This window comes from Caloenas nicobarica, chromosome 10 (assembly GCF_036013445.1).
Source record: "Caloenas nicobarica isolate bCalNic1 chromosome 10, bCalNic1.hap1, whole genome shotgun sequence".
NCBI classification, from domain to species: domain Eukaryota; kingdom Metazoa; phylum Chordata; class Aves; order Columbiformes; family Columbidae; genus Caloenas; species Caloenas nicobarica.
The window spans coordinates 15,101,396-15,173,484 of record NC_088254.1 but is presented as its reverse complement, the minus strand read 5'-3'; the positions used below and the strand labels follow the sequence as shown (position 1 = coordinate 15,173,484).

At 42.7% G+C, this 72,089-nt stretch overlaps 2 protein-coding genes across 3 annotated transcripts; both read right to left on the bottom strand.

The window, feature by feature from the left end:
* Positions 1 to 23,961: 23,961 nt before the first annotated feature.
* MTHFS (methenyltetrahydrofolate synthetase) lies at positions 23,962 to 47,410 on the bottom strand. Of its 2 annotated transcripts, none has more exons than XM_065642143.1 (3): positions 47,191 to 47,397; positions 43,560 to 43,824; positions 23,962 to 25,231 (listed from the first exon to the last, which is right to left on the bottom strand). In XM_065642143.1, exons 1-3 carry the CDS (start codon positions 47,326 to 47,328, stop codon positions 25,008 to 25,010), a joined length of 627 nt encoding a protein of 208 aa, XP_065498215.1. In that variant the 5' UTR covers positions 47,329 to 47,397; the 3' UTR covers positions 23,962 to 25,007. The 2 variants fall into 2 exon arrangements, with proteins under 2 accessions (XP_065498215.1, XP_065498216.1); XM_065642144.1 differs by lacking the exon at positions 23,962 to 25,231 and adding an exon at positions 42,445 to 43,356 and having other exon boundaries at positions 47,191 to 47,410.
* Positions 47,411 to 50,490: 3,080 nt separating this feature from the next.
* BCL2A1 (BCL2 related protein A1) lies at positions 50,491 to 52,520 on the bottom strand. Its single transcript, XM_065642137.1, has 2 exons — positions 52,101 to 52,520; positions 50,491 to 50,595 (listed from the first exon to the last, which is right to left on the bottom strand). Exons 1-2 carry the CDS (start codon positions 52,518 to 52,520, stop codon positions 50,491 to 50,493), a joined length of 525 nt encoding a protein of 174 aa, XP_065498209.1.
* Positions 52,521 to 72,089: the final 19,569 nt, after the last annotated feature.

Sequence of the window (72,089 nt, the reverse complement as noted above, 5' to 3'; positions counted from 1 at the left end):
CTTTATGGCCATCTGGGGACTTGGTAGCCAGTCTAACAGCCCTGTTATTTTGATGTTAAATAGAGCAGCAACAGTAGAGGAAAACCAAAAATCAAAACCTAAGCAAAACAAGGTCCCCCCACCGTTAACAGGTTTTCTGAAAATTGTTATACTTCCTTGCATCCATGTGCCAGCGCGACAATGGCTGTTCCCTGTTCCTCGCATCAGTAATGGCAAAGAGCACAAATCAATAGCAGGAAAGGAGGATCAATGCAAACAGAAATGGCAAGTTTTGTTTTAAAAGATTTTGGCAGAGGGGTTTTAAAAAAACGATGCCATCTGTGGTATTTCTTTACAATGACAGCATACGCTGTGGATAACGCCAGTCCCACATCAATAACATCTGCTAATGCCGCTTTCTGAGCGGCATAATCAATTCTGCCCAGCAGGCCCCGAGGTAGAAAAGTCAGCTCACAAACTGTGTCTGCCATCTGCACCCCACCCCCCGCACCCGAAATCTGGCAGCCCCCACCCAAAGCGCCTGGTGAGGCCGCTGCTCAAGGCACAAGGCGTTTTGCTGGGCAGAGCGAGGCGGAGCGGGGTCATCCTGCCATAGTGTCAAAACCCATAATTTACCTTTTTGCAGCTTCTCAGCCTTGAAAACAACCAGCAGTTTCCCACAAGCAGCTTTGCAGGTCTGTCCCTGGTTGGGACAATGTGTCTCCAGCAAACCCCGCATGCCACCATGAGGGTGGTCACTCGAGGACCCTGACATGTCACAGGGGCAGAGTTGGGCTGTCACTGTGTTCCGGGAATGCAGATGGGACTGGGCAGCTGCATTTTGTTTTGCCTGTGAAATATCTGAGGATGTGTTTTCAGCACCCCCAGGGATGACAATGAAGGGATGCAGGGAATATTCTAACACACTGTTCAAGGCACTCAGCCCTGTGATACCTCTTGGCTCTTACTCCAACAAGAAAGCCCAGGAGCTGCCTGCTGTTTGAGGTGGCTCTTGCAGAGAAGTTTTGTCTGTTCTTTCTGCATGAAGCCTCTTGAAATCTGCTGAGATTTGAGGTACCACCCAACTGTCAGCCTCACCCATCATAAAACACCCATTTTCCCGCTAGAACATTTTGTTTGCGTCACCTTGGTCCGCACTGGCCCCAGGTGGCAACAGGAGTGCTGGGAGTGCCTGTCACATCAAACAGCAGTCCCTACATCCCCAAACACAGACTCTCCAAATGCATTTATATAATGTTGCAGTTACAGGTGATTCTTTTGAATTTGATAGCAAAGTTCATCGGGTGGAAGCAGAAAAGGAGGTGGGATGGGAGCAGACGCATTTTGTCTTGGGGGCTGGGATGTGCTGGTAGCCCTCAGCATGCAGCCCTGAAAGCATCCAAAAGGGTTTGCCAAAGCGTAATGGAGATTAGGAGAAGTCGGGTAAAATAAAAGTGGTCAAAATACACATATTTGATAGGTAATCCAAATATATGGAGGAACTGGCCTCTTTCTAGTCTCATCTAATATCCCTTTCTACAGGAGCATGAGGCTGGGACGCTGCGGGGGGATGAAGCCGTAAAGTGCTGGTGTTGAAGGAAACATTAAGAATGGCTTTTCCCCAGAGGCTGAAATGTGTTTAAGAAATAGCTTTTTTTTTTTTTTTTAGGTTTTACTTTTCATAGACCTGAAAATAGAGATTTCACATTGTCATCCATTTTTAGCCAGTTTGTGAGCATTTATTGCTTTTTCTCCAAGTACAGATAAAGCAAAAGCTCCCTTCAGAGTTGTTTGCTTTCAATAGCACAGAGCCAAGCAGGTGTTTTAATTAGAAGGTTTTCTATAGACAAGGGCATTTCCCTAATACCTTTTCTGTGTCAAGACTGAACAGAAAGGGAAACTTAGTGCAAAAATTGCTGAGAGTTATCTGTGAAAACATGTACAGCCCAAAATAAAGGAAAACCTGGCCAATACCTGACCCAGAACCCAAGCATCCAACCACTGCTGCTCATCAGCAGTATCATAAATAGAAACATCCATCTGTCCAGCAAACAATTAAGTGTTCACCATCTCACTGCATATCTCTGGTAGCAGCATCGCAGCAACATAGGCAATGCACAACCTTAAAAATAGTTTTACCATTTTGGCACTTGCAGGAGTTTGGGAAAAGGGAGTAAAAAGGAGAAGGAGAATGATGTGGTGAACTTAGTGAGATAAAGTTTAATTTGTCAAAGAACTGTTGTGGAAAAAAAGGCTGATGTATTCCAGCCTGTTGTATAGTGTATTACAGAAGCAATCTATTTTTGTTCTGCTATTATGCCATGGAGAATTCATCTCTCTGCAACAGTAGAAGCAATAAAGGAAAAAATTGGCCCTTTTCCTGTAAATCAACTCCAGTACTTTGGGGTGGGTTGTACTTACTTTCTTTGTAGCTGAATGCAAGCTTGTAAACTCCTGAAAAAACTCCATAGTAGAAGCCAAGGTGCTGTTGAAGATCAAGTGCAAAACTCAATGACCCGGGACAAGGGAACCAGCCTGAGCTGGCTTCTGAATCACAAAGTAAATCAAACACTCGGAGCTTTGAAAAGTTCAAAAGGATTTAAGAAAGATAAAATCACTTGCCACTGATTTTCTTATTTAGAGTCTTGATTTTTTTTTTTTTCTTTAAATACAAAGAAATATTTCCAGGGAGCTGCTACAAATTCAGTGTCATTGTTTGGAACAAGAGAAAGCCAAAATTCTCTGAGAGGAGGACTGAACCGCTAGATCTTGGAGGACATGAAGCCTTTGAAGCTAGCCGAGATGAAGGCATTTGATGCACCCCATATCAGAGGTACTGCCATGCACATTGAGATGCATCTCCTTGTGGTTATGACTTATAAGAACAGTCTTGAAACAACTCAAAGCAAAAGCAAGTATTTTGCATTCAGCCCATTTGTGCAGTAATATCAATATCCATCCTAGAGCCACAAATGAAAAAAAAAAAAAAGAGAGCTTTGGTAAATGTAGGCTTTTTTTTTTTTTTGGTGTCACTGGTATGGACTTCAGCCATGGGCATGGACCCTGCAGTACCCTGCAGTGACTTAGGGTAGCCAAGACACTTTACCCTGAAAGATACATACAGATGCACCTTCCCTTGGCCAGCAGCTGCAAGACGTATGCCCTGTACTTCAGGGAGACTTAAGGAATAGCTCTTTGCCAAGAAATGCAAGGACAGGATAGATAGGACTACACCAGATTTGCAGATGCTGCTGTCCCTCACTGCTGGCAATGACTCTCCCAGGGCACACAACAGGCTCAGACCTCCCAGGATGGCTGCTTCTCCTACTTAGAATCGCAGAGTCATAGAATCATGGAACAGTTTGGGTTGGCAGGGACCTTCAAAGCTCACCTAGTCCAATCCCCTGCAATGAGCAGGGACATCTTCAACTAGACCAGGTTGCTCAGAACCCCGTCCAGCCTGGCCTGGAATGTCTCCAGGGATGGGGCACTCACTGTGAGCAAACAAAAATAACATTGCCTCTGCCCCAGGAGAAGGCAAGCGATAGAAACAGTGATATCAACACCCCAGTTCCCAAACCCTGTCAGGCTGCTGTGGGTGTGCAAGGCAATATCTAAACAACCCAGCCCCTGCAGCCTCCAAAAGGTCAGCCAGAAACCACACTTTCGCTGCTCCTGGGCTGCCAACAGCAAGGAGGTGTTTGGGGCTGGGCAAGCAAATCCTACACATGCTGGCCAACATGGCTCTTGCTACCTGGAAGGCAGAGATGAACCTTGCTCTGATGATATTTGCATTAGTCCTTTTTTTTTTTTTTTTTGCTAGATGGCTGCTTAGCTCACTGCAGAGCAGGGAATCTTGAGACAGGAGAGGTGTCTTCTACTCAAGACAGGGACCCAACTACAGCCGGCCAAAAAATAGATGGGGAGGGTGGCCCAGGCTGCGGGGGCTGCTCTGAGAGAGATGCTCTGGGGGCTGCAGAGGACGAGGTGGTTCCTGCGAGGATTTGTGAAGCTTTAACAGCAAAAAAAAAGAAGTGGGGAAAGAGAAAAGAGAAAGAAGTCTGAAGGAAAAAGACAGAAAATAGAAAGGGAACACGGTATGAAAAGAAAGCAGACTCCTGTTGTCCCTGCTCTCTCTGGGAAGGAGGCAGCGAGAGTAGAGCAGTAAGAGAGGGGATGGGGGATGAGGACATGGGGGGACAGTGTGGTGGGGAGGGAGCCGCGGTCGCTCCTGCTGTGGGTGTCCCTGGGAGCTGCCGAGCCAGCAGCACACAGCAGCCTCGTTTCACTGAACAGAGCGGGAGAAGCACGGAGGAGAGAGCGAGGCTCTGAAGCAACGAGCTGGGAGAAGACCTGCCGGTGCTGCCTGGCCTCGGCTCTTCCCAGAGGCACCCAGAAAAGCCACCACCTCAGTCACACAAGGGTTATGGCGAGGTGTCCTGCGGAAAAGGATGGTGCTGTTTACGTGATTTATAGCGAGATAAGACGGTTTATAATAATGAATAATGAATCCCTACACATGTTAACTGGAGCTGCAGCACAAACCTGACACCCTCTAAGAGCAAAGTGATTGCTTTGACCCTGTCTCCCCATGTGCGCCTTTCTCCAGCGTTGCCCTGTTAGCACTTTCGTTCACATTTAATATTTATGCAGCACAGGGTGCCAGGAGACCAGTCAAGCCAGGGCAGCTGGCTGCATCCTGTGTGCTGCTTTGGGATATCCTGAACCCTCCCTCCTGCCTTGTGCACCTCAGGTGCCTTCTGCATTTGTTCTGCAAGGCATGCAAGCACCCCAGAAGCCTCCTTCCTGCAGTATTACTTAATTTTTTTAATTTACTGGGTGTTTGCGACATGCTCAGTGCTGCAGAGGGGTCAAAATGAGTTTGACCCTGCTCCCAAGACACTGGCCTGGGTGGGCTGAGGCAAGCAGGAGGTACCTGCAAACACCAAGCAGAGCAAATTACCTCCAGAAGTACCCTTCAGTCCTTCCCATGGGGTGCTGAGGGCCTTGGGGATGGCACAAGCCTTGAGTCCTCGTTGGCCACCTAAAAACCCCATGATGATGGTGATGATGATGGGCACGGCTCAGATGCAAGTCCCACACCAGGAGTCAGATGGACAGGGAGACACCTCCTTGAGGAGCTGCAGCCCTTGGTCCCACATGGGGTGATAATTTATTGACTGTTGATAATTCAGTTCTTGTGGGAATGAAGGGGGAAAGCAATTTAAAAAGCCACGGTTTTGGAAGAGATGCAGGTTCTCATGTGCTGGCCTTCCTGCTAACAGCCTGGGAGATGATTTTGGTGGTGGTTGCTGGAGGCAGAGGCTGTTTCTTAAATCTTAAAAGATATTTTCTAATATTTTTCCCAGTTGGCTGGGTTGTAGCATCCCAATTTGCATTGCAGACACTTATACTTCTGCTCTATGTTTTCCATTTCTTGATTACAAACATTGTGTGGAATGAAAACAGGCATTTTTGAGCTGCACTACAATTTTAATGTAATTTCAGACAGGTTGGTAAGGTAAGGTCAGCATTCTATCAATGACAAAATTAATGAAAATAAAGGTCCAGACACCAAAATGTTATGGAACTGGATAAGGCTTTTTGACTGCTGTCATTACAATTGATAGTTCTATTCAGTCACTTGAAACTTTATTGATTTTTTTTCCAAGCACTCCACCTTAAACTAATTTTTCAGTTCAAGAAATCAATACTATAGATTCTTTGACACAAGGCATGCAGCATTCTGCCACAATATGTATTTCATAATGAAAGGAGCCGTGATATTTTTTTTCTGCTCTCTTTTTCCATCATGAAAACAAACTGAAGATCTCAGTTACTTATGAAAATGCAAATCTAGGGAAAACTTCCTGCCCTTGCTTCTCTGCACTAGATCACCTGTGCTGCTGTTGAGATTTTTTCCTGAAGACCTGCTGCTGGTGAGAGGGAGAGTTATGAATGTGCGATGAGGTTCATCTAACAGCTCTGGTAAGTGGAATTTTTGTTGTTGTTATTATTATTCTGTCTGGTTTTCTCTCTCTCTTTCTTTTTTTTCTTCTCAATTCTGTTTTTCCAGTCAGAGGTAGAAAATCTTACTTTGCAATTTTGTCAATAGAATGAAAAAAAAAAAAAACAAACAGGTTTTGCACGGGCAAAGGCTCTGGGCTGGAGCTCCAGGTAACGTCGCTGCTGCCAAGGCACGTGTGCTCTGGGTTGGGGTACACAATGGGTAAAAAACCACGTGGGGTGATGAAGCATTATCAGGGACGGGTCTCCAAGGAGCCGTCTGGTTAGACAGGCACGACCAGGGTGGGCGAGGAGCCTGGCCCACTGGGGACACCAGTTTGTCGACTGTGGGGACCAGTCTGCACCACCTCCCTCTCCAAAACCACGCTTTCAAGCCCACATCGGGTGGCCGCGGACTGGCCTGTCACCACCCACCCGGCCACGCTGCACCGAGAGCACAGACGGATCGCATAACGCGAGCTCAGGCGACTCAGCGCCAGTAAAATCTGTGTTTTTAGACAAAACGTGAGCAGCAGCAGAAGGTGCTGCCCTTCATCACCAGCCTTGCAGTGGCCCTGGTGGCCACCTTCACTCTTCTCGTTTGATGGATGAGGAACAGCCAGCTCCTACCTTTCACATCATGTCTCTATGCTACATTTTTCCTAGTAAATGTGTAATTTTCAAAGCCTAATCTGTGCTTGAATAATGCCTACCACTTTCCTCTGCCATGAAAGCTTTAGGGAACAGAAAGAGCAAGGTCAAATCCCTTCTCAACCCAAAGGAGATGACCCTTCTGGTCAGCTGAGGCCCTTAGAAACACCCTGTACTGTGGATCCAACCATCTTTCTGACTGATAAATAATTCAACTCTGCATGTTATGAATCCTTGGCTTTTTATGAGTATAGAAATTTATTACAAGTACAGGAAGTCTCACCTTTGTAAATAATTAAAGTTAGCTACACACAACGACTTTGTGAATGATCTGAAATTTAAGTGAAAAAAATGGAGTATTTGTCCCTCTTTTTCAGAAAAAAGAAAAAAAAGAAAGGCGAGGGAGTGATAACAATGCAAGAGCATATAGGAGGGGTGAGTGGACTACCTCTTTCTTCTAAGTATCTCTCTGACCCAACAGATTTGTGACAACAGCTCTGTAATTTTGAGGTAAATAAATTCAATTCAGAGAGAAGCAGGAGAGGAGAAAGAGAGTAGCTCACAGTCAGCATTCGTACAGGTGCAACAGGTACAAAAAGACAATATCCATCATCCATATCTTATTACATCCACCACTAAACCAGAATGCTATTAGCAGTCGTGGCACAACAGAGAACGGGAGGGGAGATAAAGAAAGAAAAGAAACCAGGATTGATGTTCTCTTTCTGTATTTGTTATCTTACAGAAAACAGCAGCAGAATACAAATCAACCCACCCCACATACAAGAGGGTGGGATCCTTCAAGACTCTTGCTTTATGGATGAAATAAATTCAGTCATTGAGGGATGAAAGTCTCTAGATGTGTAAAGAAAACCTGACCTTCCGCATGTTTTTTTCTCCAGTCAAGAGCTTTTGGAACAGAAAGTGGTGTCAAGGAAAACACTAAGAGTGGCTTGACCAAAGACAGTCACAATTTTCCCCTTATCAGAAGAAATCAGGTAGATTTCTTCCACTCCTTTCATGGCAACTCCTTCCTGGATGGCAGCAAAATGACACACAAATAATTGTTACTTATTAAAATAAACCAACAACAACCAACCAGCCAAAAGAAGCCTAAACCACTAAAAACAAAGCTTGTAAAGGGGAAATGAGCTGGCTAGGGAAAAGTATGTGGGCAAAAGTGGAAAAAAATATACGTTCCCCAAGTTTCAGCAGAGACTGACAATCTGCTTCTTTCTACTCCGCAGTTCTCCACCTGAAAACACAAGTTTATATGCGCTACAGACCAGATCAGCATCTGTTACACTTCTGAGGGAGCCTGTATCTTCCCAAGAACATAAAAACACAGCGAGCACCAGACTGGCAATGCCATCCCACCTCACCATCTCCTGCTCTGTGCTAGCGCCATTGCCGAGGTATGTCCCACATTGCAACACACCGTGAACAGCAAGAGGGATTTCACAGATATCTATAGACTAGACACAGCAGCAAGAGCTGAAGTTGAACTGAAAATCTACATAAAATATTCCCTTTTTCATATATCTTGTACATTAACATACTGCATGGACAACTTTTAGGCTTGTGCCATTTGATACATTGATTCGCAAGGTAGAGTCAATAAATTAGTCATTATTATGATATCACTCATGAGCACACAGCCCTTAAATTTCCATCATAGCAAATATCCCAGAGCAACAGGGACTCTTGGGGTTTCCAAATACCTTGTGCCCAGAAGGTGATTTCTCCATGAAATCAAACCACACTCTAAAACGAAGGGCACTTTTCAGATTGGTGATGAAATTCTTAATTATGCAGCATCAACTGCAGCAGTACTGGGGAGAAGCAAATTCACTTACAAATTATGCACATACATCAAAACCACCCTCTGTTTCAGAGACAAATGCCCAATCAATCCAATCTATTTTGCCATCTACAGCAGATGCTGCATCAGGCTATTTTATAACTATAAATTTTAATGTGCCTTTCCTCCATATAGTCAGTCAACTTGTGATTATCCAGACTCAGGGAGGGAGCTGATCTAACCCAAATAAGGTAAAGTGCAGTTGAACAAAACTGGTGTAAATCAGATGGTGAAAAAAAAAAGTTTTATTTTCTGTATTAATCTTAGCGAAAACTGGAGTGACAACGTAGAAAAAGGTCAACGACGGGAATAAAAGTGTTTTATTTTTGGTGTAACAGTTCATTCACAACTGGATAATCTGCCCACGCATAATTAAAAGTTGACAGCATCTGTATTGCAAGCTGGGCGAGGGGAAAAGCAAAGCTGATTTTGTTTCAGTGTTTGCTGCAGCTCTGCTGCTTGGTCCAGGTGATGGATTAAGACGGAACTGGGATGCAATTTACAGCTCTGTCCCATGGGCAGCCTTTCTGGGGAAAGGAGAGCAGTGATGGAACAAGTGTAATCCTGGTCGCTTGGCAAAATGTTAATGTGCTTCCAAAACACAAGGGGCAGGGCCACAGACAAGGGTTTAAATAAAACCAGTTTGTGAGAGAAAGATCTATTGCTAAGTTTAAGTCAAAGCTGGGTGGGGAGGACAGACCAAACGCAACGGTTTCGTCAGGAGAATTGGATTGAAGCGACCATCACACAGCTCTTCTGCTGCTGTGATGTGCACACACAGGAGAGGCAGATAACTGTTAGAAAAAATGCTGTACATTCAATAATCATATTTTTCTGTACATTCGATAATCATCCTTACAGAGATTCGATTCCCTACTACATCGTTCTGAATTATATTAGAGGTAGCACACAGAATAAAGATTGGGCTCCCTCATTCTTTTATGCCTCTAAACCTAGCTGGAGAGCAAGAAAACAATAAAGCTCCTTTCTCTTCTTTTTTTTTTTTCCCTTTCTTTACTTAAAGGAAGAGGTGCTTAATAGTAGTTTTAAGATTAAGAAGGAAATGGGTATTTAAAAAAGAAACATATTCCTCTTGGGTCACTACGAAAAGCTGTTTCATTATTGCCTAGAACCAATGGAAATAAAGCCAGCATGTCATCAAATCCTTAATACAGCATTAGATCTAATTGAATCTTTTGCATCTATTTTTAATGAGCAGCTCATTTGTTTAATGTGATGGCTACATAATTATGAGTTTGTTCTCTACTTGGGACATATTGGTTCTAATGCGATGATATTTAATTACTATCTCTCAAGGAATTATAAGAAACAAGCTGCCAAGCTTGAAAATATACAGTGATTTATTTCTTGTCCACTGGGCTGAAGAGCCTGCACCCTGTTTACCTGTATCCTGTCCCTGAGGGGACCAAGCCTTTCATCTCAGATTTCTTCATCAGCATCTAGCACTGCATCTCTGTACAGAAACCAGCCCAATACCAACACACACAAATGTATTACTGGGTAAGACTTTCCATAAAAAGAATTAAAAGCCTCATTAAATGTGCAATAGCAAGCAGTAGGAACAAGGATGCAATCCAGCTGTTGAGTCAGAAACAGAGGGACACATCAGGAATACACATCTGTTTTCATGGAAACAGCATTAGCCGTTTTCCCTGCAGCCCTGTAACTCTATTTCTGTCCACTCCGGCACCCAGGAACGGCTTTAAGAAGCCACCAAGACCTCTGCCAGGATCTGCCTGTCCCGGCTTCTGTCCCCCAGGCCCCCGACTTGAGGTGCTGTCGCTGCCACATGTCACCACTCAGCACCCCTGCAAATTCTTCCCCCCAAGGGCTCAGGTTGAAAAGCGGCTCCCAAGACCTGCCTGCCCTTCTCGCAGCTGTGGGTTTTGCCTCTGAGCGCATCAATCACAAGCACCCATTACCTGATAAAACTAATAAAACCCCTTAAAGATGCAAATAACAAAACTTCACCTTCAATCCAACTGTACCCCACAGGGAACAGCCCACCCCCCTCAACTTGTCCTTTTAAACTACTATTGGTATTTATATTTTCACTAAAAATGGCTTTTCCAGTGTTTTTGCTGAAGGGCTGCGTGCTGTGGTTACCCCTCCAGCCGGTCCCAAGCATGAAGGAGTTACCCATCCGTACGTGCTCCATGCAGCGGTGATTTCTCAGCCGGCCAATTTGCCATTCTCTCTCTTGATGCCATGACTCTTCCCTTTGGTGTAAGCCTCCCTCACATGTGACCCCATCAATAATGCTGAGCTTTGTTTCAAAAAAAATAGCCATGGATCCTCACTGGTAATTCCCAGGCAGCTCTTGCTGAAGCAGAATGACTGTTTGGGGGCTGGTGACCACAAAGGAACCCCTTCAAAAATGCACAGTTTTCCTGAACAACACGTGCTACCAACTCCATTCTGGGCTATGGCAGTGGCACAAGTTATTGCGGAGCAATCGAGGAATAACGTCACTCCACTGACATGAATAACTGCAGAATTATCATTATTTCCAGCAGAGCTACAGCTCGGTTCTCACAAATAACTATACAATTGACTTATATAAACCCTGTTATTGTCCTTCAAATGTTTTCCAGATAACAGGAGCCATCATTGTGAGGGATTTCACAGATGTACATTAACAAAATTAAAGATTTATAGTTTAGCCAAAGTCAGAAATCTCATTGACATTACTGCATCAGACCTTGCTATTTTATTCACACAAGATAAATCCCACATAACTCATGCAACTTTTTTGTCCAAGGGAGGTACAAAGGATTTAGCCAGTCAAACACACTAGATGTACACAGCTTTCTTATGGACTATGCACAGTGACCTAAAGGACATTCAGAGCAGTAGATTTGCATCTTTGGACAGGAGAACCAGTAGATCCCTCCAAGCTGGGAAAAAATCTATATGGACTGAGGATGCAAATGTCTAAGGGGAAACAGGGCTGACAGAGACATTTTTGCCATTCTTATTATTTGCTCAAGCTTAGAACAACACTGCAAGGGTTGTGGGGTTTTTTGTTTTGTTTTTAAAGTGGCATATTTTGTCCTTCCAACTGCAAGAAAGGCAACATACAGAAGGAGAACGGACAGCACTGACTAAACCACCAGCTTGGGCTGGCAGTGAAATAGCACACTCAAATGCCTGAATAACCCACAATGAAGAGAAAATTAGACAAATTAACAATAAAACTGACTGTTCCATCTTGTCCCTAATGGACGGGAAAGTAATGAAAAATCTCACGGAAGATGGACGGTAAAGTTAGTTTAAAATGGACCTAATGAAAGTAAAAGAGGATGTGTGTTCATCCTAGGCTGCTGATTTATATTTTCTGTATTTTAGTCTTCATAACCAAGTTCTGTCTCGTTAGCCATAAGAAGTTTCATACAGTGTTACACGTTCAGTTAAAATACAAGCAAATTTTAATACTTTGAAGGAGCACAACGCTGCGTTTTGAAAGATTAGCAAGGGCGTCCTTGGCTGGATCTTTGCATATTAAAAAGTGATCTTCAAACTCGGGTTTTTCTTGTGGGATGGGGGGGTGGGGAATAATTCAAACCATCGGCCCCTTTTTTTTCTTCTATTGAACTTGATCTAATGTAAAATTATACCAAATTTGCAACAAAAGGAATGAAGGTTTACAAAGAATTAGCTTCAAAATGGGTGGCTCTTATGAAGATGAAACATGCTCCAAAATTAGCTGCTTTTTTTTTTTTAATTCTATATTCTTTGTCTTTCAGCTGCTCGCACATTCTACAAAGAATGAGCTAATTTTTCCCACTGCTTCCTCTCAATATTTTTCCACGGTATAAATACCACATAACATTAACAATATTTGGTTTATTTGGAAAAAGCAGAATCTGTCTTGGTGTCAGAGCCAGGCTGGAGGCAACCACAATGTGGACGCGGGTTATGCACCGTGACAAAACCCTCACGTTACACAGTAAGGACCACGAACCAGCAAAACCATCCTTGGCTAGCTGTGCTGGAGGAACACCAATAAAGGGACGCATGACCTTGTAGATGGGCAAAAATGAGCAAAAGTCCTTTATAAAACAGGAGGCACAATACAAACGCAGCGCCAGGCTGCCCACACGACCTCGCCAGTGACTCAGTGCCAAAACTGAGCCTCTCCTAGACCCGACCAGATAGTGCAGTCTCCTGTGACTCATCCCCAAAACAACAGCAAAGCTGCCAAAATGCCAGCAGGACCTTGTGACAAAGGTACTATGCACCAGTGTTCAGGGTGAGACCAACCCACCCACTTCTTACAGGAAAGGGCAGCAATTTTAAGTTGCCAGAACTGACCTGGGAGCGAGCAGGTCTTCATCTCTGCAGGGCACAGGCAAGACAAGGCAGCTGCCATGGCCAACCAGGTGTTAATTAGCTAACAGTAGTCAACTAATAAGTAATAGTAATTGGCTAATTAGCTAACAAGTAATTTAGAACACTGGAGCCCCTGTCAACTCCCTGGCTGCAGTCAGAGGGTATGGATCCTGATCTCTGTAGATTGCCAGGACTATTCTTGATCTTTTTAGTTGTATAAACAAGTAAACAAATTATACATACGCACTGTCCTTCAGAAACTAATAGGAATTTTCCACAGACAGTCAAGGTGCAACTCTCTACTTAACGTTTCCTCCCATCCATGTCCTCAGGACTCTCACGTAATACAGGATCCTGCTCCAGCCTCTGCTCACATCTTCGAATCTCCTCTACTGCCATAAAACAGCTGTCAGCGCTAAGTGACTTTCTGCACCAGCGGTCTTCTCAGGAGCAACACTGATTTTTCTTTTCCTTAGCAACTGAAGATGCAGGGTCTGACTTCAGTCAACTGATTTTGATGGGGATCGCATCCACCTGCACTGGGAGGAATTGGATGTGCCAAGGGTGTCTCAGTCCCTGAATGAACAATTGTAGTAACAGCAAGGACGCAAAGGCAACAGATCACAGGCAGCAGTAACAGTCAATCATCTGCATGAAATGACTGTGTTACAGTAAATCCTCCTGCGCCGTGGAGTGAAACCATCCTGTTCCCGGCCTCTTCGGAGCCAAAGAAACAACTTATTTCTTGATGGAACTCAGCTGGGCTTCAGTTTCCCATGGGAACCTGTTGCACAGTAACTTTGCAATCCATGATCAAAATGAAGGAATGCAACCCTGGCAAAGCGAGTGCTTTTAGATGCTAATTCCCCCAGTGCCCGCTCACTGTTCTGCACTCTTATTCTGGTGCATTAGGATTTATAAACCACAAACTGCTTTTCGTGGGTATATATTTCTTGACCTCAGCCAAGACCTCAGCCAAACCTCAGTCCTGTTGCAAAGCTGTGGCAGAAGAGCTCCCAGAAAACGGCCCCACCATCATGTCCCACGCAGGGAAGGTGACCTCTGTCCTGCGGCAGTCACACCATGCTGGGAAGGGGTTTTATGGGCACAGCCTCATCCCAGCTGATCCACAGATGTGGAGAACCTGGCCATGAGTGTCCTGCTGCCCTGTGATGGGTTTCTGGACACTTTTAACCCTAAAAACACAGTGGGTGCAAGCAGGAGGCTCTCACACGTCACAGGGCAGTGAGTTGGGTGCCCTCTTCTCCAGGCCCTACCAGCGCTGTGCATTTTTCTCCCTGGCGCAGGAGGAGCAAATATATTACCCACCACGGCAAATGCCAGACAAATAAACACAGGCACTTTTCAGGCCCTGATGAGTCGGGCACATCTCTCTCCAGAGACTAATCTCCCAGAAATCGACAGATAACATTGAAAGACAAATGAGAATGAAAAGGTCTCTCATATTTAATAGCCTCCATGAATTACTCTGCCTTTCGTCTACATGGACTGTCACTCTTTCCATTAAAGGGTCCTGTCATCAGTAATCCGTTTTAAGATTTATGGATGTGGAGATTTATAGACTTACTGTTCTTATCTGCTTCTTTTTTCCATGCATCTCCATGGGCCCCCAAAAGGTGGGATTCTGTCCAAAACCTCCGCCCTGCATCTGAAAATATGAACCCATGATGGGATGGCAGGCTTTTGAATTGGATGCCAACAAAAGTAATAATGCTGATAAGGATAGCAAGGATGATAACATAGCGGGGTGGGGGAAGGGGAGACAAGGACAAGAAAGGATAAAATATGACCAGGAGAAAATAAGAGAGGGATAATTAAGGTTTTAATTTATTTTTCATAAATTCTCACTCTATAAATTCCATAATTTCTTGAAAGAAATATAATAATTAAGTTACTTTTCCTCCTTGGTCATTTTTTACTTAAGAGGCAAAAAAACCTTGCATCTTTGAAGTGAATATATTCAGATCGAACTTTTGCATCCAGGAAGGCCACTTTACAGTGTTCACAATAAAGAATATACTCAGGTGGGAGTACACTGACATTATAAAGTCTCTTCAAACAACTAGAGGAATTTTAGTATAAATGAGCCTCAAGCTACCTGCTTTGCATATTTTTATCTGATTCTAGTGCAGTTGCACAGTTTGTTCTGATAGTAATTGAATAGCCATATGTGGATTAATACCTCCAGCACAAAAGAATTTGAATATGTTTGTGCTGCTTGAAACTAGTCTGTTTGCATGTGCAACTCAATACTGGGTAAAATTGCAAATAGTTACGTGACACAGAAATCAAAGTGCTATTCAAAAGCTTCTAACTCATCTGAGTCTGGTTTTGGGATGTGTATGTAAAAAACAGATCTACTTATCCTCACTCCATTATTCTGCATATTACTGACAGCAGGTAGTGTGCGAGGCAGCTCTAAAAAAGTAGAATTGGACAAAATTCCTTCGGTAACCTTTAAAATCTCTCTTCCTTCTAAGTACTGCTTGGTATTTTTCTACGTGCTTGTCTGTAGGGAGAATTAGGACAAGTCTTTTTCCAAGTTTGGTTGCTGTATTCAAGAAAGCTGCTATATTTGGTGAGCTACCAAGCAAAATGCTTTGGTACAAATGGCTATGGTGTAAATCAATGGAAGTCTGCAGGCAATATTATTCGTGTAGATTAAAAATAAGGCTCTCTCCCAAATGCAAATTTGCTTAAAGAACAGTGAACTGTGGGGACTGGATGTGTAATGCATTCTAATTAGCTTCCTCTTAATCATAGCTGTTACCACGAGCTATGGCTGTATTGGAAGCTGTGTCTGTGCTGATCCTTTACAACATGCACATGTGACAGCTGTCCAAGTAATTATCAGCACAAATTTCACTTTCTATTTGTATTTTCTAGCTCCAGACAGAGAGAAACTTTAGTGGTGGATTAATTTTGCTGTGATCCTGGGGAAAGGCAGAACAGTGCTCGGACTCATTTTAAATCGATCCTGCTCAAGCTCTTCAGCAGATGGGGTTGTGACCCAGGAATTCAAGAGCTGGCTTCCTGCACTTTTGTGTGTTACATGGGAAGGAAACCACAAAGCCAAATCTGTTAGAGTCTCCTCCTTGAACAAATAGTTTCCTAAATAACTGCCCTGGGCTCATTGCTTTTAATAATCCCTTGGCTGAATGTCATTAATATGTGCATATTTTTCTCCCAACAGCATTGTTCTCTTGCAATACAGTTTCTATACTGGGTCTTTTATGCACAGCACCTTTTGCATGGCGCAACAGCTATTTGAGAAATAAAATTAAACAGGGCAGAGCTGGAAATGAGGGCAGTTTAGCATGTTTACACCACTGTTGTCCCATCTTGAAGGTGACAGTGAACAGAGGTCATTTCATGGAGCAACAGCATTGCGGGGGTCCTGCAATGAGTGGCGTGCTCAGCTGCAGCCAAATTCTTCCTCTCTGGGAAGCACATTACTGTATTTTGAGCACCAAGGGATTAATTGTGTTGTTTCATGGACTAAGAAAATGTGAAAACAGTGTAGAGCTTGCTCACCCTTCCAGCACTCCTCCTGCATAGGGTGGGCTGTCCGTGGTGGCCTCCTCCTTCTCCTCCTCCTCCTCCTCTACCTGACAACAGCTGTTGCATGAACTGGCAGTTACAGCATCTTCCCAAACCCACGGATCTTGCAGATCTAGGCGGAAAGAAGACATGGTACCTGGAAGCACAGAAGTTGCCTGTAGCTGCCCCCTCAAAGGCTGTTTCTGCAGACCGACCAGCCCCTGCTCGACCTGCTGCCACACAGGGAGCTGTCTCGTCGTGCCCGTGCAGCAGTTAGGTGGATGGTTCCCACCTGAATCCGCAGCAGAAGATCCCCATCTCCCTTGGCTTGCCCCGCACCTCTGGGCAGGGCCAGTCATTCCGGAGACCTGAGGGAGAGGGCAGCAGCCTCTGTGCCCACGTGAGAGCTGGCAGAAGAGCACGTGTGACCAGTTATTAAATACATTCGCAAACGAAGCAGATGATCGAAAATGCCATTTCGTAGCCTCCTGGCAGCAGTCGCCAGACTGACAGGGAGCAACGTGGCATCAGACAGTGGCAGAGACCAAAACGCTTATTTTTTTACACACACATCCCCACTACTTTCGGTAGTGATTTAGAGATCAGAGGAAGGACTTGACAGTTTAAAATTTAAACAGTTTGTTGCATGTTTAGACCATCATCTTAATGATCTGTGTGTCACAACAATAATCAAGTGGGGTAGCGACACGCTTGCAATTAGCCACGTCTCCCGTCACAGCATACAGCACATCAAGCCTATGGCTTCTAATTTTAGCCAAATGCTTGCTTTAAAATCTAATTTACATTCTGTCTTCCCCCCAAAATTCACAAATGCTTGTGTTCCTCATGGCTCTGTATATCAAGTCTCCTGATCGACAGGAGATGAGTCTGTGACAGCCCCTGCTGCAGACCTGGTCCCTTCCTCCTCCCCGGCCATTCACCCTGGCAGCTTCTCGTTCCCCCACACAATGGCTGCAGTCCTCTCCCTGCTGTCCCGAGAGAAAAACATTTAATTTCTGGGTATCACGCTGAGCAAGACACCTGCCACGCCTCTCATGCTTCCGTCCATGCACCATAGAGTATCCTGCAAATTTTGAAGGAGGACACCGTTATTCCAAAAATGTGGGTATTCATCAGGAAAAGTGAGGCAAACCATACAGCTGTATACCCAGGATGTGTTTTGAACTTTTCAATTGGTGAGAAAATAGCCTGACTGGTCCTGCTGCTGCTCCGCAGCCTTTACTCAAAATCAGATTTAAGCCTCTTGCATTAAAATACCCTCCTCTTGCCTCTTTGTTATCCTGCTTCAATAATGTGCATTGTGCTGGTACTAATCCCAGCCAGAGGCCTGTTGTGCTGGAGACTCTGCATACAGAGCTAAGACCAGTGCCCTAAAGAGCTTTAAACCTCACTTTAATTTTGGTGCAAATTACGCAAAACAAAGTGTTCGCAGCACTGTTCAACAAGCTGGGGAAATTCTTCAGGAATTTGTATTATGTTGAAAAATTATGTCGGACTCTTTTTCTTTCTTTAAATAAAAGCAAAACAATAACCTCGCTACCAAAACCCAGCGTTTAGCAACAGTAACCTGCATAATTTTTACAACAGCGGAGAGTTTTTGACTGATTGTCCTGTGTGCATCAAATCTCAGCTCTGCTGTGGTGCAGACCTGAGTAACAATACCCACGGCAACCCGCCGCCTGCACCTCTTCAACATCTTTATTAATGATCTACAGCCCAGCCCCTGCTGCTCGCTGGCTCTTGCCACCAGATTTATGGCTAACTTCCAGGGCCTTTCCCACTACTCTTAACTTATTATAACAACAGTGGTCATACAGGAGCATTTTGTGTTAGGGAGACAGCAGCGCATCGGTAGCATTACAGCAGATAAAGTCTATTAAAGCCCGACCAGTTTAGGCAGCCAAAGTCTCATGGAAGCAAGACTCCCGCAGCTAATGAGGTGCCAGGTTGCTTTTTTAGCCCTTGTAAAGTGGAAGTTGATTTTTTTAGCCTTTGCAAAGTGTTTATCATGGTCGTAAAAGAGTACTTGGCATCTGGCCACTGACTCTTGCAAGGTGTCCCCAGGAGGGCGGCTGCAAAATTGCTGAAGTCTGAGCTAAGCCCTTTGGTCTCCCACGAAGTCGCTGCAGCTCAGCTCGCAGAAGGTAATCTCTTTTTTCCCCTTTTCCAGCATGATTTGATTATATCCAAACCTTCTCAAATTCCCACCTCAGTTCCTGGTTCCTGTTAAATTTACCTGCCTTCTCCAGACATATTTTTTACTCTTGCCCCACACTGTATTAAAGGGCTGGTGGGCTCCAAGAGTGATGTTCCCAGAGGACTGCAGACCTTCCCCACATCAGAAATGATGTAAAACCTCTAAGACTGAAGAGCCAAGTCCAGCCTCTGCAGCTGTCAGAGCCTCCGCACAGCCTGATCCTACCACCGACCTTAAAGAGAGAAAATGGAGCCGTTTCCTTCTCTCTTGCCACCCCTGCCTGATGCGCCACCTCAGACATGGAGCTTCACCAGCCTCAGGGGCCTCTTGGAGATGACATTCCCACCGCTCTCTGTGGGGGCTGGAGGTGAGGAGCTGCTTTCTGGGGTCAGCCCTGGGGAGGCAAAGCCCTCGCCGCTGTGAAGGGTGGGCAGCCTCATTCTCCACCATCAGCGCACCTGAAGCGCGGGTTTGCCACCACTACCACGACTCGAAGGTGATTTGCTCTGTCAGATGGGACTTCTGGACCGATTCCTTCAACCAGCGCGGCCAGAGGTGCCACCTGCCTCCCCTCCCCTTGTTATGCCCCATCTTATCTTACTCGAAAGTACATGCACGAGACCATCTCATCCCTGCCCTGTCCCACTGGGGCAGGCTCAGGCAGCTCCCAGCCCCGCTCCGACTTGCCCCAGGCGTGGACCAGGACAGCAGCGATAGAAAACCAGCCGGGAAACCTGCAGCAATAGCGAAGACCCTTCATAGTTTATCTGTAATTACATTTTCCAGCTGTATCCAAAATGAAAAAGTCTTACACATTTTAATATGGTTTAATAACAATCACTCTATGAATCTAAACTATTTAATAGTAAATGATCATTTCCAGTACTTTTTTTCAGCCATTCCAATAGAATTTCTTTATTAGTAGTTTTTTATTAAATTTGACAAGGTGATAACAAAGGAGTATAGAAAAGTATTCAGCTTTAGTATAGCCTATAGTACTTTTCCATAAAGGTTAATACGGATTCGCCACTCCTAATAATTAAATACCAATACTTATGCTGAGACTATTCAAACCTTATAGTTCTGCCCTTGCAAGAACAGTCCTTCATTTTACATTTATGTTCTACTCCATTCTTGTTCTGTGGTTTTCCCCATCAATAAGCTACATATGTAGAAATTTAGGGAGGTCTTCTCTTTCCTCCCCAAGTACTACTCCATATGCTATAGTAAAATACAAAATAAAATCTACTGATCAAGACAATTCTAAAGCTGTCAACATATTTTGTTCCCTAACAATATATCCAAATAATCTCAAAAGTATTGTAGTATTCTCTTAGAGTTGATAAGCCATTTAATGTATTATTCTGGTGACAGACAAGCTGGCATTTGCTACAAGCATTTTTATGATTCAGTAGTTTTCAGAGAGACTAGAAAACTAAGCAGCAGATTTACACTATAACAAAATAAAAGCAGAGATCTCATCTGCCTGATGAATGACTAAAGCAGCTTTCATCTGCAGATTTTCAGCTAGTTTGCCTGAAGGGGGAGAACTTACTGTTTAGGATGGGATAAAGGTACCCTCAGGCTATAAACAAGTGCCATGTGTTGAAGACTGTACACATGCAGGGGGTAGAGAGACTGTTAACTCTGGGGCAGTTTCCAGCTTAAACAAGAGCTGTAAGGGCCATAAATTTGAAATGAAAGGAGATGCAGGGAAAAGAGAAGCGCTATATGTATGTATATGGGCTAACAAGCCCTTATGCACCAGCAGCCGTGCCTGGGTGGCCGCTCTGCTCAGCCAGTTGGCTCTTTGCAAGGGTGCCACAGCAGATGTGGTGTCTTCAGAAAGAAAGAAACGCAAGGACAAAGGCAGCTGAAAGGCCATTACATACCTCAAATTTGGCAGCAACAGTCAGGCAGATATAGCATTACTGGCTGCCTTATTCCTCAACAAACAGATATTAGATAATGCCTCCCTCTCTGCCAAGCAATGAGTCAGTGGTTGAGATGGAGAGCTCTGGCCTCTTGACTTCGTCACACCAACAAAGCCCAACTCCAGGGGCCAGCTTTGGTAGGAAAAGCTTAAGCCATGTTTCATGTGGGAGAGCAAGCAAGTCAGGTGTCACCCATGCATTTCAAAAAGCCACAACCACTAATAGCATGGGTGCCTGTCTCTCAGCACCAAGCGCGACATTCAGCCCACCTTCCATTGAGGGTTAACAAGGTTGTTTTGAGATAAAATGCCATAGATGGTGTGAGCGGGATGGAAAATCCATACTGTGCCAGCATCCTCTTATTCTGCCTTTCCATCACCTCTAATCTTTCATCCCCTCTGCTGGAGCTCTATCCGTACCCTATCAAAATCCCACAACAGTCAGTTCCTCCCCTCACAAGGGAAAAGGCCACGAGGACATGAAGCACTGTCAGATCCGGACCACACAGAACGCCTTCAGAGGCCAGTGGGAATACTGGACAAACCCAGTGACTGCATTTTCTACGCACGGACATTTTGGTACTTTCCATATGATTTTTAAACCATAATGCCAGCTTCCAAAGATTTGTCCTATATTTGAACCTTGCTCTAAGTCTTCCACTCTCTTAGCTGTGAACATGATTTCAACAAAGCCATTTCAACCTCTCAGTTAATTTGTTTCCAAGGCCCTTCTCTTTCAGAGTGTGTAATTAAACTAAAAGAACCTGGAAAAACCCCTTACAGTAAATAATTTACAAGTTCCTCCCTGGGGACATTTTTTAATTATAACTCCACTGGTCAGATCTTACTGAATACTCTGAGATAGCATTCCCTGCAGAGATCCTGAAGTATAATTAACTTATTCCTTTGGTAATGGTATTTTTCCGTAGTCTATCAATTTCCTATGCAGGGCAGGCAGATTTGTTTATAAACAAAGCAGAGATTGATAGACGCTTTGTCATGAGAATAGTGATAATGGCATTCACTGCAACAGACAGGGGCACGTCCGTTTGAGGAGAGATGATACTGTTTTGAAGCAATCTTTATAAATCCTACCCTGACAATCCGGCACGGAGAGATACAAGAGAGCAACCAGACAGCCCTGATTCCTCTCCTCCTTGGCAGCAAGCCTTGCTCCCCAAGTGCCATTTCATGCATAGCAAACGTAAATAATTCTGACACACCTACCAACCCCCTAACCTTTGTGCTTCAGCAACACTGCTATATACCATCAAACTGACAGTGATTTCATGTTATGTGGCGAAAAGAAAAACCCTGAGCGACAGCAGCAAGGCTGGGGATGTCAAATGAAAGCTGTCACATTTATTTGGCTCCGTGATTCTCGAGACAATATACATAAATATTGTTTTACTATCCCCAGCAGCCGAACGTTAAGAGCTGTCTGCACCAGCCAGGGTCCTGCAGCTCCCCAGGCCTGGCCGATGAGCCTGTGATCATCTCCCGACCAGAACAGCCTGGCAAGAAACAAAGCACCAGCTCTTGTTCCCAATGATCCAGTACATTAAATAGTTTCCTCATCCTTTCCAGCTGGAGCTGTTGCCAAAAGGATGGTTTGGAGTGAAAGAGAGGGAGAATGGCTCCATGATGTATTGAAATGCGATCTATGAGATACAAAGTTTGGGGACACACGTTGCCTCAGGCTCTGAAATCCTTCAAAGCTCGCGTGCTTTTCCTATACCAATTAGTTCCAGCAACTCCAGCGAGCCCACGAGGACAAAGCCTGGTGCCACCTGCAGCTGTGCTGGACGGGGATGTGTATTTTGCATCCAAACTCTTGCTTTTTACTTTTTTCCCCTCTTTTGAACTCCCAAGCAACAAAATATATGACCAAGTCCTTGTCTCCCTCTAAGCACTGTGTTTCTGTACAGTTGTTAGTGCTGGCCCTGAAGTCTCTTCATCATATGCTGGCCTTTTTGTGCACAGTTGTTCACCTGCTATCACCTGTAGGGAAACACATACAAGTGAAGCCAGCCCTTATTCTAGTGAATAAATCACAGCTCAGACAGCCAAATCAAAAGCTAATCCAAAAGGGCCAGAAAGTTTTGTGAATAAACTCATATCTAACTGGGCAAAGAATAAAAATAAAACCCCCTCTTATATAATGTCTCAGAAAAGCAAAGCCACAAGGCACAGAGACTTTGGATAAAAAGTTTGCTTTCATGGTAGCCATTTGATTTATGTGGCACGAGGTATTCTAATAAAACACAGCTCAAAAAAAATAGTATTCAGCTTTAAAACCAAACATCATGGCTTCCCATCAGCTTGAACATTGCATCAAGAGGTCATTAGCCTCTGATTATGTTCTGTTATGCTGACATGGCCTCTTAATTTTGTGCCTAAAGTAGAACTGGAGCAGCATTCATGCAGTCATACTTAGTGTCATGCTAACCAAAACCAGGTAAACATGTCTCAGGATCCCAGGTAAAGCACCATGGTTAAACTTGGAGGCAGGATGCCACTAAAAGCACCCACTGGTTTTGGTGGGGTGGAAGCAGGCAGCTTCTTGAACAGGGCTGGACTTAATATATGCATTTAAAACATCATTTTGGAGCCAGGTTTCTGCTGTGAAAAATACTGGCTTTGATGTAGCTTTGTTGATGTCCAGGGCAGGCTGTGCCATACGGCACAGATTTGAGCCCAATGTGATGGATGAGCTCAAACAGCCTTGCAGACAAACCTAGAAACAGGTCTGCTACACACAAAGCCTGCTCCATCTTTTTTTGTTGTTGCTCTCCATACACCAACAGAAGTTCAGAAATGAAGAAGAGATTAAAATACCACCATGGCTGAGCTGGAGAATGCTGCAACAAACACATTGGCACTGATACTGTCATCGCAACTCCTGCTTGCACGACCCTGTGTGAACACGTGAACGTATCTTACTCTGCATCTTTCATTTGATGGAGTGAGCCAGTGTGATAAAGAGCCGGTGCAAGGCCAAGGCTGATCACCATCATTTTACTAAATAGTCCATATTGCAAACTGCTCCCAGCTGTCTTGTTCAGGTGGGAAGCCCAGCAGGACAATGCTGAAGGTATCGTCATGTTAACATAGGATGGAGAAGCACCAAGGAGCACAGCGCAGAGAGACCTGAGTTGCTAAGTTGATATTAACTCCTGAGTAAGAGGGTTTAATTAGTTAACATATTGGGAAAATGGAAATAAAACTGAATACAAGCATTTTGAGATGAAAAGGTTCATACGTACTGTAGGCATGGTTTTGTTCACAAAGAGTTATTTCTGAGGAAGCCTTAAGCGCATTGTGCTCCGAGCTGGTCCTTGAGAATTCATGGAATTTTCAATGATGACACAGAGCAGTTTGGTTAAAATAAATGGACTGATTTATTGATTGAGAGCAGTTTAACATTCTAGAAAAAAGTGAAGTTGCATTGAAGAAGGAACAGAAACTTCTGACTGTTTGATTATTCCTGATCAGAAGTCCTGTGTTCTATTGCCACGAGCACAGCGTATAGAGGAAAACCATCTTCTTCCTCCCACCCAAAAGCTTACTTAACCCATAAAACCTGTTCCCTACAATTCTTAGCATCTCTTTATGCTTTAAAATAGTATCCATACTTCACACATTATTCAAGGACACTATAAATGTCCTATGTACCCAATTAAAAAATTAATTTTTAATATTATTTTGCAAAAAAAGAGTAGTTTTTCTCCAGATTGAGAACTCACCGACCACATTTTATACTACACTACAATCTTATATTTAGATAAAAGAAAGAGATATATACCAAAGCTATGGACTTTTTTTTTATTTAACAGATACTTCTTTTATTATAAGACAACTTCAAGAAGCAAAGCAAATAGTCAAAATTATTTTATACAATAAAATCAGTCAAGGCTTTTTTCCAATCACTTTTTTTTTCCCAGCTTACTAGGGGACTTATCTGTCAGTTTCTTGTTTTGCTCATGGATAAACATAATACTTAAGTACTAAGAACTTTTACCATAAGAAATATCTAATTCTAACATTGATCAAGAACTGTCATGAGTAGACATTTTAGCCTTAAACTGGAATAATAACACTGTTAAGTATCAAGTAGCTTGTTCCTCAAAAGTATAATGAGAAGAAATGGTGCTCACCATAATAAACAGCCACAGATTCTTGTTTCTATTGATTCTAGAATAACACTTCACACCAGATATTTGCTAATTAGAAGCAATCGATGCAATCCTTGCTACTATTACCACATTTACACTGTTTTTTGGTTGGTTGGTTTTGGTTTTTGTTTGTTTGTGTTTGGTTTTGTTCAAACACAAATAGTCTATTTTATTGTTCCCAAAGTCATACATGACAATTAAAAAGTCGTGATTGCTGGATCTGATGTTTTTGCTTGGTCACTCTGCAGGTGGGTTGGAATCAAGATACTTTCAGGAGTCTTCATAAAGGACTTCATCTATTTGGATATCATGTTCTGCTGCAGGCACTGATTCACAAATCTGTTCCTTAAACGCCAAGGCAATCGTGTAAGGCTTTCCACTGGGATGTTTCATACATCTTTCGAGATAGATATCATAATATCCTTTCCCTCTTCCCAATCTGTTGCCTTTTTTGTCGAATCCAAGGCCTGGCATGAAGATAAGGTCAAGACCCCCTGTAGAAAAATGAAATAAACATTAGTGGATGCACTATGGATTTCCTGATGGCTTGACTATATCTGCAAAAATGCAAGCTTTGTGTTTTGCAAAATGCTTCCCTCTCTTTGATCAGGTGAAAAATACCTTGAATACTAAACCTGTAAATTTACATTTTCATCTTATCAATTGCATACTAGATCAGTCACAAAATAATTAGACCTTGAGAAGCTAGACAGAAAAAAACTACCTTATAACAAATTTATTTTATCATTTTAACCCCATACTTCCAAATACTAATGATTATGACTCTAAATCCAGGCAGAGATTGAACTCAGGGAAATTAAATGCAGGAGGAATCAGAAAATCAAATGAACTTCAACATCAGACACAACAGAAAAGGGAAAAAGAATGAAGACGCGTAAGAGAGACCAAGCGCATCTTCCTGACACAACTGTAAGATGTCACGAACCTTCACTCAGCCTCCCAAAACCAAAGAGCCTTAAATACAATATATTCTCAAAGTGGGTATTTGCCATCTTATATCAAGATCAAGATCTGAAGGCTCGTCTCTTCATGACTCAGGTTCCTCTTCTCCCAGATGACTTTCTTCCTGAGCCTCCTTTTCACTGTTGCTCCAACAACATCCTCAGGAATTCTGCTCACTGTCCCCAATACCCCTCCTTCTGGAGGGACGTATGGGCTCCCCGAGACTCTGAGATTGCACTTGACTGGAGCTCAAAATCAGTTAAAACACTGAAACAGGCTGCATAAGCTGCCAATCTTCTGGACAAAACAGAACCAACCGGCTGGTGAAACCCTGACAAAAGACCCCACCAACCAGCTCCCGATAAAAAGGCAAGACCAGCTAAGCCCTTTTTTCTTGCTTTAATCCTGCTCTGTGAAGGGATGTCAAGGGTCTCATGCCAGGTAGCCAGCTACAATTTACACTCGGCTGCCCACTCGTGTCAGAGTTAAGTCACATCGCTGCCAGGTAGGCGAAGACACTGGCTGCCACACTGAGTGACCAGCAGGCACAGAGGCAGCCAGCGAGCAGATCCCCGTTACTCATGCAAGGCTTGTTCGTTTAGCGTGAGAAGTCTTGCAAGGACATCCTCTAAACAAATGAGCTTGGCTGGCCAGGTGCTGACCGCTGAACCCAGGAACATCCCACTTACTGCTTTCACAACGCAAAGAAAGTCTTTTGTGACTTGCTGCTGTAGCAGACAGACACTTCAGGAAAGAAGGGCATGAACAGTAGTGGAAAGCCAGCACAGACTAAAACGCAGCTGACACAAGTCTGGAAAGAAAGCAAATACTGCGCCTCAGTCCACTGTTTCTTCCCACTTCCAAGAATGGTACTTAGCTTTAAGCAACTTTTCTATAATGACCTTGTGCTCCTTCACCAGGGCTGGGATGGGTCAGGTATTTTTCTGCTTTTCCTATGTCCAAACCGACTCTCTCCTGCTGTTTTGGACTGAGCTGCTCTCACTACATCTAGATGAGGAGTGATGCCAAACATCCAAGGAGATGCATGGGAGCATGTATTGGAAGAGCCAGAGCTAAGCAGAGTTTTTCAGTTTCCAAGGAATTCCATCTGAGATCACGTATCAACTCCAAACTCAGCCTGGAACAGCATGTTAAAAGTTCACATAAGACCAAATCATCTGCACACACTTCCTGGGCTCCTGGACATTTCCTTCCACTGTTCATCATTCAGAGAAGAGTCACTGACATGAAGACCCATCCATCATGACCTGATGACTTAATTAGAACATTGATATAAAATATGCAAGGCAACACAATTTGAAATGCTTAGAGAAGATCAATCTTGCAAATCCGGCTTCATACAGTTAAGAAGCATAGGTTTTTTAAAGAAGTCAGAGGAGTAAGAGGAGGGAATTAGCCAAAGGGCAGACCACAGAAAATTACTGGTTGAAATTAAAAGGAGTCTGAGTGTTTTACCACACTGCAGTCAGCTTTTGACTCATAGGACAGCCAAATGGCAAAGAAAGAGGAACAGAAGCACAAGGGCAGAAGTATGATCTCACCTGAAAAGAGATGCCATTTTCATGGTATCACCATGTCCATCATGTTGGACGTACCGTACCTCCTCGGTTTGCAAGTTAAAATATATATTTGCCAATTGTCAGGCCTACAGACTAGGACCAGCTCATCTTCTCCCCGTTAGCATGGTCAGTGAGAGGTTCTGCAGATCAAATCCACCTTGAGTTACTCCTGTGCTCACTACTTATTCTCTCCATAATTTGCCTCACATCGGTTTTATGCAGGTATTCGGGTGGCCCAGAAATCAGTATCTACTAAACACTATCACTGCACAGAAAGGAACACACCCTGCCTTACACTTTTTTTAGCTGTTTTCACTCCATGTGGCTCTCATGGCAAAAAGTAGGAAATATTTGCAGTCGCTACTGCTGGCAGGTAAGAATGCCCACAAAGGGCAAATCTGCAGAGCAAAAAGGTGCCATTTCTCCTTACATTTGTATTGCAGACAGGGAGAAAACAAGCCAGGGGAGGCACTAAGGAAAGAGGGAATCAGCAGAAACAGTGCAGGGAAGAAAGATATTTTCCATGTAGTTTAACTGATAGCACCAGGCACACTCGAGTGAATTTAGATGTATTAAAGCACTTTGTTTTCTTCTGGGTTCTCTGAAGAAACAGAGACTGTTTTAATGCGTCAGCTCCTCTATAATCACGGATCTTTATGCTGAATAACTCGAACAAGCTTGCGCAAATCTCAATATGAAAAATCCTGCTGTAAATACTGTAATAGTTACCCTTATACTTTTCTTCCACTGGAGCACTGTGATACTGACTGCCTTTGCTCTGACTCACAACACGCTGTCTGATACCCATGCAACTCACACCACACAAGATTTAAGTAAAATGCCAAACAAGAGTTTCAGTAGAAAAATAATACAGCTTCCCTACATGGAGCCTTGAAGAAGTTCAGGCAGCATTAGCCCCAAATCCTACCCCAGGATCTAGAATGAATGGCACAGAGCTGCGTGGAGAAAACGTTTCCCCACCGCATAACTGGGGGAGCAACAAAACCTCTTGTGGTGCCTGCGGCAGCGCGGGGGAAGAGCTGTCACAGGATGAGAGGTGACACACAGATGAGACCAAGATTGCAGACACAGATGAGACCAAGATTGCAGACACATGAGATTACTATCGGCAATGAGAGTACATCAACAGGATGGCAGGTGAGGGTAAGAACATCTTATCCCTCTTGGCACGGGGCGCTCATGCTCCCAGGCTCTTCCAGCCCCGCAGGACCACTACTTTCCGCTCGGGATGCCCTGCAAGCTTGGTCCATTCCCACATCCTCCTCCCCTTGCTCCCACAGCCCGCTGTGTGAAATGGCATCCTTGTCCCTGACGGGACAGGGCAGGTACCTGGGCATCAAACACAACATCAGTTTTTAGTGCCTTGTAAAACAGCCTATGAGAGGTCTCAGGATCACCTACTTCTATTCCTTTCCTCGTAATGTCCGCTCTCCCCCACGTGTCCATAGTCATTAACTGTTGGCTCTTGGATCCCCGAGGGTCCAGGAGCGCAGGAAAGAAAACCAAGAAAAGCACACCCACAGTCGAGAGGGCTTTTGCTATAGGTAATCTGTGCTGCTTCTGGAACACTCGCACATGGTCTACAAACTGCTAAAGGCTGAAAACATGGTCTTAAGCAACCCCAGTCTGGGGCTTCTATGTAGAGAATATCAATGCTTGTTATGAACTTTAATTAAGCTACTTGGTATCCCGGGAAGGTTGGCAATAATAAAGACAGTCACCTAATACTTGCTGTATCTCTGACATGAGCTCTTGTGGCAACAGCTCCTTCAACTGTGTAGCACCATGCGTGAAATAATATACCCCGACTTATCTATCAATGTGGGCACACAGCCATGCTGACATGGCCACACGGGTTTCATTTATACTGCTAAATACAGCAGGGCCAGAAAACAAATTGATTTACTGGATCACGGGTGGTCAATCCTGTTTAATTGTCAGCACGCTGCCTGGCACTGCTGGTCCAAGTGACACCTACGCCTGCTCCAGGGAACAGGATTCCCACCGGCAGCAAAGACAGGACAGTATGGGTCTGGCTCCTTCCACCCTGGGCAGTCCTCCTACACCAACAAAACCAGTTTTGCTCCTCCAGACACAGACACAGGCTTTCCTGCCACATGCCAGAATATGCAACGCAAATCCTCTGACAGATGCTACAAAAATAATGCTGTGATGGTCTGTGATAAGGCCTCATATTATTAAAGATGCTATGAACTGGGGAAAAGATTAAAAAAGAAACCAACAGTATTGCCTTAAGCCCACAGAGGCACCACGTGAGACCAAAAAAGATCAAGACAGGCCAAGTTCTGTCTAGTGTGGACAGGACTAGTCTGTGCCACTTAGCCCTGTGTTACTTAACAGTTTAGATACAGTTGTAGCTTCAGAACCTGCCATGTGGGTGTACAGGCACGCTCTATTTGCACTGACTTGCTTACATCTACGTAGACATACCTTATGTCACAGAGAAGTGAACTGACTTGCCCAAAGACTCAGGACATGTGCAGCAAAACTACATGTAAAAAGCAGGTGTACAAGCTGCGCGTCCCCTGACTTACCCAGCAGACCAAAACAGCAGCATCCCCTCTCTGGTGTTTTAAATAGGAATACGCAGTTTCAATTCCTCTAGGCAGCTGCAGTGAATCTCCTCAGTTTGGCAGTGCATTTCTCATTACCCTTCATGATGATATCAGGTTTGATTTGTTCCCCAGGGAAGGATTTTCTCCTTGCACCTCATTACCTCTCTTCTCCTTAATCTGATGTTCCTATTTGAAATGCCAGGTGGCATTTTCAGAAGTGTTCTTGACAATAGCTAATTACAGACGAGTCCATCAAACTGCACAGATACAGGTCATGTAAAGACTGCTGGGGACTTGTCCTGCGCTCAGAAGGAGCAGCCAGTATGGCCCCTCTCCTCCCAGGTTTGAAGAGGCTCCATCAGTGCATTGCTACCCACCATGGGGGTCATTCATCTCCCCCTGCACAGCTAGACAGTCCTAACAGAAGAGGAAACTGAAATAATCTGTCATCCCACCTTCTTATCCCTCACCATCCCTTGCTTTGTGGACACAGCAAAGCACCTGGAACCCATCGAAGTGGGAGCCAGGACTCTTTTGATCCTCACCCCCAAAGCACTTAGAAGAGGTTGAGGAACAGGCTGAGCTGCAGCAGCTCCTGTGTCCCTGTGAAGAACCTGCTCATAAAAATCACACTCACAGCACAGACACTTTTGGAGCTCAAGCCAACAAGAGCAGGTCAGCAATCAGCTCTGCAAGCCACCCCTGCTGCTCCTCACTGCGGCACTTGCGCAGTTCGAGCTTCTCCCTGAAGCACAGAGGTTCGTGCATCATTTACAATGTCCCCACAAGTATGGCTTGATCCTCCCAGACTGGTACCTTGGTCACAAATGAGTTTTTAAGCAGCTGGGTTTTTTCCATGCACGGCTCGCTCTGCACTGGTAGTCAGGGACTCCCCCTGCTTTGCTGGGATGTAAACGATCACATTAAGGTGCAGGACCAGAAGAACTAGGATAAGAACAGCTTTCTGGTTAAAGGAAAGGAGTGTTTATGGTGTTACATATGGCATAAACAATGTCAGATCAGTCTACGCACAACTTCCATGGAGCTGACAAATATTTGAAAGCTGTTCATTTACAAGGAATGAAAGCTTACTCTGGTCCTTTTGTGATCTAGCAAGAACCACAATGGAGAAAACAAACAAACAACAACAACAAACCACAAACCCTTTGGCAGGAGCACCTTACTTTTCAGAATGAAAAGGGTGCAGTGACCACCTGCAGCCTTTGTATTTGCTACCCTGGCACAGAAGAAGAAATTATCTCAGTCACTTGATTCTAACATTGAAAGTATCAGTCTTGGTGACATGCAGGGTATAAGCTAACGAGTTGGAATAATTCAGAAAGTTCTAATTAATGACAATTGTTACTGTAACTTTCATTATTGTCAGCATCATCATAGTTAGGCCTCTTGGGTAGGTGTTAGCTTCTCAACATATCCTCTACAGGGCACAGATCATTGTCTTGTTCTGTATTTACATGACACCTAACACTGTGGTCTGGATTAATCACCAGACCTGGGGGAAAACAGCTCCACAGAAGTAAATATTTCAATTATGCTGCAGCAAAACAAATCCCTTCCCCTTTATGACTTGTGCTAAGCCTTCTCTGCAGAATGCCCCCGGTGCACCTCGCACTGCTCCTGAGGTTGGTATTTCTTTCCAGATAAAACTTTGCTGCCCTTTGGAAAAAACCTGCCCTTGGTCTCTGCCCTTACACATTTGCCTTGGTGTAAGGTCAAAAAGGGAAATGCCAGATCTGTCACTACAGGCCTAAATCAGACCCTACTGGGGTGTGTGCTTCTAGAAGGGCTGGGATGGCTTCCAGAGGAAAGCAACTCCTTGTCCTGGCTAAGCCCTGGAGAAGCCAGATACTGTTATATCCCAAATCAAATGAGCAAGGAGACAAAAGCATTCCACTTCGCTGCAATTAATAAGCATTTGAAAAAAAAGTTATTCATCCAAAACAAGTGATGCTGATTACTTCCAGTAACACAGGCGATCGCAGACACGAACAGTTACATTGCTTAACGTTGCTGCAGCCAGTCTGCTAAAAGGTAAATACAATCCCTTTAACAGAAAGGAAACTCTTATTCAATAATTCCTCTTTGCTCAGATAATACAGGCTTTGAAAATCAATACCAGAAGCTCAGCATGAATCCTCATCTCCTTGGAAACCCAAGTTACAATGCAAAGGATCAGATCCTCGGGCACTGTACATCAGTGTTGCCCCATCAACTCCCCTCAGCACCGACCCTGGGAACTACATGGAAAATATCCCGAGTTACTGACATGAGTTTGAGAAAAATCAATTCTGTAAATATTTGTTGTTGGTTGTTCATAAACAGCTCTCCTCTAGTGCTTTTCTATAGCGCTCACTCTGTAGTCACCTCAAGATCCCAAACAGTTACTAACACGACTACAAGTTGTGTTTTGTATCAGATTGAAAAACCAGCCCATTTTAAACCGCAGTCAGTAGCTTTTCCTCCAGGTGCTTCCCCTGTGTGCACACCTTTCATTGTGCAGTACCACAGCACTTCAGCAGGACTCACTGTTTTCTAACTATTCATAGACACCTGTTGCTTCAGAAGAAAAGCCAGAGCTTTATACCCAGCACATACTAGCCAGGCACAGGAATCAAAAATCAAAGTATCACATTCAAATCCCATGGGCTCTATCCACAGTCTCCTGCTACAGGGCACACTCTGAGGCCCTCAAGGCTAATGCTCAGCTCATCCAGGGATAAATGCTTTTAGCACAAGGGGCAGCCATTCGCTTGATTTTAATTCCTATTTATGTATAGGAATTGCAGGCACCAGGAAGGTTTTGTGTCCTTTTGTATTCTAAAAATCTTTTTACCCACCTCCATTCACACCCATAACCCACTAATCTACCTTTCGCACACACACAGATGCCCAGCAGACTGTCTCCTGCAATCCGCTGCCCCAGGTAATTGGTCCACTGGCATGACTGAGACAGCTTCTGTTATTACTTCAATAAAATATTTTGCAGAAAATAGAACCATCAGCAGAATGTACAAACAAGCACCAAGCAACTCAGCGTTTATCTGTCTACTCATCCATGTCAGTGCTCTGTGTCAGCATGAAACATTGGTCTCCACAGTTCACACTTGCCCTTCTGAACTACAGCATAATAAAATATTTATACTTCTCCCTGAGAAGTGAGATGATATCCATCAGTCATACAGGTTTAAAACAACGGAGTGGCAGGCGCTCTTCCATTATTAAACCTGCAAAACACACTAATAAAGCTGTCTGACCAGCTTCGGCGCTACTAAGCTACAATCAAGCAAACACCCCCCTATTTTGAATTCATTTAAAACAAAATCTTATCAATTCAGTGCCAATGCATTTGAAAGGTAAAGGGCACTGCACAGCATCAGCTGTAGTATGTCAGCCCTGCACGAAAAACCCCTCTCCTGCTTGCTCCACAAACAAATATCCTTTCATGTGTCATCAGGGAAGTTACTGTATAAGGGTTAAGACTTGGGTTCAAATTCTAGCTCGTTTCACAACCTGGCAAGACTGTGCGAGGCTGTAACCACACACTCATTTCCCCTGAGGTTTAACTCACCCTCAGCTGAGATCTAGTGTCTCATTTTCAGAATTTGCCAAATGTCTACCCGAAAGAAAATTTGAACAAGTGCTTTTTCTATTTCACTATTATTCATCAAGTCTGCGTAATCCCCGTAAATAAACCATAATCACTCAAGGCCACCTACAAAAATGTCTGGTTTTGCAAATTCTGAGAAAAGGAAAGAATTGCTTAAAAATGCTTTAGTTATCAGTTTGTGAAAAATGACTTATCTGCTCCTGATATTCAGATATGTGAGCAGAGTTAGAACAGTCTGATTGGGAAAACATGGGCAACGAAAAATGTTTGGTTCAAAGGTTTGCACCTGGGTTCTCCTGTCATTTTAAACCACCAAAATACTCTGAAACAAGATGTACCACGGAGCAATTCCGAAGAGAGGACAAATGGCATTACAGCTACTTCAACACATCTTGTTAAATCAGCAAATGCTGGCTGCAAATCTACTCCTTTAGAGAAACTCAGAAGACATTGGTGCTTGAACTGTTTATATCGGGATTGTCCTAACACTCCTGCAGCGTAAAATACAAAGACCTCTGTGTATCTTTATGTATCTTTATTTTAAGATCTTATCAGCTACACCTCCCATAGTGTTTGTCTGAGCACTTATTTAAATACTTCCACTCATACGTGTGCGCTACTTCACTTCTTCACTCTTAGTCCTCTTTTGCATGCTGCTGTCTGGATATTTTTAAATCAAAATATTACAGAAGTGAATCATTTGGGGATTTTTTCAATACATCATGCATCACTATTGATATTTCCAATGCCCTTTGACTCACTCAGCAGATTGCCTATCATAAAATATGCAGAATTGCTTGTGAAATGCAAACAAGTTGAGACATCACCTTCATTGCTGCATAAACCTGACTCCTGTGAGGAGTCACAGCACTCGATGGAACACCAGGCACACTTACAGGGAGGGCTTACTGAACATGTTTAGCTGGTTTAGAGGTGATGGCACCTCCCGTGTTAGTGTCAAACGTTAACATCACAACAGCTGAGAAATCCTGCTTCTTCCATCACAAGGTTTTCTTTTATATTTTTAAGCTTGCACAGCTTAAAAAACCCAACTCTCCCTGGAATCCTCCACGTCCCTCACTCCAGCCCCTGATTTTTTGGAGACATTAGGTTGGATTGCTTGTTCTCCTGTGTGCATAAGCACAGTGCCTGGGTGAGATTTTAATTACAGAACAGCCTAAATGACACCAATGGTCCCCAGTAAATGTATGGAATACTGACACCTGCCGGCAAAGGGCTTCATGTCACTCCTGGACAGAAATTTGCTCTCCATCTACACTCCAAAAAGCTGATTCCTACCTCACACCACAACAGCCGGCACAAGCAGGAACTGGGTCCAGTTGTGATGCCAAACATGAAGAGCAGGAGCTCCCCTTCCACCGTGAAACTGCAGCAGGAGTGTCCTGCTCCCTGCGAGCCAGTGGCCCTCGGCCAGGACCAAGGAATTTCCCACCATACAGGGGAAACGACAGTGTATTTGAATCTCAGCAAAGACAGCAGGGATTAACTGTGCCAGGAAGACAAATCTTTTGTAGCTGGAAAAGTGCTGACCTGATTTAATAGCCCACTTAGCTGGCAGAAAACCAATCCTAGGAAAAAGAAAGAAAGAAAAAAAGAAAGAAAGAAAAAATCATAGTAATTTTCTGTCAGATTCATGAGCCAGACCTGCTCAGCAGTGATGGCATCAGGGTTGGGAGGACGAGGCGAGCACAGAGCTGGAAGCAAGAAGGCAGCAGGACTGTCCCTTCTGGCACCAGCCAGCTGCGGGCAGGGCTGAGCTGTCTCAGAAACCGCATCTCCATCCACGTCACTGTACGCAGGTGGGCAGCAGGAAAAAGCTGCTTCCTCTCCTGTTCTCCAGATTGTCCACATTATGTGCACAAAGGCACTGAGATGAGCTCGGTGCTGGCTCTTCCTTTCCAAAAATGAAAATAAGGGGAGACAAAAATGTCTGTTTGGGTTAATTACTGCAGCCAGAGATATTTGTGTGTTTGCATTTCCCTGGTATGAGTTTGTTGTACAGACTCGTGTCACACTCCAGCAATGAACCTAACCTCTTCTTTGCTTTTGAGAGACTCCTGTCTCTAGGAAACAGTATGAAGAAAATGACAATGCTACTTGTTCACATTCATCGTAGCAAAATCAGCCCTCTTCGAAACAAACTACTTGAGAGTCACTTCCAGTGAATTTAAAGCCCTTGCCGACATTGCTTTCACTGCTCTTTAAACTTTAATTGATTACAGCAGAAGTAATCTTCTTTAGTTGTTTTGCTGAGTGCAAGGAGAATGTTTTCTGCAAGAAGGCAAACATGGATGTGACACTTAAGACGATTACAAGGAAAAGCACTCTTTTAAAACCTTAATGAACTTTATGAAAGCAAAAAGCTGTAGTGTTCCAGAGCTCTCAGCCTTCCAGGTTCACTGCAGGATACACTGGCACAGGCGCTATTAAAATCAAACCACACAGTGTTCATGGTTTAGTCTGCACCAAGGAAATTCAGGACATAAGGACACCAAAGGGCGTTACAAAGTGATGCCACATAGACACATCAACTTTTGCATTTCAGAGCATTTTTCCAAAAGCCTTTCAAAGAAAGAGACTCTCTGTGATCTTGCCGTACCTGTTTCTGAACAGAAGCACTGAAGAAACTCAGCTAAAAGTGTCTGCATTCACCTAGCTAATTGGGTGCTGATTGTTATTAAGCTATGAAGCTGTTTCAGAGTTGTGGAAGCTGGCACAGACATCCAGGGGAAGGGCAATCCCAGCGCCCAGGACGGAGTCCCACATCTTTCAACTGAAGGCTGGGATGCAGAAAAACCCTAAAGGAAATAGTTGCTAGCACAGCTGGGTCCAACACCTGAAATACTTTATTTCCAAGCACGCATTTCGCTAGCTCTACCTGTTACAGAACATGCTAGACAGAATAATGTAAAATTATTTTATGGATCTTTAATACTAGAACAGGCATTTTTGTAATGAGGCGTCACTGTGAGATACCTGTGTGGAAATCAGTAAAAAGGAACTGCCCAGTGAGCTGATTTGAAAAGCAGTGTTACAGTATATTCAGAAAGAATTAACCTCTACTGTGCCACTACATATATTTCACATTATTTCTTTATTTGGGGATAAAATTTTCTCTTAGGCATCTTTTTCTCTAAAATAACATCAGATAGATTGCAAAGGTTGAAAGAGCAATGGCTGTAACTCCTACAGATCTGGAAAAGCTTCTATACGAGAATAAGAAAAAAGACAAAGTTTGAAAGAAAGAAAATACAATAGCTATAATGCAGGTTTAACCAAACAATGAATAAAAAGAAAGTAAATCAAACATCTGTATTTACTTATCATAGAACAATGAGGTATCACTTGAACTGAAAGCAGCAAATTTAAAATTAATAGAAGGAACATAATATTTCACACATCGTAGGAACATAATATAATATTAACATAATAAGGAACATAATATTTCACATTACAACTAACTAACCAGAACAACTCACAGCTGTCAGAAGGCAGTGGAGCCAAGGACTTAATACAAATAAAATTAGATGCTTAGAGGAACACTCCGAATGCCCATAGGCAGAGAGAAACCAGAACCTGTGTGTAAGGGGATAAGCTGGGGGCTGCAGCTGCAGAGATAGGAAGAAATTTCAGTTATTGCTCCATACCTACAAGTTGTGAGATTCCTGACTCCCATAAAACACACGACCTGGACTGCATGCCCAGTGGTCTGATCCCGCCCTGCGTGGGGAGAAGTGTCCTCTCTGCACAAGGAGACCCATCGCCAGAATGTTAACGCCTCACTTGCACTGAATTTGTTCTCCTTGTGCATATCAAAGTACTATGGCTCATTGTCTCCAAGCAGAAGTTCATTCCAAACTTTAAATCATTTCATTAAAAAATAAATTACATTAAGAGCTAAGCCTTGATTTTCAATTTTGTTTCGTGCCATGCTCTCAGGTTTTCTTTTTTATGACCAGTGTAAAAAGATTTTAAATTATAATCTATCCCTTGACATATATTGTACTGTAAGTTTTAATCAAGTCTCCTAGAGGAAAAGAAAATCTAATCGCACCCTCAATCACTTTACAATCTTGTTTGGGCTATTTTTTTTTCCATAAGCAGTAATATTTAACATCTCTGCTTTTCACATATCCATATTTCATTTATTCCAGATACATTCCAATCTACAAATATCTCATTTAAATATTCATTGTTACTCCCGAGCATTATTTACTGCACGTCTTTTTTCAGAATGATTAGCATCATTTTGTATTGTCCCAGAACGCTTTCACGTACAACTGTACAACATCTAATGGAGGTGAAGTCGCATATTAGACCTTCCCTGTGCTTCAAGATGCAGCATTTTCTCCTCACACTGTTTTTTATTTCTAAACTCTAATGTGCTTCATATTTCAAAACCTTCCCATTTCTGGTGCATCTTTTTTTTGGAGGGGGGATGGGGTGTCCATCCCATTATCTTTTTTTTTACATCCCATTTTATTTTGCACCTGTAAGTTAAACCTATTCCTCTTAAGACTATATTGCCACCATTTCAGTCACAGTTCTAAAGAACTGTGTTAAAACTTGGAATAACTAAGAATACTGATGGCATCACAAGGCCATCAGTCCTGGCAGCAAACAGAGCCTCTTTGAATGTATGAATAAATAGCAGGAGTTTAAAGACAGGTGAAAAAGAGCTGCTGCAAACTAAAATGTTTCTGCAGGGCAAAGTTTAAAATGGCAAAGTTTAAAACAGAGCTAATGGTCACTTGGGAATAATTTCAAAGTACTTGAAGTTGCGTGGAACTGTAGCCTAGAAGCAGCCAGCATTTTCCTTGCAAGAGGGTCACACTTCCCAGCACAAATTACCCTCATAAACCAAATACAATCCATGCAGGCAAGCTGTCCCTGGCTGTTCCTCCTACCAGCATGTTATTGTAATTTATGTAACAACAAGTCTCAAAGTGTTCTGGAAGTTATTAAAGGCAGAAAGATCTAACTACCCAAACCTCAAAAGCCAACATCCAAAGGGTTACCTGAAAATGAAGCAGCAAGAAGTCGCTGCTAGACATACATTAGTATTTCTTCACCTTGTCTGAAATTCAGATCTTTCCTTATTATTAATAATAAATATACTGTCATTTGAAGCATGGGTTATCTAGTTAACATTTCACTAATTATCTTGAAGGTACAACACAAATATTGTGATCGGCAGGCTGCCAGATTTCCAGTACTGAAAACGCCAGAAGTCTTCAAACTAAATTACAAAATACAAGTTCAGCTCTTAATACATTCATTTCTGGGAGCAAAAATACATTATGCTTTTGTAGAGTAGTAGCAGATTATTCAGAATTCCCCATTACATATAAGATGTTATATTTTTAAAGTGCTGCCATTTTTCAGCCTGGGTATTCATGCCAAACTGAGGGGAGGCTTATATTTCTTTTATTTCAGGCAAAATGGTTCACTGGTTTCTAAGAACAAACCGAGCAAAAAACAACGGTGGGAAAAGCTCTGTTGCTCCATGCTTTGAGGCGAGAACATGAAATCTTGCTTGCAGTACCCTCCGTGTCAACGATGTGGCTTTAGCCCTGTTTAAATGCATTTGAGCTGGGCTTGTTGTAGATGTTTGAAAACCTGCCATTTGCAGTCTTAGGAAAGACGTGTCAGGGAGAGTGCTGGGTGTCTCTGAAGATGCCACCACCCTCTCTGCAAACCGCTGCTGGAGCCACAGTGGCATGGGTGGCCCCACGACTCTCTCTATGAGCCAGTGCCAGTTTCCAGGGGACATTCCCACCCCACACACATTGCAGCGATACGGCCGCATGATAAACTGGATCCACTCATCTGGGTTAAAAAAAAAATCCCAACTAAAACAGGGTGGAGGAGAGGAGGAAAATACCCTTCATGCAGAGCAGCAACCTGATCCAGCTTACCACGGAGGGGGCAGGGATGTGCAGAAAACACAAAGAGGCCAAACTCCTTAAGCTAGTATTGCTGCAAAGACAGGGCACACGGAGCTGCAGGCTCAGCTCCTCCTGCCAGCCCTGCTACCAACTGCGAGGACTTGGAAGGACTTTCATTTCGGTGGCTGCTCCTCGTCCCACTGACTGGGGCAAGACTGGGAACTGAAACACGGAAGGAAATGAGGACCGAAGTTTCACAAAGATTTTTTTTGGCATGTCACTGGTTTAGGCAACACCTCATCACCAGCTTCTACCAGCCCTTCAGTTCATCAGTCCAAATCTGAGTGGTGGCCCTGTCTGAGAGAAGAAGAGCCTTTTATTGGTGATGCGTTACTTCTAACCAAGACTGGTCTCCCGGTATAGCTCCAAATGTGGCTGCTGGGGCATCTGCGCTGGCACAGGAAAGGAGCCGGGGGGGCCAGGAGGAGGGCAGCCGCTTATTTAATCAGGCACTGCCCAAAAGAAACAATCACAAAACAATGCCATTTGTACTGTTTAGTACAAAAAGTACTGTTTAACAGAGAAGTTTTTCTAAGCCAATATAAAAGAGAAAGAAGCCAGCACAGCAGGGAAGGAAATGAGTAAACTGGGATGGGGAATCTTGTATGCGGGGCAGCAGACAAGTGAAAGGACACAAACCAGATGATCTGCTCCTCCCTTTTGGCAGGGGTGAGCTATTTATGTTGGCCCAGCTGGCCCTGAAATGACGGGCTCAGACTGAGAGCAGGAGGAATTGGGGAACATGGTCAGAAGGGTCAGAGAAGGACACTTGGAGAGGGACATTGAGATGGGCTGGGCAAAGCAGAAGAATGGAGAGGGGCACTATGGGGGTGGAGAAATTAAAGCTTGGAAAGGGGATCTAGCCCAGTGACGAGACAAGCCTGGGAAATGATCATTTTGGAGGGAACAGAGAAGAAACTGTAATGTTTGGAAAAACAAGCAAAAGAGTCTGTGTTCACTGGGAGCAGCTCCTCTGCACAGCCCAGGCTGGAACCAGGATCCTCAGCCTCTGCTGTTCCTCCACCAGCAAATCCCAGTTAATATCTTTCAAGCCATCGAACGCTGTAGTGATGAAGAGCCCATACAGCAATGAAGACCTGTTTCCACACCTAGGTTTGAATAACACAGAGTAAAAAGGGCCTGCAGCTCTAACCTGGACAACAGGGAGAAAACAACTGAGCACATACTCATTAGTGGCACTCATTAACAGCGAGCAGTCTTCATCTCCTGAATCTTTGAAACGGCCCAGATCTTTGCAGCTGGGTTCGTCTTTAAATAAGCCCAGATCCACCGAGCAAGGACTATGTAATAATATACATAAAGACTGGAGCAGAATTTGCACAGATAAAGAGGCTGAATTAACTTTGTACACATAACCCCATTTCTTAGTAGAGAACCTCACAACCCATTAGAGTAAGCAGATTCATAGCCATGATTTCTAATAACCCTTCATTTTTCAAAGAAAAATATCTAGGCCAAAACCCCTTTCCCCATCACCTAGGTAAATGTTTTGAAAGTTGTCTATAATTTATTGCACCCCTTCAACTACTAGGCAGTACTTTAGTTCAGTTATGAACATTTAAGCATAATATTTACTCAGGTCCAAGACTTCCTGCCAAGATCCCTCAGTCCAAAGTTGGCTACCTGCCTCCTTTCAAAGAAGCCACCTCCAAGAATTTTAGTCTATGGAGATACTCAACCCAGTCCATTTTTTTGAGTCCCAGTAAGAATAATCTCTTTTTCAGAGGAATAACTTAGCTTTTCACCCATAGTTCTCAGAGCAGGTTTAAGTAATAATAAATAACATTACAAATGAGGAAACCCATGTCCAGCCCGCTGAATCACACCGCCTCCCTAAACCACATTGAAATTAGAGCTGCTGGGGAAGTGTCCTTTAAATTTCTGTAGGAGTCGTGATAAAAAGCAAACAGGGAGCATGGTTTTATCTGATTTACTCCTTCCAAAGTTGCACAAGGTACCTACACTTCTGTAAACAATTGCTGCAACCTGCCTGAACTTTCACCAAAAGTATTATCTTGGGCAAAACCCGATATGGGTGCACCTTGATACTTCTGGCGGGCAAGGATACAAACGGGAAGTGCTACCTATGAAGAAAATGTACCACTGGCTTGCTCCAAAAGTTGTCTAAATTTTCAGCAGGTATGGCTGGAAATGAACGTCACACGCCCACATACACCCCTACTCCAAACAAAATAGTTGAATATCCTTCCACCTTTGTTCTTTCTGTTACTGTGTCCATTTAGCCTAAAGAAGTCAACTTTTCATATGACAATTACTGTCACCCATGCATGGTAGAGAAGATGACAGACTTTCTACTACCAAAAGTGTAGTGATCTTTGCTTTTGCGAACAAGGTGTAATGTGGTGTACTGCCAAGATGAAAATGGGTAAAGACCAATCCAACAGAAAAAGGACCATCTCCAAAAGGAGGAGTTAATGTCTGTTCAATATAACTTGTGAGTACTACCAAAGACTGGGAAACTCTGTGCAAAAATTATGCCTAGTCTTATACTTGAGCTATTCTTCACAATGAGCATGCTTGAAGTTTTAAGGACAGTGTGAATTTAAGCTTTTTGTCATGCAAAATGAATACACCCAGAAGTGACATGACTTATTTGTGTACCTGCAGGGTATTTCTTGGAAATTACATTGCAACTTATGCCAGCAATGGGAACATTACTACTAGAACACCATATATTCTCCTTATAACAATGTAAGTGCCTCAGATCACCACAGTATTTGATAACATCACAGAGATAAACGTTTCATCCGTGCATAATTCCAACAATGGTGCAAGGATGTAGCAGCAAGGCAATTTGCATTCCTGCAAATGTACCCAAGTTCAAAAAATGTAATAATTGACACAAAAAATACAGCAAAAGGAATTTAAAGACACATTGAAATGCAAATATAACATTATTGAAATAAAAAACAAACAAACACAGTGAAGTGTTCTGGGAAAGTACATTGGCATCCTAAAGCAAACACAAGGCCAAGTTCAACCAGAGTCACAGAGATGTTACGTTCCTTTGTTGAGCATTAAAAAGCCGGTGAGTTTGTGAGGTGCAGAAACTGGCTGCATGGTGAATTGCCACCTAGAGAAAATTTTCCCAGACTGAGGTTTCAAGCACGAGTTCAACATGAGTTTTCCATTAATAACATTAAAGATTTCTGTAGATGTTTCAGGAAGATATTAATGTGTTTACAAAAAGAATGCAAATAATGATTGCAGACACAGAAAAGGTTAGTTTGTTTACAAGTTTGTACAAGTCGGAGAATTTTAGTTTAAGAAACAGAGGTTATTTTGGGACCAAAACACACATGCCACTAGCTACATCTAAATTACCTTTTAACTTTTCAACCCTATGAAGAACCCAGTGTCAGAGACAGCATTATAAGATGAAAACAAAAATGTGAAAGAATAATGAGGGAAAAGACACTGCAATATTCATCCAAGCCTACAAGAAAGTCCTTTTATTTTCTGTCTAAGGTCTCAGTCTGGAGGGCTGTTCTTCATGGGCAGGCTCCGTAACAGCACTGTGATTCATCCATGTAATACAATTTGCGGGATCAAAGATTTCAGAAAATTCTCATGTCAGCCTACAGGCATCAGCTGAAAAGTTCCCCATCTTTCAGGCAGCGCAAACTAAAGTCCTCAGAGTTCATCCTAAAACTGCAAATCCCCCATGACTTTCAACAGCAACCCAAGACACTCCCAGCAAACTCTTGTCTCTGCCACGAGCCCCTATGTTACGCTTGGCGAGACTGCACTGAGGACGTCCATGAACTGGAGCAGGGAGGTGATTTATCCGGAGGGCTGGGTTTCCTTCAGCTGGATCAACTGTGCAGCCTTGCTCCTGCTCTGCCAGCACGTCACCGGGGTGGCACAGGGTAGCGAAAAACAGGCAAGAGAAACTAGCAACTGCTGACATTGACATAAGCATCTCTACAACATATAAAACCCAAGCGTAGTGTTTAATTTCACTCTTGCTATCAGATTATTTCCTACTGGCCTCCAGGCTACTCCTGCCCAACAACCCCATAAGGCAGGAAGGAAATACTCACCACCAGCCAGAGCCTTCTCTCTGGTACTGTCATCATCTCCGGGCTGAAGAATATTCCAGGATGTCAAAGTAAATGAAGAAATGTCTTCAGCTGATGATATCTTCAGCATGTCCATGTGAGTGCCGAGAGGGTCGTAACGTGGGATGAAACACTCTTTGCCTTGCTTAAAAATGTCCTTCATGATTTCTTCTGTCTGGATTTCATCTGGAGTGCTCAGGTAGATTGCAATTCTTTTGGATTCTTGGTACTTGGGATGGCAAATCACCTACATGGGAAATTGATGTAATCAGCTGATGAAAAGTTCATTAAAAGATTGACTTACTTTATTTTAAGTAATCACGCAACTGCAGTGAAATAGCAATCGAAAAGGGTAGAGATACAAACTACCATGCATCAAAAATAGAATAAACTGACTTTGTTTCCCACTCCAACATTTCTATCATCAGCAAAATCAAAATAGACAAATTTTTGCACCTAGTGATGAAAACATTGTAACACAGATTTGGGTCAGCAAAAAACAAATTTGGAGACAATCTCCTGATCCTTTAAATACTTCTGCCATAGAGTGCAGACATCCTCAGATGCCCAACATCACTGGAGAAAGATGCTGCAGGTCAGAACTGCCAGCTTATGCAAGACATGAGATTTTTGCTTCCCTTTTCTTCCATCCTTTTGACATGCTGCAGCTCTCAACCGGGCCTGGGTAGAATGAGAAGTGCATTAATGATAATAACTCAAAAGAAAATTATTGTCAGAGCAGATGACTGCAGAACACCAAGTCTTCCAAGACCAGGTCTCTCTCTCTTTTAACCTGAAACGCCTTCCCTAGAGCAAGTTGTGATATATGACTTCAAACGTCACCTGTTTCTAACAGGTGATCTTATTACTGCACGTTTTTCAGAGCTTGAAGGAAAGGTGGCCTTGCCATTTTTTTATTTTCATGAGGGCTTATAAAAGACTGAATATAGGAAGGAAAATAAAAACCACTTGTATGGAGAAAAAGTGTTAAGAGATTCATACCTCACTACATCTCTTCCCAATTCCAGATTGAGTTCCACATTAACATTTGAGAGGAGGTTTTTAAAAGCTTGTCTGCTCATTATCTAGCACCTAAAGATTTTGTTACTTAGGTCTGGACAAAACAAATACGAATGTGTCCCTTCCCATTTAAATGTGATTTATTCTTATTCTACACACTTGTACAAAAATGTCAAAAAATATCAGACAATGAGAAACGGTGCTTATCTACGGAACAGACAGCACCAAATCCTCTGCTCTTGTTTGCATAACTGCGGGGTAACTTGCTCTTCTGAGCTGTAGCCTTTGCACTGGCCCTGTTCTGAGAGATAAATGCCTCTCTCCAAGTTGAGATACGGGTCTTACTCCTTTTTTTTTTTTTCCTTTCTTTCCAGCACAACAGTTAAAAGCCCAGCTGAAATATTCAGAAGATGGATATAATTTTGTAAGGAAAAAAAAAACCCAACACTCCGGACTGAATTATGGTAATGTGTTGCCTGGCCATAGAAACATCTTAACAATTCAAAACCATATTTTACTTTCTTTTGTAATTTGCCCAACCTTACACATTTTTCCAACTAAGTGATTAAGCTCTTAAACAACAGAATTTCCATGGTAGCTTTTGTCTGAAAGAATGGACCATTTAGTCAAATGGCAGACTCCAGACAATGCCTGTGATTCATGTTGCTGAGGGTCTCCAGAGCCGAATCTTCTCATGGGTTTGGAGAAGAGAGAAACCCAGACAAAAACCTCTCCTCTTTCAACGTGGTGCTGTGGGCACCACACAGGTCCAATCTGCTCCGACATGCCCAGTAACACGTTGATTATGCCGTACAGAAAAAAATGAGGTTGAATATGTAAAACCATATGCTAGCAGGAAGACACAATTTCAGATATTTTCAGAACTGTGAAGATGAAGCTATGACTCGGAGCAGTTTCTGAGAAGAGTGAAAAAATTTCCATGCTTAACAAATATTATCTGCCCTTTGTTCACCAGCTGATGGCTATTTTTGTGGAATCAGAGCATGCAAGCAGCATGACTTCAATCATGAACATAAACGTTAAAGAAGAATAATCATCCAGAAGCTAATTAAATACTAGTGGCTAGGTCAGCCTGTGAAGCAACTTCACTTTGAATTTAAAGATCCTTTTGTGATGAGGTTTTATGACTAAAAATATTGTTCAGGTGTTATAAAATAACCTGCTCACTTTTATTAGCTGCAGGCACTACTATATGTTATAAAGCTACATTTTTTTGCCTTATCTATCTTTCAAATATCTTCTTAGCATTTTCAAAAATTTCTTCACGTTTGCTGTATTAACCTCCCATAAGGAAGCCATCTCTACTTTCTGCCACTCACGCTATGCCACTCTGTCTCAAGCAAACTCAGGATTTTCAATTTGTGTCAGGTTATTAACATGGCAAGATAACATCGATTTATATGTCATATTTCCCGATGCCTTCTTTCAAGCAAAACAAAAACTGTATCTTTTAGTGTGCTCTCACTAGCAGAAATGAGGGCTCTGTTGCTGAGTTTATCAGCTGCAGCCAAAGGCTGAAGGCTCCTAAAACTTGGCTACGATGTGGGCTACGTGCTTAGAAAGTTGTCAGAGGACTCTGCATTTTTGAAAAGGATGCACGCCAGTATTTTCTAAAAATTGAGAGATTTAAGTGTAGGACGTATGATTACTGAAATGCATTATCATGATAGTAACATGTTACTTTTTTTTTTTTTTTTAAAAAAGCATTCCCAATGAAAAAAAAGCTTACATGAGTTCCAGTTACACTTGCTTTGACCTAAAGTTTCTGTGCTGCCACCACATTCCACTCATGAAGCGGCTACACATTAAGTGAAGTCTACAAAATTATTCGAGATCCTCTAGCAGGAAAATAACAATATAAATGTAGATCATCTAGAAGTACCCCCTGGTGCTGCAAAAAAACAGGTGGAATGTGCTGTATTACATGCAGTGACTGCAAAATACAATTTTATTGTGTTTATTAAAATGATGGAATACATCTATATAAAAACTTTGTAACCCAAACACAAACAGGACATTTCAAAAGTACACACTGATATCATGCTGTGCTGGGATACCAGTTAGGTAAACCCTGCTTGATATCTCTTAAAGTATAGAAAATACGTTAGCCATAAAACGGCACGGAAGAAATATCACTGAAAGATACAGACAAGGAACGGCAGCTAGTTAAACAAGAGGCCAAATCGAGGCAGTCGCTGAATTTTTATATGTATTGCGACGAGCAGGCCATAAAGCTGCCCCGATGTGACGGCCTTGAGACAAACACCCACCACGGGCCTATGAGAAACGCGCCGCTTTGGGGTCACGACAGTTGCCTTCGGTTTCAGGCCGCGGTGCCCCCCCGGCCCACGCCGGGGCCGCCGCCCCGCTCCCGCTGCTCATGAGCAGCCATGGCGGGGCGGGCAGGCCCCGGGGGAGCCGAGGCAGCGGCTGAAGAGCCGCCCGGTCCCCAGCGGAGCCTGGGAAGTCCCCGGCGGGCTTCCCCGCCCCGCGGCCTGGCCAGGCTCCCCGGCCCTCCCGCCGCCCCCGGGGCCGCTCTTCCCGGAACCGCCGGGCCGCGGCCTGCACCCACCTTGCTTGTCAGCAGCCGGGACTGGCGCTGCTTCTCGGCCGCGCCCAGCGCCCGCAGCCGCTGCTGCAGCGTGGCTCGCAGGGCCTGCTTGGCGGCCCGCACCGCCGCCATGTCGCCGCGCCGCTCCGCCGGTTCCATGCGCCGAGTGAAGGCGGGCCGCGGGGCTGGCCTCGCCCTCCCGGGCAGGGCTCCCGGGGACGGGCCGGTTCCGGGAAGCGCCCGGGGTGGTGCTGTGAGGCCTGGTCTCCGCTCGGCCCCAGCCGCTGCCACCCGTGCGGGTGCTGGAGGGCCAGCCCGGGCCCTGCCAACTCCCGGCCAAGGACCATCTTTATTTTTGTGCGGCGTAGATGACAAAGAGTTTCCCCTTTCCTAGTTTTGTTGTAGAAAAGGAAGTTACATTTCAGCGGGATATTTTGCCACGGTCTACCAAACGGTTTCATATCCCCATGGCGTCTGCAGTGGGCCTGGGCTGTGAGGACGTGTGGGGAAGGAAAGGGGACAGGTGACGTGGCACAGGGTGGCTGGGACACTATCCCAGCCCACAGGTGTGCTGACCTGCACAGCCGTGTCCAAAGGGCGACAGACACCGGAGGCTTCGTTTTGGCACATTTAATGATCCAACCCACCTTTAAGTGCAGAAAGGGACATTTCTACAGGAGAACAGTTGTTTTCAGAAACGTGTTCTAGGTGGCGTTTGGTGACATCTCAGTTTAGCTGCTGTGCGCATTCAGTTATCAGCTGTCCTACCCTGCACCTCTTTGACCTCGTGTTTCGCTCTAGACGCAGTGTTGTGTTCTCCTGTGTGTCACCTGGCAGCTGTAAGGACCCCTGAAACAGTGGCACCCCAGGGCCTGGGACACTGCTCAGTGTCATGGACAGTTCTTGACGGTTAAAGTGTATCTATACTATCTATCTATCTATCTATCTATCTATCTATCTATCTATCTATCTATCTATCTATCTATCTATCTATCTATCTGTTTATATATATATACACTATATAAAAAGGCTTAGCTAATAGTCCTGTTAGCATCCAGGTTGTGCATCTCATCACTGCTCTTCTTGCTCTTAAATGCAGAGCAAATTGAGGTTTTGTCCTGGTGAAGATAATCTGGAGCCCTCTGGACTGGTAATGATCCAGGCTTCTGTTTAAGCCCAGGCCTTACCATGAAGGCAAGTTCTAAGATCATTGTATCTCCTAGATTTTGAAAAGGCTAGGTTAGCCTTTGATATTTAACTTAAAAATTGTACTCCCTAGCATAAAATAGGTTACTAGATTAGTGTAAAAGGAAGTGAATGTGGTATTAATAGACTGGTGTTAGCCACTACAATATGTGCATAGTGCACAAAAAGGGGCTAAATAAGAATTGCTGTTCTTGTCATGAAGACTTAGACTGCAAATAAATAAATACATGTCAAAATATGTTTTGAATGTCATTTGTGACAGGAACTTCCAGAGGTGTTCTGAGGGTGGGCATTTCCCTCTAGCAGCCCCCTTTTCCTCAGGAAGCTGCCATCTCTTCTTCAACAGCAGCAAAATTGATCTCAGAAGTCCTGCTATACATGCTAAATAATCTATGTTTTCATTGGGGGTGGAGAGAGAGAAAGAGAGAGAGGGCACAATACAGGTTCTAGGGAATGTTATCATCTGTATTGTGTGGTTGAACACACCAAGTCAGAGCACAGAATCATGGAACAGCCCAGTTTGGAAGGGACCTCAAGAGATCATCTGGTCCAACCTTCATGGGAAAGGGAGCCCAGATGAGATTACCTAGCACCTTGCCCAGTCACATCTTGGAAACCTCCAGTGACCGGGACTCTGCCATGTCCCAGGGGAGGTTGTTCCCATAAATTATTGTTCTTACTGTAAAAAACTTATGTTGAGATGAGAGATGGAGAACCCGTTACCAGAAGGAGGCTGGTTCATTCTGCTGTTATTATAAAGCCTTGTTGTTCTAGAGGATTTGTCTCCTAGAATAATGCTATTGTGTGCCCCAGGCAACTGCTGCCTCACTTTGGTTCACCTCCCTACACGTCTACAAAAGAAAAAGGCTGTTTAGAGCCAGCCTAGGTTGCCTAATGTAGGAGAGTCACTACGGCTAAAGAAAACCCTTCTAGAATGAATTCTTGAAGAACTATTGTTGAACCTTTAAAGGAAATAGAATTTGAGTCAAAACAACAGTTGGCCCGGACTATAAAAGCCTGTAAGTCTGTTGGGTCCTTCTCGTGAACTTGCTGTGTTTTGCAGTGTATCCCAAGACACTAATTACCGTCATCAGGGCTGACCCAGTTCATTTATTTTGCCACAAGTTATCTGTTTCTTATATAAGCTATATATAGTACTTAAGAAATACTGCAGAAAATTAGAAGTCTTGACATCCGTGGACTTCAGGTCAAACCCATGTACTACTTGGATTCTCCAGGACCACTGTGATAGCTTTTCTGAGAGTTATCTTACTCAGGTATATCTTTTCCTATCCTCCAATTTTTCTGAAAGAAATGAGACCAATCGTAAGACTTTAAAATACATATTTTAATGTATTTTTCAAAAGTATTAGTGTATTTACACAAATTTCTCATTTAAAAAATATTTTGTCCTTGCCTATTTTGAAACATCTAGTTTAAAAGAAGTTCAGCCAGATGACTACATTACACAAATTTGAAAGAACATTCAGTGCAGATATGAGCAAACTAAAAAATACAACAAAGAAACACATACCATTGCATTAACAGTAAGTGAGTGCACATTTTTAAGTTGCTAGCTTCCACAAATTGTTCTTCCCGTAAAAATCGCTTAGTCTGTGTCAGTAACTTGTACCCACTTTTACACTGGAATTTGCCTTTCCTTTTTCTTCACAGAAATCCCCCCCTTTTGCTTATACAAAGGTTGCAATAAAATGCATTACAGTAGTATTTCATTTACAAAACAAATGACTTTAAAACTTGTTTCTTAACCCATTGGATTGTATTTCAATAAAACAATGTCCTTTCATGGAGGTGCAACAGAGATTCCAAGAGCTGTCTGGATGTGGAGAACGATCTCTCCCTCGAAGCAATCCTGCCTGGAAAGGGTCACTTGAATTGCTGCACGACGCTGTGCCAATTCCTCTTTGGAGGGATCTCATATTTGGGTCTGGCCATTAGGATAGCGTGTTAAACATTGTATTTAGTCAAAATAAATACAAATAAATTAAAAACAAATTATGGAAGAAAATGATTTTCTCGTTGATATTGCTTGGAGGAAAGCTTAGCAATGAAGCTTGTGGCAATATCTAGATTCTACATGAAGGTCCATTTATTTCAGTAGTACTCTCTCAATAAGGAAAAAATAGCTATGAACATGGCTGTAATTTTGGAGAAAGACAGTAGTGATCTTCTTTCGAACTTTGTTAGGAAGCCATTTTCCTATGGAAAAGAACACGCACAGTTAGGGACAGCTGAAAAATAACGTTTAGGAAAAGCACAGCACTCTCTGCTAGTGTCAGATGAACGGAGTGCTACACCACTGTGCAGGGAGGGACAGGTTTTCAGAGCCCAACCTCCAAAAGATGAATAGGGCTTTAAAAACTGTAGCTGGAAATAGCTGCACCTTGCTGAATGTTTGTTTTATTTCCAAGTCAAGCCTGTGCCCTCCCTGTGTAAAAAGAAAATGAATGTGAACTATATCATCTAAGCCCACATCTTAAAGGAAGATACAAGTACAATGTTTCTGATGTAGTAATATACTTTCAAGTATCTTCCTTTAAGCCTCCTTATTCTACTAGGATGACCCACGTATTTTGACAGAATGTTGCCAGGAGTTGATACTTCTCATAAATAAAATTGACTCTATTTCAAAGAGATAGAGAGAGAAGCCTTTACAGTAAATCTGATGCATCAAAGGTTCATGATTGACTGTCACCTTGGGTTTTTTTACTGCTAACAGGCAGAGATGGAGCAAAACAAGCCAAAAGAAAAAAAAAAAAAAAAGAAAAGCAAAACTCTAGAAAACGAATGATGGAAAAAAGTAAAGCAAATAGGAAGTAGAAGTGGGACGAGAGAGTGGTGGAAAGAGAAAGTAACATTTACATCTAGGTGAAGGAAAAAAGTACCAGGGAAATAACTGACTCTGATGTCATTGATTCTGTGCTTCCTCCTACTGCAAAAGAAAAAGGTATTGGCGCGATGAAACTCTGCAAAGCAAAAGAGACCTCCCCTCCGCTGGCAGAAGGGAATTCCAGCAGCTTGGCAAAATAATCCACATATTGACAAATGCTTTTCTCAGCACTGACCATTGATATATGGAAATTCTGGGATTATCTCAGTCCAAGCAAATAAAAAAGATTTAACCCCGATTGGACTTACCTGTACATTGGTTTAAGTAAGACTGATTTGGGGGATTAAATAATGACTTTGTTGAAATCAGTAGCAAAAGTACTGACTTCAGCCATGAGGATCACACCCGTGTATTCTTCCCTTTACTTTGAACTTCAGAGTTTTTGAACCAGCTCCTCTATGGAAGCAAAATTGCTGCACTAACTTTAGAATGCCACTTAATTTTCAATTTAATAATGGGATATTTCATGGCATGCACAGTTTAACTTGCTTCGAGCAAAAGGCTGGACCAGATGATTTCCTAAGTTCCCTCTCAACCTGAATTATCATACTATCCTATGATTCAAGACTAAGTCTAGGGTTTTCACTGTTACAGGAAAGTGCCTTTTAGAAAATAAAGTTGTGTTTTAGCATTGTTCTATTTAAAGCAGAAGCAAAGCTTTCACTGTAAGTCTCAAGGAGACACTCCAGACATCAAATATTAAACCACCAAATAAAACATGGAATAAAATTATCTTGACAGTGTCTGAACAATAGTTTTCCTTAATTAAACAAAATCTCCTAATCTAGACTTTGGTGGAAAATGACAAACTTACCCAGCCACCGTTTGCATCTATCCATTCAGCTTTGTTATTTATTATGTACTCTGTGATGAAATAAGAAATCTGCTCCTTCTCCTCTCCAGTCAGCTGAACTCCATGCTCTTGAAGCTTCTTGGTGAGAAGACCTCCAAACGTAAATATGGTCATAATTCGTCCCCAGTTAGTATTTCCATCAGCAAATTTTTCTTCCATGACACCATTGAAAATTCTCTTGGCAACAGCTACAGAGGTGATATCGATCCTGTCCAAGAACGGTCTGAGAGCCTCCTCGGTTTGATCTTGCAGCGAAGATGCAATATTTCGCAAGACATGAGCAACCCTGGTTTGGGCTGGTCCACGATGTGACTCCTGAAGCACATATTGCAGATAATCTTGAGCTAAGTAATAAACGTAATAGAACTCGGCGGTTTCCATTTAGAATGAAACACAGAGAGCAGTGCAGCGCTCTTAATCAGGGTCAGTAATGAGCAGCCACAGAACACGCACACAGCTTTGTGCTGTCTGGTTTAATGGAATTTTTTTTGATTTTACACAGAAGTTCCTGTAAAAACCTAGTGACTTAATGATTGTGTGGGCTGTGGAATATGTCACAACGGAAATGAAAGTGTCTCCTCAGTGGGGGAAAAACATGTCTTCTTGAGTGATTTATTTTATTTCTCTAAATAGTATGATTCCACAACTAAACTAGCAGCTTTCTCCACATTCTTTAACAGTATAAATTGGCATTTTCTAGGGACTTTTACTACGTAACGCTAGAAAAACTTAGGCATTTGGCTTGAAAAAATGTGCCTAAAAAGTGTATGCTAGAGGAGCATGCAGCCACTACCACCACCTCTCCCCCACCCCAATCTCTTCATTGCCGGGGTTAAGGCTGCAATCTGTATTGCAGGTTTATGGGTTATTTCTGGTTCATAACTTTTTCAAAAAACTGGTAGACATTTCCAACAGGATGGAAGAATGGATAAACTTTCTTCAGCACTCTGGGAAATTTACATAACTGCAAAAAGTGGGAACACAACAGTGGTACAAGTATGGACGGAAAAAGGGGAAAGCCAGCTTTATAGCATTATCCCCTGTTCCAAACTTTCCCACACTCTCTCTGTGAGTGCTCTTCAAGGTCCTTCTTTGAAGATTTGAATGAGTAGCTTCAAAGATTTCTTTCCCCCACGGGGAGTTCTGCTGTGAAAGACCGTATTAGTCTAAAAGACAATGCTAATGCAGTCAGCGTGTCAGAACATGGGGTGGGGAGTATGGGGCCAAACTAGTGATGTGTGATACCATCTGAATCTTTCATGACAGGTAACAAAGAAGTATCATGATACCTACAACAGCTGATCTTAGATTCAAATTTTTGGTCCAGCAGCTATGTTTTGGGAGAAGGGGTGGGGGTGCCTAGCCCACTCTTTCCTTACAAACCTCTTCTCCTGAGGCCAGCTGATCTTGTTAGAGGGTCAGGATGTGTCTGTAGAGAATCTCACCCCATTGCAAAGGCTTCAGAGCAGCAAGCAATTTGATGTTTGGAGACCTCTCTCTCTTTCCATCTCTCTTTCATCATCTCTCTACTTCCGACCCACCTCTCATTCATGCCTTTTCCTTCTCTGAAAGCAAAAGGCATTCCCAGCCCCAGACACCAGCAGCTCTTCCTTGCTCCAGGGATGGCAGCGAGCCTGTTTCCAGTCCCAGACACCTCCTGATGCTCAGGTCTATGGATGATGAGCAAGGCTGTGTGCCTGGTGGCCAGCACAGGGCTCTGGTCTCAGATGCCAGGATAGCCCTGGCACCTGATCATACTGGAGCAAAGCATATCCACACTGTGATACAGCTCTGGTGTCAGTATATCACTAACCCTAGCTAGCCTCCCCCAAAAAATGTGTATGCTGCTGCTCTGACATCACAGTTTTGCAGAAACCCCTTGAGTAGACCAGAGTAGTTTCCAGTTCCTTCTCAGGTTTTTACTTGTGGTGGTGAGTCTGGCTCGGAATGACACAGTAATCTTCCATGCGCAGTCTATCACTAGCATAGCACAGGCGTCAATCACTTCAGTGATTCAGGAAAATATTTCCCTCACTTTCCCTTGGAAGCAAAGAAAGAGGTGGCTTGGTGCTGTGTTCGCCTCTGGGAGAGAATGGGTTTAGGAGAGCAGCGTGAGTTGGAAGAATTCTCATGTTCAATGTTACCCTCAGGGAAGGATGTGATGCTAGGACTGGGAATGGGCTGGGGTGGGAAGCTAGAGCTATCTCACCTTTCTCCATACACATGCACGTTCCTACCAAAGCTCATTTTGGAGGTTCAGAGACGTCCTCTATCCAATACCTGCAGCTACTCCTTTGGCAGAGCTGTTGGTCTGGCTTTGCCTTTCAGTGATTTCACCAAAGTGCCAACATTTCATGAGGAATGCAAATGGAAGAAAAAAAAAAAGAATGTGACAGTCCTTAACTCTTCCCAGCTCAGCTAAATCTGGGCAGAAATGTCTGGGGCAGGGGAAGACATTGCTCTAGTCAGCCAGCTTCCCTCCTGCCAGGTGCTTGCTGCAAACAGGGCAGAGAGAGGTACTCGAGGAAAAATCACAAGAATCCTTTTTTCTATATAACACAGTCTATGAAGTTATAGATCACTCCTGACTCTCTTAATAATTGGTTAATGAAAAGCTTTTTGTATTCTTTGTGAATATAGCTAATAGTTGAATATGAGAACAGTGAACAATACCTAGGGAGACAAGTGTTGTTTTCTTCAACATCACGGAACACAGGCAGAAGCAAATATTTCTCCATTAGTGGAATGTTTAGGATTCTGAGGAGGGTGATGAAATAAGACTATGAATATGTCACCGTTATTGAAAGAAATGTGTTACTACCTTGGCAATTTTGGTGCAAATGCTGCCACTTGCAGTCTCTTGGTCACTGAAAGGGCTACAGGTGAAGCTGAGCACTGGGCTCCCAGGAGGGGATGACAGCTCTGAGCAGACATCTCTAACAGCAAACTGTGACACCGGTGACCAGAGCTCAGGATGTGGCTGTTGAAGCTGCCCCAGGTCTATGACTAAAATGTAAGACACATTTGCTTTTCAACAGCGTGTAGCGGAGGGTGCAATTCCAAGTGTTGAATGCTCAGTAGCAATGACAGTTTATATATCTATATGCATAAAAAGTCAGACCAGAGTGCATAGCCCAATCTTCCCAAGCTCTAATGGCCAGCTCTGAGCACTGTAAGAAATCAGCTTTGGGATTTCTTGCTTGTATCGTGCCACTTTCATGCTCTGATTCACATTTTCTACACTAGGCAGAACCTTCCTTTCTCCTACCAGACTTTATTCACATTTTGGAGTTGTAAGCGTTAATAAAGGGTTGGAAACAGAAACCAGCTTGACAGGGAATCTCAAATGCAAACCCTCCCCTCACTACCTGGCATAGCAAAAGGCTTCAAATATTTTAATTTAAATCTGTGCTCTGTGGATTTGACTCCACATACTACCCTAACCTGAAAAGGCTTATTTACCAGAACAGATGGGAACTGAGTCGACAGATCCTCATAAAATTGACTCGTGAGAGACGATGTTATCTCATTGTGTTCAAGAGAAAACTAAGCCAAAATGACAACAGCTTTGTTGAGCTATTTTGTGCTGCATTTCCCTTGCCAGAGTTCTTCCAGTTCCAGGTGAATGTGGGAACTGTGAGCTTTGTCTGAAGAAACTGTCTGAGGCCTTGAGAAAATTCTTACGGAATTTTTTCTGGTTTTCTTCCCTTTTTGACATCCAAACAGGGACGACTTTTGTGTGGTATTGGATTTCATTGCATAAGAACGGGTCAGTTCACTTGTAGCTTTCCAGCTGTCCTGCACAACCCTAATGAAAGACTTCAGGAGGCTTTGGTGACTTTCATTTACTCTCTATTTTCCTATACATTGTAATACGCAAGCTGGCTTTTCTATGGGTTGAAATGGTTCATTGGCATTGAATTCAGAGGCAGGTTTGCCCAGTGGAGTGCTGCCACCTAGCCGCAGCAAAGAACTAAAATACATGTGTTCTGAATGTAGCAAAGAAGTAAAATACAATTGCATTGGAACTCAGCCCCAGTAATTATCTAAATTAATAAATGACATTGTGTTTCCTGGAGAATTCTGTCAGCCGGGAAGCACCAAAGTCTCCTGTCCAAAGCTTGGAAAGGTCATCTCCGTAAGAAGTTTTGGGAGCAGTTCATTCTAAATCACTTCAGCCCATCTCCTAATGTTTTTAGGATGGAGACAAAACAGCAGGATCCTGGATTTCAAATTATATGGCAACTGAAGCAGGGACTTAGAGCCAGCTTATATTCTGTGTGTTTCAGCATAAGCTCTCTCCTGCTCCCAAAACACTATGCAGCAAAGGCTGCAAGGATGGATCATATGAAGATGAACACCCTGGTTCTCCATTGCTCAAGCATGAGAAGAATTCTCCAAGGCCATTCCATTCTCCTTAAGACTCCTCTACAGCACTTCAGTGACATAAGGGGACTATAGGAAGGGACAGGTTTGGCTGTGTTCCTCAGGGTTGAGCTGCTGCCTCCTCACTCAGCTCAGAACTTGGCTTTCTCGGCATTCCTGCGTCTTTCATCATCACGAGTCAAGGGGGCAGCCAGACACACTGCTCCACTATGTATGTACCATATGTCATCATATGCATGTGTGTAGACACACGTTCTACATTCTCATAAGCCTTTCCAAATGTTTGTCTAGGGTTAGGAGAATTTGAATAAATAGCCATAGTTGTCAGCAGTGACCCACAGAAACACAAGACTCCCTAAGCTTCCCAAACAGTGGAGCATGAACAAGTAATGTCTTGGTAGAAGCTTAGCAAGATCTTACAGATGCCAGCAGAAACACTGTCTGCTGAAGCCAGTTTCATTGCTGAAAACACTTGCTCCAAGAAGGAAAAAAGAAAAGGTCTGCTTGTGAGTGTTCATGAAATAAGAAGTCAAGAGCTCACACCTCAGTGTGACAACCAAAACTTTGTGTGTCCCTCACACTCACAAATCAAGGGTGGTCTTGACTTTTGGTTCATTTTGTTGTGGCAGGTGCAACGTGAACATGTGCGAAGTCCAATTGTGTGTTGACCTGCAGCTCTGGTTCAGATCTGTGTCTTGGAAAGACATAATGCCATCAGGAGAGACAGGCGTTCACCATCAGCTGCACCGGTGCTTTAAAGCTATTTTAAATGGTGGGGATACTCAAAATGTGATGAGACAGCATTTCACTAAAATATCTGAGCCTCAGTTAGCATTAAGAGAGTCCCACTGGATGGGAGTTTCAAAATACAAACAAGATTTAGGTAGAGAGTTTCCACTGAGCGTGAGTAGGATATAGGTGTCCAGTTCCTTTAGGTGCCTTCAGAAAGAATTGCAGCTATTCATTAAGGCTACTAACAGTTTAAAGATAGCCATGGTTTTCTTCGCTATTTGATTTTCCAAGGGAAGCTTATGTATCTCATGTTTTTTAAACAAATTGCTTTTAAATTCAAGCTCAGTTCACCAGGTACAGTTTACCTGGATGCCTCAGAGGTCTGCGGTCCTCAACACCAGCCCTCCCAGGAGTGGGCTTGTGTCTGTGCTTCTCCTCATTTAAATCAGGCCTGCATCTGCTCCTGTACTTCTTCCTGATTTAAATCAAGTCTGCATCTGCTCCTGTTACTACTAGAAACCTTTGCACTGGGTGAAATGTTAGTGATTCGTAGATTAAGTATCTTTCCTTTAAAATATAATGTATTCTTCTAATAAAACATTTTATCCCCCTTTTATGATATCCCCTCTGTTGATGACCCTATAAAAGAGGGCTGTAGCAACATTAGTATTTCTGCTATAAATCACTCTTCATGGAGGTTCATAACTCATCTTTAGTTTGTTTTATATGCAGGGTTCCAGTCTGGGGGCACATTTGTTTTTATTCCCCTTTCAAATTGTTTTGAATTATTTTAAGTTATAAAATGGACAAAAATAAAAATGTATACTGCACAGATATTTTCCTCTTTTATAGTCAATCCAGAATAGTAATTATGTTTAAGGAAATTCATGTGTAATGTGATTTCAGTAATTTTCATATGCTGGAAATAAATATTTATATTAAACCACATTTATGAACCCTAACTCAGTAATTGTGCTACAACTTTATTACCTTCTCAAATGGGTATTTGCATGAAAATGTTGTGGTGCTAGCGCCCACTGTTTACAGCCTTTTTTTTTTTTTAAAAAAAAAAAAAGCCCTTCATCTAACATATGAGGAAGACACAGGCTACATTGCTGTTTGGAAGGACTTTTCTGAAGTCCAAAAGCAGGTATTATGAAGCTTGTTCCATCCATGTATAGCCTAAGAAACTGGACTGCAAATGGCAGAATTAAACCTCTTGCATAAGTCAACCGCAAGGGAGAACTTGTGAATCGCATATTCCAAACAACCCTTCTGGATGGTTTTTTATTCCAAACTGCATTTCTCGTTCTTCTGATTTGCACTATTTCAGCAGACACTCTGCTGTTTGCACTGTGCAGTATTTCAAACCCACAAGGATTATGTGTAAACTGCTGCAAATTATAGCAAGAAATTAGTTGTAACTCCCATAGTACATTTTTATCCTTGTGTTTATTATGATTTTCTGATCCTTCAAAAAAGCATGCTGAGATGGCATTTCTATGCTCCTAGGAAAAGGCTGTGAGCAGAAATAGCTAACTAATCTGCCTCCCCAGGTATTTATACCATATTCATCGCTATGCTGTCTGACCATGTAATACTATCCCCTCAATCTCTTAAAGTGAAATGACATCCCATTAAATACCTGTGAAGGAAGCTGATGCTACCATGACTAGTTATCCAAGCCTGCTGCCATTCTTTAACCAAAGCAGAAAAAAATTTACTTTTGAGCTCATTTTTAATCATATAACTTTACAGTGCTTTGTGCTTTGAATTATATTTTCCCATCACTTCACTGCCATGGCTGCGTATAGAGCCTCTGGTTCATTAAGGGAATTAAGCCTGTACGGACACTGAAGCATGTTAGTAATGATGCTCTGTCTTTCAGAAAGCCAGATTCTTTTAGACCCTTTCAAATAATCTCAATGCAAAGCATTTACTTATTTGTGCTGACTGTTGTAGGCAACAAAGCAACACCTAAATGCCTCAGATGGGAGCAGGGATTGTCTTGTGCTGGGTGTTTCACCCAGTAAAGCCAGGAGGATTTTCCTGCCCCAGCTCACTGAGCGGGGGGAGAAGCGCTGAGCCCACACAAAACCTTCATGAAACAGGAGTGGGACCGTGATAGTCTTTCATTAGGAAACAAAGATGATTGCATTTAATCTGTGAGGCATTTTAGCGGCTATCAGTAGCAATAGCAAGCAAACTCGATAGCAAAAGCTCTGTGTATTTTGAGTTTTCACAATAAAACTCCAGAATACCCATTCATCCTTAGCGGACTTGCCTTTGTATCAATTTGCGACGAGATTCTTGGCATGCCAGGGAATTATGCATCATAATGACTTAATCAAGGGCTTTCATAGTGTATTCTAGCGCTGAGAAACCTTTTTAAACCCAAATGCAGATGGAAGCTCGGACCCAGCAGCAAGTGCTTTGCTTGTGAAGTCAGAGGAGCTCTGCACAGACCGACCCCCTGTGCCTCAGCAAAGCCCTATTGATTTTCGTAACTTCATCTGTTCAGGGATGTGAATCTATCTACAGGGAGCTAAATGAAGCCTAAAGTTATTGATTTTCAAGAGAAAAGAACTTTAATTAAAGATCTCTTATGTTTTCTTAATTATTCCTGATTTTGAAACGTGACATCACAGCAGACTAATGATATTGAGGAGCAACAGTAAATAAAGCAGCCAGTTTCACATGATTTAGTGCAGCAAGACCAGAGAGAATGCGATTGACTGAGTTAGACAAGGTTTTTATTTGCTCTTTGTGCTGGACAACTGTTAATCACCCAATGAGAAACATGTTTCCAATGGCCAGCGCCCAAACAACATAAATAATAGCAACATCCTTGTTTCTCCTTTGCCCTTAATCTCCGTCTGGAGTCTTGACAGTAAACAGCCATTCCAAATCTATTTTGCAACTCAGATCCAAAAAGCCCCCATCAAATATAATTAGTTTGCTTTACGTCCCTCCTTTATATTCCTGAGCTAATAAATGGCCATTGCAGTTGCAGGGGGAGTTCATTTTTCTGGCTGCTTAAAGGAGACTGAGAGTTGCTGTCTCAGTTGAGCACAGCTCCATCGTTAGCTAGACGTGCTGGCAGGGATCAGAGCCCTCTACAAAAGGTGGCAAGCCACAAAATCTAGAGTCATTCATGATATTCTTTATAAAACTTGGTGTTGCTATGGCCTACCAGGCCCCTTTAACTCTCTGAGTCTTGGTTTTCCCATCCCTAAGATGGGCTTCTCCAAAAGATTTGTTGATTCAGCAACTACAGCTTAATTTTCTGCTTATGCCACAACTTTCCTCCATGACCTTGAGAAAACTACTGGTCTTTCTGTCACTCAGTTCCCCACTTCTAAAATACAGGAAATTAGAGAATTACATTCAGGTGTGTGTCTTTGCCTATATTTAGCAGCTTCCCAGGGAGGCATGGGGAGTGGAGTTTTTGTGTGTGTCTCAGCTGTTCTGGGTCATGCTGAGGTGGCTTAGCCTGGGCTATTGACGACAATGAGTTTGTGGCCACAAGCTGAATGGAGCTGAAGCAGGTATGAGCTGACTCAAAGGTGCATCACTCGTCATTTGCCATCTTTGTGTGAGTCAGAGCCCTAATATTTGTTTTCTTCTATCCTTTGTTAGAAGCCAGTGGAGCTGTTTATTTATACAGCAGCTACCATGCTGGGACCTTCATCTCAGCCAGGCCTAGGTGCTAGTTTTGATACATAGCCTAATGTGGCATGTTATAAAGTGAAATACTGTTTTTAGCACTTATAGATATGTATGTGTGTGCATACCCATTGGATCCTATTTTTCTCCAGTGTGGCACTCTTGTTAGCAGATAGATCTGCCTTAGAGGTGCCAAAGATGTAAAACTTCTAATTCTTCAGACATATGTTTTGGTAGTCACCAAAGATTGTTTCATAAATGCTCAATCAAAAAGACATTTTTATCAGTTTCCTCTTTTTAAATCACTTTTCTTTCACAGTAAGGCTTGCTAGCTGTAAAATTATTCTATTAAACTGTCTTACCACAATCTGGGGCAATTTGTTTTCAGGGGCAAGCACCTTGGATCAAAGATCAATGCACAAGAAAACATTTTTCCTTTTTAACGACTTAGATGGAAACTAATTTTGTATAATCTGGAAACTGGTGTAGAACAACATTTCTTTAGTAGCCTGTCCTTTGTTATTTGCTATTCACTTTTTCTGAGTAGTCAGTTTGTGAGCGGATTCCTGTTCAGTCATGGTCAGATTCGTTATTGTTTAATGCACTAAGTTAATTTATTGTGTAGCTCTGCAAAACAGTTTAAAATGAGAGGTTTCATAAAAGGGTAGAAATCTCATTTTAAAATAAATAAATAGTTTTGTTAGTATGTAATGTTTTGCAAATGGAAAACTGGAAAGAATTGTGATAACAATAAGCTACATTTATATGTAATTACCTTGTAATCGAATGGAAACCAATCTCCCTTAGAAGGTAAAAGCACAACACACTTGCATGATGTAGTCAGGTTTTTTGTTTGTGGTGTCCAGCTGGATACCCAACAAAGAAACTAACTGAGGTTTTACTGTATTCATTCCTTGCCAAACAATGCTCTCTACATTAACCATGGTCTCCTGTTGCATGGAGGGTGTTGGTCTCTTCTCCCAAGTTAGAACTGATAGGATGAGAAGAAACAGTCTCAAGTTGTGCCAGAGGAGGTTTAGATTGGATATTAGGAAAAAATCCCTTACCAAAAGGGTTGTCAGGCAGTGGAACAGGCTGCCCAGGGAAGTGGTGGAGTCACCATTCCTGGAGGGGTTTGAAAGATGTGTAGATGTGGTGCTTAGGGACCTGGTTTAGTGGTGGACTTGGCAGTGCTTGGTTAATGTTTAGATTTTTCCAACCTAAACGATTCTGTGATTTTATGATTCATAACTCTGAGCTAAGACTCTGCTGGCTAGACAAATCCCCCACTGCTTTATCCTTTTATTTCTTTTAATGGTTTTGCAGAGATCTAATAGTACAGAATAGGTGCTCTGATTCACACGTGGTGATGACTTGCCTTGCAACCAACTGTTGTGGTTCCTTCTCTCAGGAGTCATTCCCTCCCACCTCTGCCCCCTCTTGCAAAGACAGCTCAGCTATTCATCAAGCAGAATCTGAACTGCTGCAACCTGGAGCTCAATGGATCGAGGTGGACAAACACTGATTTCAATTGTCCTTAATTCCCTGGGTGTCAGTTTGGAGCAGTGCAGTAGCTGTGATGGGAGAGTCGAGCCATCCTTATGGCAGAGGCAGATATCTCATGCTGCCTTACTGTGAATCAGTCCCTCCCATCCATCACAGCCTTCAGTAGATGATTCTTGCATGTGACTCTGAAGCTATCTGGATGGTGGTGCAGTAATGTTATAAATCATCTTTACACCCTGAGGTACCTGTTTGATGTTCGGTGGAAATTTGTTTTGTACCACTGGTATGTTTTGCAGCATGTTCAGTGGTTAAACAACCAAAATAATACTTAAGAAGTTCACCATTAAAGCTAAATACCTTTGGTGGTGGTGTCTTTCTGCCAATGTTCCCATATATCCCTTTACTTGCTTGAGGTACAATATAATGACAAGCTATTCTGTACTCTCTAACCCTACACAAACTAATGTTGATGTCTCTAGTCCCCATCTCCCCTTTTCTGCTATTGTGGTACCTTCTGACATATTTAAATTAGGAAGAATGCGAAGTCAGCACAGGTATCCCTTGTTATCATGGGTAAATGGCTTCATCAGTCAGTGTTGACTCCTAAGGAATTTCTAGAGATTCATTTCCAGAGAGCAGTTGAGTTATCAGCCTACAAAGGACTGATCAATAGCAATTGGTTTCAGCTATTACAGTGCTTTTAATTTGGCACATTGTCCTTTTGTGATGCAACATCACAGGGTTTCTTCTGGCTTAAGGAACCTGAAGAAAGGGAATATTGACTTGCGAGTGATTAAAATCTGGGAAGCTTTACCTTCAGTTTGTCTACAGCATCTCTGTATGAACAGAACAAACCATCAAAGTTAAAAATATTATTAAGGCAATTCTGTGCAGAGATTTAGCTGTGTATGTCTGGTTATATTAATGGGAATCCTACTCCTAAATCCCTGTGCACCCTGCTAAATAATTTGCCTAATTATTTCAGTAAAGCACAGAAAACAAGCACCATCTAAAACTGTTTTACATACCATGCTTGATGCATGGGAGCCAGGGAGAAAATACAGTACTGTGAGTGAGGGGAGGAGACTGGTGTTAAGATAAAGATGTCTTGGGACATTAGTGCTCACTCTGATGGATCCAAAGCCTGTACCATGAATCCAGCTTTTTATCCAGCTGCTAGGAATGTACCTTTCTTACCCTAGGTCTCAAGAGTCCAGTTGGGCAAATCTTAAGTGAGTTGTGCTCTTAGCTTCAAAAATGGCATTGAACTGTAGGGTCTAGGTAATCTTTAATTTGCAAAGAATTTGGTGTTGGATCCAATTTTGACAGAAACCACTACTTCTATAGCAATTTTTTCCCATATTTTCCCTGTCAACAAGATTTCATCTTTGGTGTATGCCTTCACTTGCAGTACATTTCCATTCATATAATGATAGAGTATATATGCAACATGATATGGACAGTCTTTTAAGAACTATCTAAATTTTTTTCATAACTACGTACAGCAACACGGTGAATCAAAAATGACATCATAGAAAAATTTCTGACCTTCCCCATATTCAGCTCTGGTCTTCTATCCTTTAAGTGTACACAGCAGAGCCAGCCCCAAAGCAGAAGTTAAAGCAGACTGTGGGAATGCACTAATGATGCATCACTCCAAGTCCAGTAGAATGCTACATATCCTCCTACTACATCTAGGCAAGATTCACTGACTGTTAAATAGTGTGGTATTATCTGCATTACAACTCAGACATCAGCAAAGCACCTACACATCCCTGGCTGAAGGCTGCCTGTCATGCACCTTCCCACACCTATCATGTTTGGGCTGTAGTGAGTAAAGCGGTGGATGCTCAAGTTCTCCCAAGCCAAAGGGAGCTGGGCTTCACAAGTCCCTCAACTGCTTAGGAATTTTTCTAGAGAAACTTGTACGCTGCTAGAAATTAAACTTTTCACTGCCCAAGTCACAATCTTGTCCCTGAGCTCAGCTGGAAATGTTGTGCCAAGCATGATGACAGGGAACCTAACGCTGGTGGAAATACCATCACTCACAAGTGATGAAACGACCCAAAAATACTTCAGGGCATATTTTTACAAGCAGCAGCATATCAGCTCTTATGTCCTCATCAAATTGCAAATCAAGTAATTAGCTTGCAATTTCAAATGGCAATATTATTGTTTGCTTCATTACCTTCTGCACTTGCTAATGCTGTTTGTGCAAGATGGTCACTATTTCTCCAGCTTAGCAGCAGTTACATTTTAGCAATGAGCAAAAAGACCCGTTATCAGCCTCCACAGCACCTTGGTTTTCTTCAGGATGAATAGTGCAATATAAATGCAGAGGATTATTTAAAAACCCATTGCAAACACTTCCAGCATATTAGCCATAATAGTAGTCTGACTGTTTTATTTGGCAATAATCCAGTTCCTTCATCAAGATACAGTACCTGGTGCACGGACTCGCAGACCAACCAACTGGCTCATAAAACAGCAGGATGGCAAAATTATCAGGAAAAACAATAATGTGTTTTTATGTTGCTGTGAGTTATGGATGTGTAATAAAAGGTGGACATGAAGTTCTTGAGCCAGTAAGCATTAAGGTGAGGGGTTTATGGCAGCTATAAGTTCTGAAGTGTGTGTTTAATACCAGATGATCTTGAGCTGCCCAGCCTGATTTTTTATTTTTGTGTGCGTACTGGAATAATGACAATAAATGTGAACTAGATAATTTAGGAATTGGAAAGTCTAGCAAGGCAAAGTTTTATTTGAGATGACTGAGCAAAGGAAGATTATGTGAAATGTTTCCAATCAGAAGTAAAAATGTAAGGGCCTCTGTAAAGAGCACAAATGAGACATTGGCCTGAATTCACTCCACATGTAGTTCATTGAAATCTGAGGAGGTATCAACAGAAAAGTTCACTTATATTTAAACAATGTAGCCACAATAATACAATTATAACAGATGTCTATGAAATTTAATTTCTAAATCTTGTGCTTATTAACAGATCTGTAGCCATTCTACAAAGGATGGCTCCAGGGGGAATGGAGGCATGGCACAGTACAGGCATTGACAAAAGCAGATATGTCATTAATTAGCACCTCTAAATAATATATATATATTAATGTTGATAGCACTTATCATTGTTAACCAAATAATTTCCTGAAGAAATGATGTCCAAGCATCTATGCAACTGATTGAATTTTAAAACTTTGTTTTTCAGTCAAACATTTGGTTAACCATGAAAAAACTGCCTGGAAGGGTTTACTGAATAGCACACTCATGCTGTCAGTGATTGCTAATGAGTCTGGGTGTTGGTACACTGTGTGCACTCGAGGCTGGCAGAACTTCTACAAACACAGTTCACACTGGGCTACAAACGCAGTTCAGTTCTGGAGCAGAGCATCTTAGACTTAAGTAAAAGGGTTTTTAGAAGCATCTCTATAAAAAAATACTGTGAATTCTTTACCCCTTCTGTTGCTGGTTCAGAGTTAGGCATTGAAGAGGGCCTAGCTGGTCCTCGGTTAGCAGGCCAGCTCCATGGGATGAGTCCATGTCTTGCCAACTGAGCAAACCTAAACTCCCAAACCTTCCCCAGTTCCTGATCGTTTGTTCTCAAAGGAAAGCCTGGAGAGAAGCAGATCAGTAACTGATCCTGATGTCTACATACGGCTCAACTAATTAAGAGATGCATTAGGCATGGACCTAATTGCCTAAGCCTTAGAGCACTTCTGTGCTGTGGATGCTTCCTATCTTTGTTTCTACAGTGGGGCTCAGTCATTTACCTCCTGTGAACTACGGAGTTTCGTCCTTCACAAATAGTGTTACCAGGGAAGAAAGTGTTACTCAACATGAATAAATGTGACAGCAGCTGGATCTATAGTTAAGTCTAATCTACTCTGAAGTGAGAACTGAAGTAGGCCTAACCCTGCTGGATGAGTCAGTGGCAAAATCAGGGCAAGAACAGGAATCTCTTATTACCAGCTCTGCGATATAAACACGTCTTCCCTCGCTCTTTTCCCAACCATTCATTAACACAGCGGTAGCAGTTAGATTCAGTTTTGGTTTTTTTCAGGATCAACTTTCACCTATTTTTGAGTTAGGCAGGAGTCCCTCTTCCCCTTGCCTTGCTCTTCATCAGCTCTCTCTGCTTCCGTAAAACGTCAGGACTGTCAGATTCCTCATGTTTGCCAACATGAAACAAAAATTGCTGGCAAATACGAAATGTTTCATGTTTGCTTGGTTGCCCCATACCTGTCACCTGGGTACAGCTGTTACGGTAGCATTTCATTCTTCATGGGACACTGCAGGCCCATATGAACATTTAAAAGCTGTCAGTCAGGCTTCCAAGAAAAGTCATGCATGACTTAAAATCACAAGGATGATCAAAAACAATGAAATGCATATTTTCAATTTGCCTTTGGGTTTTCTAAGGTTATGGGCACACCCATTTCATGTCTTCAAGCTTTTCTTTGCAACCATTAAGCCTAGAAATTCAAGGCATTCATTTTTCATGAGCTACACATAATTTCTTGTTTTCAGAAAAACACGGAATACAATCAGACCTTACGGCCAGAATTGGCAACACTAGTGCTGTCACTGAATGTACTTAATGAAATTAAATGAGTGATTTTTTTTTTTTCCTTTTCTATCTATATGAGGATTTTGCTTTTCACATCAGCACGACTTAGTGTTTAAATGTGTCAGATTAGTTGAGAAAGTATAGATTGCTTTTGCTGAGAGTTTTAAAAAATTTTATCCATGTGTTGGTGTTGGATGAAAATCACAGTAGGGTAGACCATCCTCTGAGACTGTGCTTTCAGCCTCTGGCTGACTGTGCCACCGGTTTGGCTTGTGCTTGGCATTTCTCTTCACCTTCACACAGCTTTGTACAGTTAGACTGAACATCGTTCTGAATTTTCTTCCTCTAAGCCTTCTCTCCTTTTTTCTTAATGTAAGTTTTGATGCTCAAATGGCTGGACTTGACATACCCCATCACCCAGACCTTCAGACTAAACACCTAGCTGGCAGCTGCGTTCCTCAGATAAATGGGATTCTGCAAAATGACAGTGCAGCTCATCTGGGCAGGGAATGGGCTCCATCGCAGAGTAAGTAATAAATTCCCTCAGGCGCCCATGGCCATCACAAACGTCATCACCTTCTGCTTCCTGTGCCAGGTGCAATTCCTAGAGCTTGTGTTCTTGGATACAAAAAGAACGCTAATAGTACCTGCCAAGACACGTGGTCTTTCCCTTGAAAAAAAGGCCAGGAAAACAAACTACATGTGACAGATGTTAGTCATGTTGCTTATTGCACTGCTGGCACAATCTCCACCTGTGGCTCCTATACTCATGTCCAGGATTTGGGGGTGAGTCAGACATACTACTCATGTACTTATGGATGATCTGAGCATACACAGGACATGATGGGAATTTCATGATGTCCCAACTTGCTTTTGCTTCCCTTTGTGCAACAAGATGTCTGTAAATCCTAGACAGGGTCCTGTATCTCTGAGATGAGGTTGCTGGATGGAAAAATGCAGCGTGCCTAAAGGGAATCCTGTGTATGGGAACCTCAAGTAGTTTGCGAGAACTGAATAGACTAATGATGCTAAATCTTACAACATTTCTGTGGCCTCGGTGGTGATTTTCTAAAATATATCAATTCTGGAGTCATGTCATCACTCGAATATCTATTAAACTTTCAGCATCCATATTTGTAAAGTAAAGCTGGTTTCATTTGATTCCCCCGCGTATCAAAAAGTGAAGACACATTAAGAACACACCAAACATGTATTTTGAAAACCAAAAGTCTGTAAGCCAATCATGTGGCTTTGGGGGACCTGAAAATTCATTTCTGAACAGCTTGTGTCGGCAACTTTCTAATTTTCCTTTAAAATCTATGTCTGTGCTTGTGTGGTTTGGCTTTCTACACCTTCTGTAATAAAACTATCAATATTATTTTGTATATATTAAACTTTGTTTTATTTTTCCTTCTAGTTCCTGAATCATTAACAGATGAGATAATGTTATATGGAAGGCAATTATTCAGGCATTACAAGATGAAAACGTGGAATATATTTCCCTGGGAAATGAAGTTTTCAGACAGTGTTTTCCACATATGGAAAAGGGATGAAAGCTTAAACACTGCTTGTTCTGGTTCCCTGCTTCTAGCAAAATAAAGTTTGCTTTCAAGAAAGAAAGAAAAGAAAAAAAAAAAACACCACAAACCAAACACAGAAAGATTGTTTAAAAACAAGGATCCAAAACTGGAAGGACAAAATAGCACGGAGCTAACGTTAACATGTTGAAGGGAGAATGTTTGTTAGCCCTGAGTGGTAGTCTCTCACTTCCATGAGGCTGTTTTACTGCAGGCAAAACACAACAACATAGCAATGAATAAAATATTAAATGCTGCTGTGACTTTTTATAAGGACATTTTTATAGTTCTACCAGGTACAGTGGCATGCTTTTAATTACCTGGACATGACAAAGTGTGCTGCAAAGCTGAGGTGTTGATTCTCTGGTATACCTAAGGCAAAAAAGGTAACAGCCAGGAAAGGAAACTCAACTGCAGGTAGAAGATTCTTGTCTGTGCACAGAAATGGTCAGTGGCACTTTCCCATGTTTCCCACTGTGTCTTATTCAATTTAATATACATAATGCTGTAAGGGGTAACATGCCCAGCCATCTGCTAATGCTTACCTGTGTCTTCTACCTTTGCCGCTGTGTACTTAGACTCTTCACCACCAAGGTCCACCCCTGTGCTGGTGCAGCCCCTGCACATCTGAGAATACTCTCCTTTGCTGAACAAGCAAAGCTTGTGCAGGATTGTCCTTTGTCACCCCATTGTTCACAGGACCTGATCCATTAGAAACCATACTCAAACATTGCCCAAGACCTTACCAGGAACTCATTCCTCAGGAGAAGAATCAGTCCTGACTCTACCGAAGTATTTTCTAGAAGTGGTGCCAATGAGAAATTAAACAACATTTTTTCACAATTAATTTGTCCACTGTGGATTAAGAGTGTAAATACTTGCCCTTATGCTAAGCAGCTCGCTGTATGCTGGTTTAGGGAAATGCTTCCTTATCAAGAGATGGAGCCTGAGAATGTCTGAGCACTTGCAATGCCCTCAGCTCCCACTGACTCCAAGGACAACTGAACTCATCCCATTTTTATCTGCCTTTTGCAGGTCCTGTTCCTTCTTCAGGACCTGATATAATCCTATCTAATAAATACTCTGACACTTAGCAACTTGGAACATGAGCTATTCTAGTAGGGAATTATTATCTAACACCATGGAAGAGAAAAATTATGCATCTTGCACAAGACCATGCAAAAAATCTGTTGTAACACTGGAGAAAAAAAATGTTGTAGAAATAGTGACTTTTTTTGTGTTAGATATGGACTAGTACATAGGTTTCTAATATTTATGATTTTCTCTGTTTTACTTATTGCTTTATTTTCTCTGATTTACTCAAGATTTAATATTGATTTTGAACTACGCTGGGATGTTTTGTTAGTAGATAACCTTCTGGTTTATGGTTTGTATTTCTCCCAATTCCTCTCTTCCAAGAGCAAGGGCTCTGGCAGACCAGCTCCAGCACATTTAGCAGTTGTGTTGTAAATGATCAGTGCTTCTCCCAGTATTTTCTGCTGGACATTATTGACACCAACATAAAAGTAGCACAAAAGGTGTGTCTATACTATAGTTCATAATCCAGCATTTTAGTACCAACGCATCTCCACTACTGCTTTAAATTGTGAGCTGGATAAAACCAGTTTGGCACGGGGTAGTGACTGGAGTATTTACTGAGTTATTCTGGTTGGTTTTGCAGTCCCCATGGCACAGCAATGGCTACACTGGTAGTAGTGCCTGAGCTTCGTTGTAAGGTGGTTTGAGTACATCTGTATTACATAACAGCCACATCAATGCTTGTCATGTAGACATAACTTAATGTCGACATATTCAACTGTATAATTGGGTATGTTAGCAAATAACAGCTGTATATTAAGCACTAGTCTTTGCGAGAGCTAGTGATCTTGGTGTGGGGTATGTAAATAGTATTTTGCACCAATAAGGACAAGAAATTAGGCAAAATGAATATTCTAAGGAGATTCTAGAGAATGCTACATAAAAGAGCAAAGCACAGTGTAAAGTAGATTTTATAAGACAGTATTTATGAAGAACTTGAATTAATTACACATCCAAATTTTCTCATGGCTGAAGTGCACATGAACCCATCGCATCTTCACATACGGGACACTATATTTTAGGAGGTGTGACTTTCAGAAATTTCAGGGTTTTTCTACGAAAAAAAAATCAACTGCAGTCTGGAGCTCTGTACTGTGATGCTTTGCTCTCTTTCTGCAGAACTTGTTTTTTGTGGCAACTCTGATAATTAGCAATTTCCCAAAGGAGGGAAAATTTTGCGAGCCTGTGAGATGTCAGAATATTGTCAAATGGCCATTACTGTGAAAATAGAGGACTGCATCATGTATTCACTTTGAAGAGGGGGGTGTAAATTTATTATCACAAATTCTAGAGATGTTTAAACAAAAGAATAAAATCACCCCCTCCAAGAGGGCTGATTGGGAGCAGAGCGATTGAGAGAAGATGCTTCTTTCTAATGTCACTATTTTCCTCATTCTTTTAGGAGAGAAGTAGAAAAGGAAGAAAGAAGCAGGCAGAAGAAAGCCAGGAGTGAGGTGTGATTTATTGCTCTGATGTCACAACCTCCCAGTTCATCAGCTATGTCATAATCCCAGTACTCAGTGGTAAGTACTTCACAGGGCAGCAGGAGAGAGGGATGTGAAGAGCAGAGAGGGAGAAAGATGAAGAGGGGGAAGGATCACGGGGAGGAAAGGAGGAATCAGAGAACTCTGAAGTTTCAAGGCAACGGATGTGATTAAGGAACATTAGCCAAGCCGTTTACAGCAGGATCACAAATGTACTTGTGAGTATGAAGACAAAACCTCTTTTCAACCATAGACCTGTCAATGATGCAAATCCTCAACCTTTTTCTGCATGTACTTTTGCACAGGAAGTTCACTGGCAATTTACTATATGTAACTCTGGTAAATTGCTAGTATGTGTTTTGAATATGTCCTGCACAGTGCACAAAATATTAAGAGATAGTATAGAGAATCAGGCACCAGACTTAATCTTTAGATTAAACAGTATGTGAGCTGGAGGAGATCTAGTTTGATAAAACGTAGCAGGGGTAGGATGGGAATGAGGATGGACGGGTCTCTGCTGTTCCCTTATTCTCTGTGTCATTGTGGTCCTCATGTAGGCCGCAGCTGCGTAGGAGCTGCTCACATGTGATGATACCCAAGGGATTTCCATCTCTTCCAGGAGGACAGGAACACGATAACTCTTTTTCTGGCCCTTCCTTCTCCCTGTGTGCGGGGAGTGTGGTCTGTAACCTATGGTCACTGGCGATTCCCTGGGAAACAGCCAGCGCAGAGGTGAGAGATGGATAGACTCTGCTACTCCTGATGCGATGCAACAATGAGTAAAGTACACGCCAGGAAAGCAGTGAGGCTGTGTCATATTTCTGGCGAGCAAGACTTCAGGGATTTCTGTGATTGCTTTAGGATCCTTGAATGAAAGGTACTACCCAAAAGCAGACACAGCTATCCATCTTCCAATAGGTTTCT

Excerpts from the sequence above, each read along its gene's own strand:
- MTHFS (XM_065642143.1), bottom strand. The coding sequence starts at position 47,328 with ATGGAACCGGCGGAGCGGCGCGGCGACATGGCGGCGGTGCGGGCCGCC. Across the intron at positions 43,825-47,190 it reads CCCGGCTGCTGACAAGCAAG|GTGATTTGCCATCCCAAGTA; the intron begins GTGGGTGCAGGC and ends TTTCCCATGTAG. Across the intron at positions 25,232-43,559 it reads AGAGAAGGCTCTGGCTGGTG|GGGGTCTTGACCTTATCTTC; the intron begins GTGAGTATTTCC and ends ATTTTTCTACAG.
- BCL2A1 (XM_065642137.1), bottom strand. The coding sequence starts at position 52,520 with ATGGAAACCGCCGAGTTCTATTACGTTTATTACTTAGCTCAAGATTAT. Across the intron at positions 50,596-52,100 it reads TAGATGCAAACGGTGGCTGG|GAAAATGGCTTCCTAACAAA; the intron begins GTAAGTTTGTCA and ends TCTTTTCCATAG.